This window comes from Mangifera indica, chromosome 1, assembly GCF_011075055.1.
Source record: "Mangifera indica cultivar Alphonso chromosome 1, CATAS_Mindica_2.1, whole genome shotgun sequence".
Taxonomy (NCBI): Eukaryota; Viridiplantae; Streptophyta; class Magnoliopsida; order Sapindales; family Anacardiaceae; genus Mangifera; species Mangifera indica.
In genome coordinates this window covers 9,999,530-10,071,618 of record NC_058137.1, presented here as the reverse complement: position 1 = coordinate 10,071,618, position 72,089 = coordinate 9,999,530, and the positions used below count along the sequence as shown (strand labels likewise).

General features: G+C 31.6%; 2 protein-coding genes, 1 non-coding gene and 1 pseudogene across 3 annotated transcripts; 1 reads left to right on the top strand and 3 right to left on the bottom strand.

Annotated features, from left to right (window-relative positions):
• Positions 1–32,642: 32,642 nt before the first annotated feature.
• On the bottom strand, positions 32,643–48,403 carry LOC123213827 (annotated as a pseudogene).
• A 2,376-nt stretch (positions 48,404–50,779) lies between these two features.
• On the bottom strand, positions 50,780–53,085 carry LOC123192411 (ribulose bisphosphate carboxylase/oxygenase activase, chloroplastic-like). Its single transcript, XM_044604954.1, has 7 exons — positions 52,837–53,085; positions 52,498–52,608; positions 52,298–52,396; positions 52,080–52,190; positions 51,698–52,004; positions 51,487–51,626; positions 50,780–51,338 (listed from the first exon to the last, which is right to left on the bottom strand). The coding sequence occupies exons 1-7, from the start codon at positions 52,975–52,977 to the stop codon at positions 50,805–50,807; spliced, it is 1,443 nt and encodes a 480-aa protein (XP_044460889.1). The 5' UTR covers positions 52,978–53,085; the 3' UTR covers positions 50,780–50,804.
• Positions 53,086–55,818: 2,733 nt separating this feature from the next.
• On the bottom strand, positions 55,819–58,350 carry LOC123213766. The gene is made up of 2 exons (XM_044633348.1): positions 57,487–58,350; positions 55,819–57,222 (listed from the first exon to the last, which is right to left on the bottom strand). The coding sequence occupies exons 1-2, from the start codon at positions 58,348–58,350 to the stop codon at positions 55,819–55,821; spliced, it is 2,268 nt and encodes a 755-aa protein (XP_044489283.1).
• LOC123196036 lies at positions 57,857–57,963 on the top strand. Its single transcript, XR_006497576.1, has one exon. It is a non-coding gene; the product is annotated as a small nucleolar RNA R71 (small nucleolar RNA).
• Positions 58,351–72,089: the final 13,739 nt, after the last annotated feature.

Here is a 72,089-nt window from a genome sequence, read left to right as displayed (position 1 = left end):
TGAAACCAAACGGCCCTGATAGTAAGATAATCCATGTCAACTCTTAAATTGCTTAAACCTATACAAAATTATCATGATCATTACTTTTAAATTGGAACAAAAATTCATGTCAATAACTTGTATTGACGTTAAAGTTTGGTGTTTATAATAAAAAATTAAAAAATCCGTTCTGAAGAAAAAATTGGTCTCTTTAATAATATAATAATAGTAAAACAAAAATTCATGTTAATAACTTTTATTGACATTAAAGATTAGATCCGTTTATATACAACAAAATATAAGTTTGGTGTTTGTAATAAAAAATTAAAAAATCCGGTTCATATGAAAAATTGGTCTCTTTGATGATAATAATAATAATATAAATAGTTGGCTTCCTATGCTGTTTTCTTAAGAGGTAAAATAGAAAAGGAAAAAGACAACTTCCTGGAGAAGAGATGAAAGAGATGCAATTATGCAAAGGTAAGTATAAAATTACCCAAAAAAAAATTTGGAAAGACCCACAGATCAAAAAGGCACGTCGATTTGTATGAAAGTCTCAATCCGTACACTTCATGTCTATAATATTAATCAATAAAATATTATCCTTATGATAAATTCAATTTTAAAAATGATAAATTGAACGGTTGGTGGTACAGATTTTTGTCAATCGCTTGGGCTGACTTGGTCCTAATGCCCTTCTTATTCAGACTTTTTTTTTTTTTTCAAAAGACTTCTTTTTATCCAAAGTTTAGTGTATTTTTAAATTTTTATTTGTAAAGTTTTAAAAACTTAAATACCCACTTATATATTATTAAAATTAACAAAATCTATTAGCTTTAAGGATAAAATTATTATTTAACTAATAACATTAAAAAAAATAAAACATTATCTCATTTTTCCTCTTAAAACCTTAAAAACAAATAATTTTTTTTAGATTTAAATTTTAAAAAGTTGCATTTCCCTTATGCTAGGTTTAAAGTTTCTCTGGTGATCTCTCCCTTTGGTAGCAGACTCGACGCTCTCTCTCTTCTCTGACAACAAACTCTTCGTTGTCAATAAAGATGTTTCGTCATCAACAACAAAGAAGACATATTTGTCTTTGATGAAGATGTTTGTTCTCGTAATAGGGAGAGAGTGTTGAGTCCGTCACTAGAGCGAGAGGTCGTAGAGGAAGGGAGAGAGCGCTAGAGAGACTCTAAACCCAGCAAGGGGAAAATATAAACTTAAGCTTGAGGGAAATTGATAGTTTTTAGGGTTTTGAGAGGAAAATTAGATAAAATTTTATTTTTTTAATATCATTAATTAAATAACAATTTTACCTTTAAAACTAATAAATTTTGTTAAGTTTAACAACTTATAGATAAGTATTTGAGTTTTTTAAACTTTGGAGTGGAAATTTGTAAATACACTAAACCTTGGGTGGGAATTTGTCTTTTGGCTTTTTTTTTTTTTAAGCACAAGGTTTGAAGATGACAATGCCACTTATTAAGTTGAGAAATTCTCAAGTGTAGAGATTTTTTAAATATATGAGTAAGTGTGTGTGTGTATATATATATATTATATAAAGTGTTACTTTATTTTTAATTTAAAATTACTTAATCATTTAATTATAAATTATTTGTGTATTCAATTGTGTATTAAAAATATGTACACAATTTTAACTTTTAAAAAACACTTGTCTATTAATTTTTTTTATAAAATAGTTAAAAACAAAAAATTGCTCATCTAATTTAAAAAATTGGATTTTTTTCGAATTTTTAAATTAAAATATCCCTAATTTAGAAAATGAAAGTTACACTTCTTTAAAATTGTACAAAATGCAACAAAGTAAAGGTAAATGTTATATTACAAACTATTAGGATTATAATTTTATTTTAAATATATAGGGAGAGAATTTGATAATTTTCAAAATAAGATGAAAAAATATTCATTTGCCTTCAGTAAGTTTTTAAAAATAGGTATATATTTAAAGTCTCGTAATATTATTTATCAAGGTTTTAAAAACCAAATCAAAATATGAACCATTTTGTGGTCCGATTCTAGTTGAACCATTTCAACCATTTTGACCAGATGGTCCAATCGAATTTTCAATTTTATATAAAAACCTAAAAAATTTTGATTTGATTATATGTTCAACTATGTATAAAATAAAAAGGAAGACAGGTACATCCTACCATGTTTCAGAATTTAGAGAGTTAACATGGTTAAAATTTTAACTCATAAAATCATTACACGGGTTCAATGTTCAATTATTTAGGCTGTTCCAGATTTCATGTGTAAATTAAACATAATATGGCAAGGAAATTATATATGCCGTTGAAATAAACAAACAATATTACACACAATAAAAATATTATGATTCATTTCTTACGAAATAGCCATTAGAATTAGCATCAAAACCTCAAAACCTATTGGTTTATTATTTTCTTACAGTGTCCTACATTTTTCTATCAATTAAGGCCAACAGACTATTTCCCATCCAAGTTTTACCTTAATCTAAAAAACATACCTATAACAGATGAAAAACTCAAATACCCACCTATGAGTTAGTTGTTATTACAATTTTCAGTTATAAGTTAGCGTAAAATCATTGTTTTATCACTAAACCCTAAATTTTTAAAAGTTAATACCATTTTTTCCCAGGTTTTAAAAACTAACATTTCACCCCCCATTCTGAAAGTTTGAAAAGTTTATATTTCACCTCTATGGTTTGTTTAGCTTCTCTTGTCACCACCATTCTAACCATCGATCGACGCTTTCCACCAATCTTCTAAATCTGACAATGAAGGATAGTCACCCAACCACCACGAAGGATGATGATTGTCGTCGTCGCATTTGGAAGATGCAACAAAAGATGACACTTTGTCATCCTTCGTTGTGTTGTCTAGATGTGACGACACTTCAAATTAACTAAACTTTAAGTGAGCTTAACTAAACTAAACTATGATAATGAAACAGTGTAAAGATTTGTGCAAGTTGGAGGCAAATGTAGACATAGAGAATGGAGATTTATGATTAAACACAAGCAAGAGAATTCAAGAGAAGAAACTCAGCAGAACCAATACAACAAAGACACCAACAACTAGAAAAGAGACTCCATAAAGACCAGGAAACATAAGGACAAAAGGTTGGAGAACAGTAGGAATAAATTCTCTCCAAAGAAAGGAAAGGCAGGGAAGGCACAGAAATGTCCAGACGAATTATGGAGGCAAAAAGATTTCATTTGAGTGAGTGATTCATAGTGAAGATTTCGGCAAAAGAAGTTGGCTACTAAGGGCAAAAGAAGAACATTTGCAATTTGTGATTTTTTTTTTTTAAATTTCAACTCATTTGAACCAAGCAGTAGGTGAATCACAAAAAACTGAAAACCAGTTATGAATTGTCGATTCACCCGCGGCCCAATATGAAAATTTACACAAATAGTTTTTTCTTTTAAAATAACCGTTTAAACCACCGGTTCATGGTCCTATCGATCCAGTTTGATTTTGCAAACAATGCTAGTTATATCTCAATTTGCATAGGTGTTATAATATTTTAGACATTGTAGACAAAATAATAGTTGATTATACTGCTATCATAATATATATTTGAATAAAATAACCTAAATACACTTTATTTGTCATAAATTAAATAAAAAATTAATAGCTAACTTTAAAAGATGAATGAAAAAAAAGTTTTTCATATTTAAAAAGTGAAAATATATCATTTTATCATACCTTAAATAGTAAATAATAACTAGGCCCTTTTAAAATGCAATTAAATTATTTTTTCGGGTAATCTTTGGGATGAGTCAAATTTCTACCCTATAAATTCAAAACCAGCCTAACTCCTTGACAAAAAAAAAAAAAGGCCAAAAGACTTATTCTCACTCAAGATTTAGTCCATTGACAAAATCTCACCTGCTAATTTTGAAAAATCTAAATTCTTGATCGTTAGTAGTTACAGTTACTTATAACAAAGGTATAACTGTTATTTAACCAATAATATTTAAAAAAAAAGTAAAATTTTATCTCCTTTCCCTACTTAATTTGAAAAACCAATAATTTTCTCTTTTGAAAACCTACTCTACCCTACTTAAGTTTTTTTTTTTTTACTTATTCAATTGTTCCCTTATCTTTCAAAAACTTCAGCTACAACTGTTGTGTAGCGGAAATACAAAACACAACTTTTATGCTATTGAATATAATAAATAATTAAAGCAGAAAATAAAATGTCAAAAAATAAAAGAAAGAGAACACAAGAATTTACGAGGTTTGGTAAATGTACCTACGTCCTCGGCGCCGCTGACTACTTTCACTATCTTCAAAGAATAGTTACAAAGGAAAAACAAATTATTAGAGATCCCTAAATAATAGGATTATCTCAATACAATTGTTTTTTACTACAACTGTCTTAGGGATGATTTTGAACTATAACTAAAGCCTCTATTTATAGCTTTAGTAAAATACAAAGAGATTAAATTAATAAATGTGGGACATAAAGAGCCACTTATTTCAACAATCCAAAAATTGTAGCTGCTAATCCAAAAACTGTACCACCATTATAATAATACAAGTTATTTCTTCTTGTACCTTTCATCACTACAAGAGCACTAGAAATAACTTTCAAGACTCCATCTTGTATTAACACCTTGAAGCCTTTGGATTCCAAAACTCCCAAAGAAATGAGATTTTTCTTCAACTGTGGTACATGTCGAATGTCTGTCAGAACTCTAGTTGATCCATCATGATTCTTTAAACGGATTAAACCTATCCCCTCAATTTTGCAAGGACTATCATTACCCATGAAAACAACTCCACCATTTAGTTTTTCATAATTGAAAAACTATTCCTTGTGTGGACACATATGATAAGTGCAACCTAAATCTAGAAGCCATTCATCATACTAAGATGTTGTTGGTAGACTTACTAGAGCAAAATCTGACTCATCTTCTTCAATTTCACCTACACATGAAGCAACTTTGGTCTTCCCTTTATCTTTCCTTTATAACTTCAGACAATCTTTCTTCCAATGTCCCTTCTCTCGACAGAAAGCATATTCATCTTTACTAGGTCTTTTCTGAGATCTACCCCTTCTTTCTTGCTTTCGACTTTGACTTCGTCCTCTTGCAGTAAGGGCTTCAATAGTTGTCTCTCTATTCTCTTGTTGATCTTTCTTTCAAATTTCATTATTATTTAAAGCAGCACATACCTCATCGTAAGTCACTTTCTCTTTTCCATGAAGTAATGTAATGCTCAAATGATCCAATTCTTCAGGAAGAGATCCTAGTAGAAGTATTACTTTATCTTCATCTTTGAAGGTTTCATCCAGGTTTAGTAAATCAGCTATCAACTGGTTAAAAGTATCAATATGATCACTTATACTTGTACCAAGTTTCAACTGAAGACGAAATAGTCTCTTCTTCAAATAAAGTCTATTCTTATTGCTCTTCTTCATATACTTGTTTTCTAACGTCTTCTACATTTTACTTGCAGACGTCTCTTTCATAAATGGATATTTCTGCTCCTTACAAAGACACGTACGAATTGTACCACAAGCTTGACGGTTGATCCTCACCCAGTCTTTGTCATCCATCTTCTCTGGTTTTTCCTCCTCCAGAGCTACATCAAGATTTTCTTGACACAAGGCGTCCATCACCTTACATTGCCACAAGCCAAAATTGTTGCGGCTATCAAATTTTTTCACATCAATTTTTGCGGTTGTCACAATTGTCTTTGTTGATGTCGATGCCATTTTCTGCTGACTATGATTTACTTGGTATATAGTTTTTCAAATAACCAAGTTTCACAAATTTATATTCAATAGCTAAAACATAATTACTATAACCTAGGATAGTAGTAAGTGCCCAAAAATGATAATATATGCACCAGGAAAGTACCAAGGAAAAATTGGTGGGGACAAAACCTCCTTAAAAACCAATCCCCTTAGACAACATTTTCCTAGACATGCACATAACCATATAAATAGCTACTCACTGTCCTAAACCTAGGCTCTGATACCACTTGTTGTGCAACGGCAATACAAAACACAACTTCTATGCTATTGAATATAATAAATAATTAAAGCAAAAAATAAAATACAGAAAAATAAAAGAAAGAGAACACAAGAATTTACGAGATTCGGTAAATGTACCTACGTCCTCGACGCCGCTGACTACTTTCACTATCTTCAAAGACTAGTTACAAAGGAAAAACAAACTATTAGAGATCCCTAAATAATAGGATTCTCTCAATACAATTGTGTTTGACTACAACTGTCAGTGCTTATGAGTTTTAACTCTATTTTTTTCCTTGTCTCTAGCCCTATTTTCTTACACTGTTATCAAATTTTCCCTCTTTTGCATAACTATGTGTTCAACCTCTCTTCCCCTTTTTTTTCTTTCCCATCTTACACTATTCTTTTTCTTTATTTGCTTTATTATAGGTTTACTTTCTTCCCACCACCTCTTAGTTTCTTTTTGATTGAACAAGTTGTATCATCAAACTGAAAATTTTAGGTTAAAAAAGGAAGATGCTAAGAACGTCATGCATGTAGGTAGAACAAAAATCAAAGCATGATTAAGGCATATAAAAGAAGTAGGAAATGTTTACCTACTCTTTTGCCTCCTATAGGGATATAGGATGATGGATTAAGCTCCTCACTTGAAGAACCGCCAAAGGAGTACACCTTCCAAGCCAAGTCTTAAAGAGAGGGGAGAGCTTTTAGTTTGTTTTGTAAAAGAAAGTAAACTACAAGAATGCTTATATTTTTTCAAAATGAACTAAAATGCACTTTATATAATGGTGACCCATTTTGCAATTTCAAAATTCTTATTTGGCCCAATAAATCTATAATTTGAAGCCTTACCATGCATTTATATGAAAAATATACCTTAGACACCATAATTTCATCTCACCAACATCTCAACTTTTAACATGTTATTTTTACACCCACATAACATTTTATATGATTTTCATTATCCTTTGGAAGGTGCTAGCCATCCTTGGATAATTAATCCTTTATTTAAAAAGCTTGGTTTATTGGTGAGACCCTCTAGGTTCACCATGGCACAACTGTAAGTCCTTTTTCAGACGATTTGAAAGTGCACCTGATGTGATCCATGGAAGACAAAAACATGTGATCCTATAATAAAGGACTATGACAAGAATGTGGTAGGCTAGATAGCATTGAAAACATTGAAGACACAAGCTAAAGGTAAGAAGCATGATGTGGCAATCAAGGATGACATGACAAATGATGTGGAAAGCATCCAACACATGGGAAATGATATGGCACAACCTTGGTATGTTTTTAATTGTTAAAATATGAAATGGAAACTTGATTAGGCAAAAATTTATGTAAAGAAAGCAAGAGAATTTAATTGAAGTTTAGTTTCCTAGTATTTTTAGTTTTCTAGTTGTTTAGAAGTTTTATTTACTTTGAGGGGCTATTTGGTTTCAGTTTTTAAAGATTACCTTGGTAATCTATTTTTTATTCCTTTGTTTGGTTTGTCAGTAATAAAATATTATAGTAATCTTCTATTACCAATACTAACGTGACAGGTAATATAAGTGGTAATCTGATTACCATATTCATCTTAGGTATTTAAAGATTACCAAGGTAATCTTGATTTTATTATAATTATATTATTATTTATTAATTTTTTGAGACAAAAATAAATTTATTTTTAATTAATATAACAAATAATATAAAAAATATTTAAAAATAATTATATTCGAGGGCATTTAAGTAAAATAATTTATTAGTAATATTTTATTACCTTTAACCAAACACAATAATTATTTATACCTACCAAATTTTATCAAACATAGTAATCATTTATACCCAGTAATCTTCTAAATAATCTATTTTCAAGGTAATCTTTTCATTTTGGTAAAAAAACATTACTCAAACCAAACGCCCCCTCAATGTAAACATTTATAACCTGCACAAATTGCAAAGTAACCATTGTCCCCAAATGTTTTTCCACAAAAGCTATAATACCCACCAAGAAAACAAACCTCATTAAAAATGAGCCAAACACAGCCAAAATTAGAACTCATCCACACTTAAACTCACCAAATCCACGTGACCAACACATGAATTAAAAAAATTCTTTTAAAATTTTAAGTATATTTTGTTCATTTAAATTCTTTCCTTTTTGAATAAAAAAATCCTCAAATGATAAAACTTGTTTCCCTTTTTTTGTGTTTTTGTCCATTTTAATTAAACTAATTTTTTATTGAAAACCAAAGAAATTTTTATTTACCATTGTTCGTGAGCTTCTTGTTAAGTTTAAATAAAAAACAAAATCCCAACTTTCTACATAAAAATTTCCCAACAATAACAAAGAAAATAACAAATTAATTTGGTTGAGTTTTACTTATTTTGGATGGGTTTTGTTGATCCTGAGTGTGTCTTTTTTTTTTTTAATTTTTGTAAAACTAAATTTGAGGAACTTAAATAATATAATTTAAAGTTTTTATGAGTTGAAATGTTCATGTCAACACATAAAGTTCAGGCCCTCACATAAAATGTGCATGTTAGACCTCCAAGGGATAGTTTAAGTACAAAATAAGAGATTTCATTATAAAAAAACGCAAGTTTATGTCTTCTTTAGTAACATTTTAAAAACTTTTGATTTATCTGATTCAGTGGTTTATGTCTGCCTTTAGAGCAATCCAATATGGGTGAGGTTTTTTGTTAAAAAAAAAACACACCAAAATGATCATATTAGCATTTTTAATAAAAGTTTTACCACATTATTTACATTGAGTAATTCTATGTGTGTACACTTTTTGTATAAAAGATATGTCATCATATAATTTAGTATTTTTTTTAATTCAAAATCATCTAATTACATGATAAAACATTATTTATGTACCTCAATTGTATGTGTATATATAGTTTTCTTGATTTCTATTTAATACTATTGAAAGTTAGGTGATAGTTCTATATCTTTAAAAAAAATGATAACAGCTTACTTTTTAATAAAAAATTGAAAATTAATTTCTTTCATTAATAAATTTTAGTCTAGAAAAATATTGATAATTAGGTTCCGTTATCTTTTATCTTTTTCGTCTGTTAATTTTAGGCCAAAAGACTATTTCCTACCCAAGTTTTGATGCAAAGACAAATATACACTTATAAGATTTAAAAAATTCAAATACTCACCCATAGACCAACTGCTATTAAAATTTTCTATTAAAACCATAGATAAAATCGTTATTTTACTAATAATATTAAAAAATATATAATTTTATCTCATTTCTCTCCTAAAGTTTTGAAAATTTGAATTTTACCTCCAGCCTTAACTTTAAAAGTAACTTTTTCCTAGTTAAATCCGTAGAGTTTATTGCAAATTCTGGCAACGGCAACAGTGGCAGCGAATCAATTGAGGCGTCGACTAGTCTTTTGTGCGTCTCCCTCTACTATTTTCAACGAAGCCCAAAGATGAAGAAGTTTCTTTGAATTGACTTTAAACGACAAGAATCCATCGCATTCATGGTCGGAGAACAGGTCTTCATCAATGATCATCCAGATCTAAAGCTGAATCGATGAAAAATGCAACAAATTCTTGTCGCTTGGAGTTGATTTCATAAAGCCTCTTCGTCTTTGGGCTTCATCGTTGTCATGACTTTATTAGCCTTCATCTGACATCGTTAGTGGCAATAGAGAGAGATGCACAGAAGACTGATTGACTCTGGAATTGATTGGCCACAACAGTTACCATTGCTAGAGTTTGGAGCAAACCCTAAGGATTTGAGGGGGAAAGTTACTTTTTAAAGTTGAGGTTGGGGTTGAAATGCAGGTTTTCAAAACTCTAGGGGGAAAATGAGATAAAATTATATATTTTTTAATATTATTAGTAAAATAACTATTTACCTTGGTCCTAACAGAAAATTTTAACAGCAATTGGTTCAAGGGTAGGTATTTGGGTTTTTCAAACCCCATAAATATGTTTTTCTTTGCATTAAAACTTGGGTGGGAAATAGTCCTTTGGCCTTAATTTTATGAAGTCTAAATTACATGGGTTAGGTAAGAATCGGCTTAAATATCCAAGAGTAAACACAGTAGACACTCTTTTTCCTCCTTGATAAAAAAACTAGCTCATTCTTCACAAAATTTGTTCTTTCTTTTGCTGTCTACTAAATAAAACCTTTTCCTATACAATCTCTATTATACAAATTGATTGATTTTATATTAAAATTAAAATAAATAATTTAGGGAGATTTATTTATGTCAAATATACGAGGTTGTAACATCATTTTGCAAGGAATAGTTTGTATAGATATGTTGTGACAATAATTCAGACTTAATAAAGACTTAGAATTAGAATGTAGTTGTTATAGTTTATTTGGATTCCTAATTTTAATTACTATCTTAATTTTTTTTTGAATTTCTAACTATTCTTAATTTTAGCTGTTATCCTCATTTATTTAGGGATCTTATTATTATTATATTATTTAGCTATTTCTATAAGTTCTTTTTATTATTAAAATCCTATTGTACTTGGGATTTCCTTACCATATATAAGTGTGATTTGTATTAGTCTTTCATTAATTGAAGGGAAATTATCAAAAATGGCCAAAATACCCTCCCACTAAGCAAAAATGCCCAAAGTCACTATTTTCAAGCAAAAATGCCCAAATTCACTATTCCTAAGCAAAAATGCCCGTGACTTTTTCTAAAATACCAAAATTACCCTTCCCTTCATTTATATAAACCTCCTCACTCACTAGAAGGGGTTAAATGAAATTTTATTAAAATTAGGGGGGTATTATGATATTAAACATTATAAGAGCATTATAAATTTCTCAATGAAATTTTAGGAATAGATAATTGAGAGGTCAAACGAAATGTTATTAAAATTTGGGGGGCATTTTGATATATCGACTCGTATTTTTCATATTTCTGAAAATTTTTTCGATTGTTGCCATTCTAGGGTTTTTTAACTTTTAGAATTCGAATTTCAGTTCCGTTTTTTTGAATTTCACCGTTTTACAAGATATTGACTCGTATTTTTCATATTTCTGAAGAATTTTTCTATTGTTGTCATTCTAGGGTATTTCAACTTTTAGAATTTGAATTTCAGTTTCGTTTTTTTGAATTTCACCGTTTTACGATAGATCGACTCGTATTTTTCAGATTTTCGAAGAATTTTTTGATTGTTGCCATTCTAGGGTATTTCAACTTTTAGAATTCAAAATTCAGTTTTGTTTTTTCAAATTTCACCGTTTTACGATATATCGACTCGTATTTTTCATATTTTTGAAGAATTTTTTGATTATTGCCATTCTAGGGTATTTCAACTTTTAGAATTTGAATTTTACCATTTTACGATACATCACTCAAATCACATATAGAATGAAATCAAATACATATCTATATATAATGACAGATAAAATACATCGTACGCATACGCACATACAATAAATATATACATACGAACATATGAAGAACGATAAACAAACAACGAGGTAACTAAATATACATCCGTGAGCTACTCGATACAGTGAAAATACAACTGCGACGCTAAACATCGACGCATAGAGGTAGACGACTCTCGGGGAAAATCGTAGCTCCGTGACAATGCCAAACACTCAAAAAAATGTAACATAAACACGCCATAGTCACCGGAGCCCAATCCTTGTTGAGGGACATCCGTCGCTCGATACAAAGCGAGAGAATCACGTCGTGAAGTCCTCCCATAAGCTATCCAAAAACTCGTCGCGTCTAATAATGCGGGAATGAATGTCATATATGATCACATGCGCTGCTCAAGAGACCTCATATTCCCCGAATATGTGCGAGAATTATCCTACACAAATTTTAAAAATTCGTTAGACATTCAAAAAAACAAATATGTAAACAAATGTATTCGTGGAAAAAACATAAAAAGAAGAAAATTACGAAATAATCAAAAAGGAAATGACAAAACTTAACAAATAAAATTGTTCGAATTCTAGACATTGAAATACCTTAAAATGTCAATAATCAAAAAATTGATCGAAATCTAGAAAATACGAGTCGATATAGCCAAAAACGGTGAAATACAAAAAAACTGCAATGAAATGTGATTTCTATAAGTTGAAATACCATAGAATGTTAACAATCAAAAAATCGATCGAAAATAAGAAAATATGAGTTGATATATCCTGAAATGATGAAAATCAAAAAAACGGAACTGAAATTCGAATTCTAAAAGTTGAAATACCCTAGAATGGCAACAATCGAAAAATTCTTCAAAAATCTGAAAAATACGAGTTGATATATTGTAAAAAGGTGAAATTCAAAAAGACGAAACTGAAATTCGAATTCTAAAAGTTGGAAAACCCTAGAATGACAACAATCGAAAAATTTTTTGAAAATCTGAAATATACGAGTCGATATATCATAAAACGATGAAATTCAAAAAAATGGAACTGAAATTCGAATTCTAAAAGTTGAAAAACCCTAGAATGACAACAATAAAAAAATTCTTCAAAAATCTAAAAAATACGAGTCGATCTATCGTAAAACGGTGAAATTTAAAAAAATGAAACTGAAATTTGAATTCTAAAAGTTGAAAAACCCTATAATGACAACAATCGAAAAATTCTTCAAAAATTTGAAAAATACGAGTCGATATATCGTAAAACGATGAAATTAGAAAAAACAGAACTGAAATTTGAATTCTAAAAGTTGAAAAACCCTAGAATGACAACAATCAAAAAATTCTTTAGAAATCTAAAAAATACGAGTCGATATATCGTAAAATTGTGAAATTCAAAAAAACGAAACTGAAATTTGAATTCTAAAAGTTGAAAAACCCTAGAATGGCAACAATCGAAAAATTCTTCGGAAATATGAAAAATACGAGTCGATATATTGTAAAACGATGAAATTAGAAAAAATGGAACTGAAATTTGAATTCTAAAAGTTGAAAAACCCTAGAATGACAACAATCGAAAAATTCTTCAGAAATATGAAAAATACGAGTCAATCTATCCTAAAACGGCGAAATTTGAAAAAACGGAACTGAAATTCGAATTCTAAAAGTTGAAAAACCCTCGAATGGCAACAATCAAAAAATTGTTCAGAAATCTGAAAAATACGAGTCGATATATCGTAAAACGATGAAATTAGAAAAAACGGCACTGAAATTCAAATTCTAAAAGTTGAAAAACCCTAGAATGACAACAATCGAAAAATTCTTCGGAAATCTAAAAAATATGAATCGATCTATCGTAAAACGGTGAAATTTGAAAAAACGGAATTGAAATTCAAAAACACGAATCAATATATCTTATAAACAAAAAAATCGAAATATTGAGGTGAAATTACGTCATTACAACGTAAATTATGCCAAAAAGCTCAAAAATTCAAAAAATCGAATCTCAAATTTGAAAATTACATATGAAAAAACCCTAAAACAAAAAAAACGGATATAAAATTCGAAAACTACACGATTAGAAACCCTAGATAACAAAATTCTCAATTTAGCCCCTCATGAAAATTCCTTTTTAAAATAGGTCAACTGTTATATGACAAATTTCAGACAAACCCGCTGTGTTCTAAGGAATCTTCCCTGGCTCCCCAATATTTTAACAAAGCTTTTTACCCCCCCCACCCACGGTCAATGTCTGCTGACCGTGGGAGAAATTGTTTGACCGTGGGAAATATTGTTCCCACGGTCGAACTGTAGATCCTTCGACAACTATTTTCGGCCAAAATTTGGTTGTTTTGGTCTCCGATTTTTTTATAAATCAAATCTATACATTGTATAACACAAAACCCCTCAATCAATTCAACAAAAACAACCAAGAATCAAAACATTTTAAGTATTGTTCAAATCGAAACCCTAAAATTTCAAACCTCAAAATCTCAATTAAATCTTAATAATATGAGCAATAACTTGATTCAAACAAGATTACAGAAGATATACTAACCTTCTTTGCCATTTGCGGTTGCCGGAAAGCAAGAAAATCGACGAAAATTTGGTCGACCATGGGAAAGTGGGAAATTTTGAATTTGCATAGTGAAATGACCATGGGAAGTAAGGAAATTTATTGTGTTTATATATGGGGGCAGTTTCATCATTTCACAAAACCTGGGCATTTTTGCATAAACCTGTATATTTTGGGCAATTTTTTCGGCCCCCTAAATTTTGGCTATTTTTTATAATTTCCCTTAATTGAATAACATATCAATTTTCCGTTAGAATAAGTTTTTGTATTCTCTTTTCTATGTGGTGGATTCCTAGGGATTTGACTGTACTTTTATCCTTGGTGTGGGTTATTGTAGCATAGGGATTAAAAGTGGTTCCTGTAATAGCTGAATGGGACCAAAAGAGTGGCTCATTGTAGCACAGGAACTAAAAGTGTTCTCAAGACAAGATAAATCTGTTGGAATAATATATTGATTAAATATTTATTTATTGTTTAATAAAACCGGATGAACATATACTTTAGAAAGATTTTATTTTATGGGTCCAGTATGATCATTCAAAACGGATTGGTACACTTGATGTTGTAATTATTAATTTCGGATTGTAACTCTGGGTTGATATAAAGGTTATTGGGCCTTTTTGTGGGAGAACCTAATTGACCATTTTACCCTTTGGTAATAAATTAAAATAAACAAGATCCCCTACCTTGTTTATAAAAAGCGCATAAGTTATTTGGCACTATAAGCGCATTCTACAAAATCTAGGGAGGAAGACTTTGCACTATAGATTGATAATCAATCTTCTCTAGACAACCAAATGACACAAACAAGTATGCTGTAATTTCTAAATCATATAAAATATGATTTTATGGCCTATTGTGATCAAATTAAGAAAATTAGGTAGAAGTTTAGTATTCTATGATTTTACTATTGGTGTTGAATTTTGTTTCTTTACTTACAAAGTCATGTAAGTTCCACTTTATCCAAGCTCAGAGTCTGAAGGTGCACTGTTGGGGAGAAAGTTAAGGTTGAATAAGTACAAAGTATAAGAGGGTTAAACATTTAAGTTGTAGGTTAAGTTCTCTTATTTACAGGGTGAAATATAACTTACTTTCATATTTTTATATTTTGTTCATAATAGGTGAGGATTACAATTGTAATGTAAGGTTAATGAGCATAGAACTGACATAAAGACATTATGGTTATTATTTTCTCTTTTGAGTGATAAGAGTATTTAGGAGACTATTTTTTAGATAGTATTTCGGTCTCTAAAAGATTTTTTAGATAGTATGCAGTAAATAAAAATGGTTAAATAATTCTCTCATACTATGTTGGCCATACTTGCAAACTAATTGCAACTAAGTTTAAATATTACTTGCTACGATATGATAATGAATCGACTATTGTGTGTTTTTTCATAATTAACATGAAGATCCAGGAGATCTTTTTTTCCTAGACTGTTATTTTTTATTTTATTTTGCTTTAATTTATAATATTGATTAGTTAACTATTCCTGTTTTTGATAATTTAATTTAGAGTAGGAAGGTTAGGTATTGCTGTCAATAGTTTATATATGTAATATTATTGACAGTGTTGTTCTTGAAAATTTAATTTAGTATAATGAGGTTAGGTATTGAAATCACATCGTCCTCGTGACTTTTTTAATCTTAGAAAGAAAAAAAAAATCGTACTTGAGATGTGCAACAGTGGAAGAAGAGCAAGAAGTCATTGACTAAGGCATCATATAATTGAGTCTTTCCATCTAAGTTCTATGCATTTTAGGCTTTGGCTTTATATTGTTTCCTACAGGTGCCGTGAAGCTGCTGCTTCTTTGATCACTGGAAGTCTCAATTATTTTATGACACAAAAGGCTTCGTAGAAGATGGCTAGTAAAATTGTCATGGGGTCCTCAACTCTGAAACTAATAAAAAAAACTTGCAGAGCAAAGCCAAGAAGTCATAATTGAGGTTTTTTAAAAATTAATCTTTAAGCATTTCAACTCTTCCAATTGTGAGAGTATTAATTTGTTAACACCCTGGGAAAATCCTTGGGATATCAAACTCTTTCAAGATCTTGTTTTCAATAAAATGAAGCAAAATTCCACAAATTTCAGCTCATTTTGGGCAAGATGAATTGTTAAAGATTTGTTTATAAAATCATAAACTCACCTGGCTGGTTTATATATATTTTTTTAAATGTTTGTTTATCAAATAAAAACTTATAAATATTAATGTTCGTCTTTCTCTCTCGAATCCCAATCTCCTGCCTTTTTATGCACTATGGTTTTTTATTAAATACCATTAATGCTATTATTATATACAAATTTTAAACCCTGATTTTAAATCTCAATTGGTGTTGTATTAATGTCAATATCATACTGATTATAGAAAAGTAAATTTAACATTTATCACATACATGATACTACGTAAAGTGACATTTATACACTAAAAACCACAAAAATTAAGATCCAAATTTTTATTTATGTAATATTACTTAGGCCAAAAGACTTATTCCCATCCAAGATTTAGTTCATTCTCAAACTCTAATTCGTTAAGCTTTAAAACTCAAATACCCATATGTCATCTATTAAAATTAACAAAATTTGTTAAATCTAAGGGTATAATTGTCATTTAACTATTAATATATAAAAAATAAAAATTTTATCTTATTTTCACCACTTAGTTTTAAAAAGAGACAATTTTCCCTCAAAGCTAAGTTTTAAAAAGTTGCATTTTCTCTCTGTTAAGGGTAACTCAAAAAGCAACCCATTTTTCAATGACAACAAAAGCTCCAATTGCCCTCTTTGAGACCGACAACCTTTCTTTAATGTTTTCTGTCACTCCCGACTATAGAAGCAACCACTAGATTGGTTGAATATTGTAAGACAAAGATGATTGTATTTGTCTTATTTTTAGTCGAGATGACCTTTTCTCTGGAGCTTGTGTTCGTCTTCAACTCAATCAAGACGAAGGGCGCTTGTGTTTGGCCAAGATGATGAAACTAATTCGATGCAACAAAGAACATGCGTCGATTCATTGCCTCTGTTGAACACCCTTTGTCATTTTCGTTGTTTCTATTGATTTGTCATCTCCAAGGATTGAGAGAGAGCAATGATAAAGAAAGAAGAGAGAGCGTCATTGATTCTCAGTCAAATTCTAGTCATCAAAGGAGCAAAAGATTGAAACCCTTGAGAGAAAAAATATAACTTTTCAAAACTTAAGTTTGGGGAAAAAATTGTTATTTTTTAAAAGTAAGGGTTGGAAACAAAATAAAATTTTATTTTATTTTTTTAATATTATTAGTTAAATAATAAGTATACTATTAAATTTAATAGATTTTGTTAACTTTAATAGTTGACGATTAGGTATTTGAGTTTTTAAAATTTAGCAGGTGAAAGTTTGAGAATAGACTAAAACTTTGGTGGGAATAAGCTTTCAGGCTATTACTTATTACATTTTAACTTTTGCGAACTTTTGAAAAACCAATTATACCCACTTAAATTTTTAACAAAAAATTATGACTATATTTTATGATCTTTGATTAAAAAAAATATAACGGTTGGTAAATAGAAAGTTACAAGTAGTTATTTTGCATATCAGTGTTAGTAGCTTTTCAACAATGGATTGTAATTTATACCATACAATTTTAAGATTTTTTTTTTTTGCTAGGCAAAAATCGATTAAAGACAAAAACACGGGCCCAGAAGAAGGAACCCAAAACAACCTAAGCTTGCCTTTCCAAACAAAGGACAACACCTAGCAACAAGGGCAAAGCCAATAAACTAACACAAAATAAATCTCACCTCTTGAGCTTTTATCTAAGGTTTCTAAAGATAGAGCTTAAAAGGGAGGAGAGAGTACAACCAATCCAAAAATGCTTGCCCTTGAATAAGATCTATACAACACATACATTTTCAAGACAAAAATAGGTGCAACATAGTGGGATCAACACGTAACACTTCGAGAAGACTTTCTATACAAAGAGGTTGAAATTTGGCTTAACCAACAAACAGTCAAAAACTGAGTTGGCAAGATCACGGGCTATAATATCTTTTTGGTGCTCTATGAGGAAGTAATTTGGGGGGCAAAATGAGCTCTAGGAAGCTTGAAACTTTGTTACAAATCTAGACCAGAATGTGCCTGATGTTGAGAGGCAGCAAACTTCACCTCCTGGTAATCATTTAGGGGTTGTTTCTGCATTCTAATATGCAGAAATAGCAGTAGCAACTTCAATTTGGGCAACAAGTGCATAAGCCTTCCTGCATAAACACTATTCCAACGGATAACGTCATTAATTGTTATTATTTTGATTTCTAATTCCTTTATGTTGTGTGGAAATTTAATTCAATCTAATGGAATTATTTATCTTTTGCACTTAGGAAGCTTTGGATATTTTTTGGAGTAAGTTGGGCCAAGAAGTCTAAAACTAAAGCAGATTTACGAATCAACAAAAATTGATGATGGTGACTAGGCGTGGGCATGTGAAATGATGAAAACAAAATTTAAAAATTAAATCTAGACGTCCAGATCAGCTGAAAAAGTCTATAAAATGTCAAGATTTGCTTCCTAGAAAAGGATAATTACTAGCTGGAAAAGAGAATTAATTGAGACAAATAAGGAAGAATATTTTTGGAGGAAAGATATACATTAAAATATATATCTTTTCCTTTCTTTTTGGGAAGATATGTATCACCTTTACTTGGTTGGATTAGGAGATTATGATTGACCTTTATTTCTAGATATGAGTAGGGAGAAAATATATATACTTTTATTTTTATTTTGCTAGGATCATTTATCATTATAATTTGGAGGATTAGAGAGCTAAATATGGTTTACAGTGGTTGAATATTTTCTTATGGTTGAAGGGATCTGAAACCATGGAACTACAATGATTGTGAGATTAAGTTTTGTTCTTTAATGCATCTTTTAATTATTCAAGTATTGATTATTTTTCTGAATTATTTTTCATGATTGTGTTGGTTGATTGTTAAGGCACACGATTAGTTTATCAATTAATATAATCTACTGCTAGTTTAGGTGCTGAATCTATAATTGTTCAATCCATCTAATCGAAGTGGCAACTACGATTTATCGTTCGCTGCATTAGGAATTGTAAATCCTAGGAAAATAATCAATTGGATTAAATGCAACGTCGTACGCTTGTGTTGTCTTGCTTCGTTGGTCTTTCTAATTTGTAATGCTATTGTTTAATTAAATTCAAGATTGTATCCGAATTATTAATCAATAAGGGTTTATTGGAATACATATTTTTGATTAACTAATCATAAGGAAGGGCAGGTAATTAATACCGTAATGAATATTTTAATAATTAATTTGATATTTTTGGTATCGATGATCAATTGTAATTCAATGGTTGATGTGACTGTAAACCAAGGTTTGTTAAATTGATTAATTCCTTTAAGATTACTTCACTGAATTTTTTTTACTGTTTTTTATTATAATTCTCGTTCAATTCGAAACCCCCCTTATTTCCTTGTTTTGATTGATTTGTGACAACGTAATAATTAAAACTCTTCAAGGGAACGATCCCTACTTTCCTTTACTATATTTTTGTTGCAAGAATTTAGGATTTTAATTTGAGTGCCAATGATAGCACTTACCAAATTTTGGTGTCATTGCCGGGGGAGTTTTTACCTTGTATATTCGTTAAGCAATCTTCGAAACAAACTGATTTACAATTTGATCTAAAGATTGAAAAGACTGCAAAAGGGCTGAGAAAAAAAGCAACAAGGAGACTGCAAGCACATAGATCCGCTCACAAATCAGAGGAAAACATGGCTAAAAATCAGACTTTAAGGGAGCTTGCTACTCCAAATTTGAATGAACAACAACACTATATTACTTTTCTTAATTTAGATGTTAATACTACATTTGAATTAAAATTTGAACTGATCCATTTTTTACATATTTTTCATGGCTTCGTAAGTGAAGATCCTCATAAACATTTAAAGGAATTTCATATGGTCTACACAGGTATGAAACCGAATAAAGTAACCAAAGAACAAATCAAAATGAGAGTTTTTCCATTTTCTTTGAAAGATGATGCACAACATTGGCTTTATTATCTCCTTGTTAGAAGTATCACTACTTGATATGAGATGAAAAGGCTATTTCTGGAGAATTTTTTTTCAGCATCAAGAGCTATCAGTATAACGAAAAAAATCTGTGGCATTAGGCAGCATAGTGGAAAGTCTTTATACGAATACTGGGAGCGTTTTAAAAAACTCTGTGCAAGCTATCCACATCACCAAATTAGTGACCAGTTTCTTATTCAATATTTCTACGAAAGACTTCTATCAAATGATAAAAATATGATTAATGCAGCGAGTGGTGGAGCATTGGCTGACAAAACACCTGAAGCAACGCGAAATTTAATTGCAAACATGACATCGAATTCATAACAATTTAGGAATAAATCTAACCATTCGTCTCGGCATGTCAATAAGGTAAATGTCTCTTCTCTTAAAAGACGACTTGATGATCTAACTACTTTTGTACATCAAATAGCTGTAGGAAAAATAGAGGTAGTAAAAGTTTATAGAATCTATTCAGTAGGGGGGGCATCCAATTGATATGTGCCCAACACTTCAGGATGACTGCTCTGAATAAGCTAGTACAGTAGATGGATTTCTAGGACAATAACAGTGAAATCAGAATTATAATCTTTATTCGAATACTTACAACTCAGGTTGGAGAGATCATCCTAATCTTCGTTATAGGAATGCACATGCAAATCAACCTTCAATTAATGTTCAACCATACCAGCAGTTTTACATTCCTAGACAATAACAACTAACTCAAAATTTTGGTTTAGGTACATCTCTTGAAGATATTGTTAAAACTATGGCTACTAACACTATGAAATTTTAGTAGGAAGCCAAAACCAACATTCAAAATCTAGAAAATCAAATGAGTAAAATAACTATTGCAATCAGTAAGCTAGAAGCACAAAATTCAAGCAAACCGCTGTCACAAACTGTGGTGAACCCAAAGAAGTGGAAAAGAGCTGGAGATATTGATTAAAGCGAGCTGGAGATGTTGATTAAAGCAAACTGCTAGTGTAATAGATTTGAGAAGTGGAAAAGAGTTGGAAATGCTGATTAAAACACCATCTACACCAACACAACAAACAAAAAATAGAGAGGAATTGGCAGTAGAAAATAATTTTTCTGAAAATGTAATGACAGGTAAATATCCTTCTTTTAGTGAATATAAACCTGTTCCTCTTTTTCTTAGGGCTTTAAAACTAAAGTATGAATGTAATGCATATTTATACGAGACCTTTTAAAATTGTGAAGTCAATATCCCACTTTTTGATGCAATCAAACAAATGCCTCACTATACTAAATTTCTGAAAGAGTTGTGTGCATTGAAAAGAAAGCAAAGGCTAAAAGATGCAAAAAAATAAAGGTAGGAGAAAATGTTTTAGCCATAATTCGAAAAAGTCTTCTTGAAAAATGTAAAAACCCATGTATGTTTTACATCCCTTGCACAATAGGTGACACTAAATTTGAAATGACCATGTTAGATTTAGGAGCATCTATTAAAGTAATCCCATATTCCATTTATTCTACTCTTAATCTTGGACCTTTAGAAAAAACTAGTGTAGTTATTCAGTTGATCGATAGATCGAATACATATCCTAAGGGGTTGATTAAAGATGTTCTTGTTTTGGTTAATGACAAGTTAATTTTTCCAGTTGATTTTTATGTTCTTAACATGGAAAATGATGATCAATCTGCACCTATTTTGCTAGGAAGACCCTTTTTGAAAATAACTAAAACAAAAATTGATATTCATAAAGGCACACTGACCATAGAGCTTGATGGTGAAACTGTCCAATTTAATATTTATGATGTTATGAAATATCCTGATATGGATTTTCCTATGTATTCAGTTGATTTAATTGATTCTCTAGCATAGGATATTTTTGAACTTAATGATGAAGATGAGTTTGAAGTGGCTAACCATAAAAATATTTTGAAAGAAAGTGATGAATTTAAATTAAATTCTGATGTACAGAATGCAGTGGCAAAGATGAATGAGATTGTGGAATTGAAAAAATACAGGTAATGTATCTTATATTGAGCTGTTAGTGCCTAATTAAATTTTTATGGATGATTGTATTGTTCATGAAGATTTATTTGATAATTGTTTGCACAATCTCGCACTTGTTTTACAAAGATGCATTGAAATTAACCTTGTTTTAAATTTTGAAAAATGTCATTTTATGGTTGAGCAAGGTATAGTTTTGGGGCATGTAGTTTCAGCTAGGGGTATAGAGATAGATAAGGCTAAAATTGATATTATTCAATCTTTACCTTACCCACTAATGTGCGGGAAGTTCGTTCTTTCCTTGGCCAGGCAGGTTTATACCAACGCTTTATTAAAGATTTTTTGTGTATTACATTGCTATTATACAAGTTACTACAAAAAGATATGACTTTCGAGTTTGATGAAGGGTGTAAAAATGCATTTGACAAGTTAAAGCAGTTGCTGACTTCTGCACCAATAATCTAGCCACCTAATTGGAGTCTCCCATTTGAAATAATGTGTGATGCAAGTGATTACACCGTAAGAGCTCTTTTGGGCTAGCGAGTTGGAAGGGTACCACATGTTATATACTATGCCTTGATTACCTTAAATGATACACAAAAAAATTATTCAACCATCGAAAAAGAACTCTTGGTTGTTGTTTTTGCATTAGAAAATTTTTGTTCTTATTTATTAGGTACTAAAGTTGTTATTTATTTTGATCATGCAACCCTTAGGTATTTGATAACAAAGAAAGAGGCAAAACCAAGGCTTATAAGGTGGACTCTCCTATTGAGTGAATTTGACCTAGAGATCAAGGATAAAACTGGACAAAAGAATCGTGTTGCTGACCATTTAAGTTGCTAAGCAATTTCCTGATGAGCAGTTATTTTCAACAAGCTACAGGCTACCCTAGTATACAAACATTGTGAATTATTTGATTACTAACATACTGTCAATTAATTTATCTAAGGGTCAAAGAGGCAAACTGAAAAACGATGAAAAGTATTACGTATAGAATGATCCATATTTGTGGAAACATTGCACTGATCAGGTTATAAGAAAGTGCATACCAAAAACTGAAATTTCTTTTTTTATTAGCTTTTGCCATTCATATTCTTGTAGAGGCCATTTTGGAGCCAAAAGGACAACAAGAAAAATTTTAGATTGTGGATTTTTCTAGCCAACTTTATTTTGAGACACATACACTTTTTGCAAATCTTGTGAATGTTGTCAGAAAATAGGTTTGTGAAATTTTTTATGTTTGTGGTATTGATTTCATGGGCCCTTTTTCATATTCATTTGGTTATGTTTATATTTTATTAACGGTTGATTATGTTTGGAAGTGGGTAGAAGTGAAAGTTATCCGAACTAATGACTCTGAAGTTGTTTTAGGTTTCCTTAAATCTATCATATTCAGTAGGTTCGACATTCTAAAGGCTCTAATTAGCGATCAAGGGAAACATTTTTATAACCAAACAGTGGAGACCCTGCTATAAGAATATGGTGTAACACACAAGATTGCTATGTCGTACCATCTACAAGCCAATGGACAAGCTGAGGTTTCCAACCGAGAAATTAAATCCATCATTAAGAAAACCATTGGTCCAACAAGAAAGGATTGGAGTTTGCGTTTGGAGGATGCGCTATGGGCATATAGAACAGCGTACAAAATGCTAATTAGTATGTCATCATACAGGTTAGTATTTGGTAAGGCCTACCATATTCCATTTGAATTAGAGCATAAAACATATTGGGCTGAAAAAACAATACAACATGAAGTTGGATGAGAATGGTAAACATAGGAAATTACAGTTGCAAGAATTAGAAGAAATTTGTAATGACGCTTACGAGAGTTCTAGAATTTATAAGGAGAAAACAAAAGCAATTCATGACAAAATGATTTCCAGAAAAGAATTTTCACTTGGCCAAAAAGTTCTCCTTTATCATTCAAGACTTCGATTGTTTCCAGGTAAATTACGTTCTCATTGGATTGGACCTTTTATTGTTACTAACGTTTTTCCATATGGTGCAATGGAGATTCAAAGCTTAGCAACCTCGAAAGTGTTTAAAGTTAATGACCACAAACTCAAACCTTTTTACGAAGGAATGCAAATTGCAAATGTCGAAAAAATGGAGCTGAAAGCTCTGGTCTACATTGATAAATAGATGAAGGCATTACATCGAGCCGATGACTATAAACAAAGACGCTACTTGGGAGGCAAACCAAGCTTTCAATCTTATTTTAATTAATACTTCAATTTTAATTTTTCTCGACAATTGTTTTTAATTTTGGTTTATATGTTTCAATTTTAGTTTCAAATTTCAGTTTTAGGATTTTTGGATGTTTAATTAGCAATTATTTTATGATTTTTGATTCAGTTCATTTTAATTTATTTTTATGTTACTGTTCAATCATCTTCTTCCTTCTACCAGGTTCCAATTAGCCTTCTGTAAATGTTCACGGGAGAGAAATCTGTATTTTAGTGTTCTGGAACTGGGTTATATTTTTCTGTCAGAGTCCAACTCTTGCTTTGTTATTTTCTTAAATGCAAGAGGCCTATAAGATTTAGTGTAATTATAAGGCTGGGGTTATATGTTTCTAGAAATCATATTTGCCAAACCCACACACCATACTTTCTCTCCCATTAAAAACCTAGCAGCCTCTGCATCACTATGGTTAGAACCTGCTCTCAGTATCAAAGACCAGCAAAATCCACCCATTGGAGACCCCCCATACCAGAGCCCTCATCAAAACCCGATGAATCACTCGTTAATAAAACTTAACAGTCTTCACCTTCTCCTGCACATTTAACACCTCAATCATCATCTTCCTCACCATCGCCTTAGCCACAACAAACCGTCACTGCTTTAGTCCATTCTGGTCCACATTCGCATACTCGAAACTCTTGATCAATAACTTCGTTGATGAACAAGACCAACAATAGTATGGGTCTATGTGTGAGCGCAAAATCTATTTGTTCACACTCAAACTCTTGATCAATTGGGTATTCGCAATGAAATTGATGAGCTAGTAAATAGGCTGGATTGGAAAAATTATGTATATGTGGACTGCCCTGCTTTTATTGAGCTAACCCGTGAATTTTATACAACACTTCAATTTAATACTGATGAGGAGTTTGATTTGTTTACCAAGGGAGTAGTTGAGTTTAGGATAATGAGGAGAGAATGTTCATTTTCAATTTTTGAATTTAACATTGCTTTGGGGTTTCTGAAAAAAGAGGATGTAAAGAATGAGCGATCTATGCATTCCCAATGTGATTACAGCCTTGATTTTAATCTTACTGATTTGTGGCATGAATAGTCGGTTGATTATACTTTGTACAACCTTAGTGCTTCCAAGAGCTCTTATTTAAAAAGTCTTGTGTTTAAATATTTACAGCGATTCTTGGCTTTTAATTTTTCTGGGAGGAGAGATATTGCAAGTACTATTTCTACGGTTGAGTTTTATTTTTTATGGTGTATGAAGCATAATATTCAAGTTGATTTAGGTTTTTGGTTACTCACTCAATTCCAATCAGTAGTTTAGAAGAAAAATAAACCTTTAATCCTTGGTTCTTATATCACTCAATTAGTTATTAATTTGGGTTTATTAGATATTTCTAATCATAACAAGCACATTACTTATGAGGTGGAACCATTGGATATGACTTGTTTAGACAAGATAGGAATTGTGACAAAACAAGCAGATGGAAATTTCAGTTTCGTGCAACCTTGACCAGCAGCAATACCTCATTCTAGGCCAAATAGGTAGTAGAGAACAATAGCAGAAGTAGATCCTAGCAGCGCCCAACCACGAGCAAACATTCTATCATCTTCCTATGCTCATTCATTCGACAATATAGGGGCATAACTATATAGATGTGAACAAAAATTAGACTGTATGCAATGCAATCTGATGGCATTCTTCAATTCTCAAGGATTCAAGCCATTTTATCCTCTATCTCCATAATTCAAACTGTTGCTCCCTTTCCACAAACCCAGAGAAGTTTCCTTTTCCTTTTCTTTTAAATTTTAGTTTTCATCATTGTTTGTTTTGTTTAAACATTGCAAACAATATTTGGTTTAAGTGTGGGGGAGGGTTTACTTGTGTTTTATTTTTTATTTTTCTTTACCTGTCTTCTATGTTTCTGATCTATTCTTATGATTTGTCTTTCTGTCCTATTTTTGTTATGTTCTATTCTTCTTTATTCTGTTTTTTTTATTCTCTCTGTTATGTTTTCTGTTTTTCTTCTTGTGGTTATGCCTTATTTTTTTGTCTTGTTCTATCTATGTTGCTATTCTTTGCTGGCGAAAGTTTGGTTTTTCTTTATGTTTTTCATTGATGTGGCAACTAGTGTATTCTCCCTTATTTTTTTTTAATCAACAAATAGTTCCATTAATTTCATTTTGAATGAATTAATTTGTATACATGCCTTGGGATTTAGGTGATTAAGTAAGAGAGCAATGTACACTGATTTGTTAGATTAACTAGGGGTATGCACTTAAACAAATTTTGATAATTAAATGATAGAGCTTTGTTTGAAGTTGAGTTGAATTGATTTAACCTGTGAGTTTTAAGCTAAAAAGATTGAAACATACATATCAATCTATGTCTTCTTTGATGAGTGATGTTCTCCCATGTGAACATATTTCTAGAACTTGTTTGAATGGTTTTGAGACCGCATTGATACATGCATGCATGAAAATGATAAAGGTGTTCTTGTTTAAAACCTTTAGCTTAAAAAGCCAACTTATTTTAATTTCCCTAGTTAGCCACTTGAGCCTTACAAAGCCCTTGATTCTTTGTGCTAAAACCATATTACAAACCTAAGCCTTCAAGTAAAAATCCTCACCCAACCATGAATGTTAGCAAGGCATTTAAACTAAATTTTGTTGCTTGGTGAATTTGCTATCTTGAAAAATTTAAGTGTGGGGGAAAATGAGACATAAATGCATTAGGATGAGATGATGAAAGGAAGTTGGCATGAAGATTGTTATTGTTACTGTCTTATGTTGTTATCCTTACTATCCAATTCTCTTAGTTATTCTGAAAAAAAAAAGAAAAAAAATCAAAAACAGAAAAAAGACAAAAAAGAAAAAAAAAAGGAAGTTGAAAAAAAAAAAGACAATAGAAAGAAATTACAAAAAAGAAATGTGGTGGTTTTAGCTTTACAATTTTGTTCCCTTTATGTGTTTAAATGCTTTGATAATGCTTATGGTTTTAACATTTTGTATCCATTAATCCTCACCTTTACCTAAAGCCCCATTATAACCTAAAACAAAATCATTTTGATTTATGCATGTATATAATCTAAGTGGTGGAGATTTGGTTCATAAGCAAGCTTATGGTAGAATGTTTGCATTAGAAGAATTTGAGGAAAACACTGAACCATTAAACACATGAGTGGTATGAGTGACAACCATGAGGAGATTCACCAAAACTTCATATATGCTTTATAATGCGATTATCTTGATTTGTCTTTGTGCATATTTCCTTATGAAGTTTGATGATGATGTGTGTTGATGCTTGAGTCTTGGTTGGTTTGAATCCTAAGATATGCACACTTTTTGATATCATAAGAAAAGAGATTGATGAAACCTTTTGTTTTTGCTTTGTTTTTGTTTTTGTTTTACTCGAGGACGAGCAAAAGATAAGTGTGGGGGAATTTGATAACATCGTTAATTATTATTATTTTGATTTCTAATTCTCTTATGTTGTGTGGAAATTTAATTCAATCTAATGGAATTATTTATCTTTTGCACTTAGGATGCTTTGAATATTTTTTGGAGTAAGTTGGGCCAAGAAGTCTAAAACTAAAGCAGATTTACGAATCAACAAAAATCCATAATGCTGACTAGGCATGGGCAAATGAAATGATGAAAACAGAATTCAAAAATTAAATCTGGACATCCAGATCAGTTGAAAAAGTCCACAAAATGTCAAGATTTGCTTTCTAGAAAAGGGATAATTACTAGTTGGAAAAAAAGATTAATTGAGATAGATAAGGAAGAATATTTTTGGAGAAAGGATATACATTAAAATATATATCTTTTCCTTTCTTTTTGGGAAGATATGTATCACCTTTGCTTGGTTGAATTAGGAGATTATGATTGACCTTTATTTCCAGATCTAAGTAAGTAGAAAATATATATACTTTTATTTTTATTTTGCTAGGATCATTCATCATTGTAATTTGGAGGATTAGAGAGCTAAATATGGTTTATAGTGGCTGAATATTTTCTATTGTTTAAAGAGATCTAAAATCATGGAACTACAATGATTGTGAGATTAATTTTGTTCTTTAATGCATCTTTTAATTATTCAAGTATTGATTATTTTTCAGAATTATTTTTCATAATTGTGTTAGTTGATTGCTAAGATGCACGATTAGTTTATCAATTAATACAATCTACTGTTAGTTTAGCTGTTGAATCTGTGATTGTTCAATCCATCTAATCGAAGTGGTAACTAGGATTTATTGTTTGCTGCGTCAAGAACTGTAAATCCTAGGAAAATAATCAATTGGATTAAACACAACGTCATCCATTTGTGTTGTCTTGCTTCATTGGTCTTTCTAATTCATAATGTTATTGTTTAATTAAATTCGAGATTGTATTCGAATTATTAATCAATAAGGGTTAATTAGAATACATGTTTTTGGTTAACTAATCATAAAGAAGGACAGGTAGTTAATACTGCAATGAATATTTGAATAATTAATTTGATATTTTTGGTATCGATGATCAATCGTAGTTCAATGGTAGATATGACTGTAAACCAAGATTTGTTAAATTGATTAATTCCTTTCAGATTACTTCATTGAATTTTCATTTACTATTTTTTATTATAATTCTTGTTCAATTCGAAACCCCATTTTATTTCCTTGTTTTGATTGACTTGTGACAACGTAATAATTCAAACTCTTCGAGGGAATGATCATTACTTTCCTTTGCTACATTTTTGTTGTAGGAATTTAGGATTTTAATTTGGGTGTCGACGACAGCACTTACTAGCAACCAACTAGTTTTGTTGGGATTCTCTGGAGTTGTTTTATTAAATATGGCTTGTTTAACATTTGCAGGCATCTTTTTGAAGGCTGGAATGGACATAACAACAACTAAAATAGAGTAGAATTACCATACTATTATTGAATGGAGCTAGCATAATAGGTAACATCTGGGTACTAAGGAGCAAGATCAGAAAATAGCAATTACACCTAGGACATTATGCAGACTGCAATAACTATTTGGCGTATAAAGCAGTCATCAACTAGGGCATAAAAAGAAAAACTTCAGCTCGACAGAATCTGCCTTTGAAGCATATGAACTTTCTTAAATGCCTTAACTTCAGTTGGCCTATTCTACATAAACCAATAAGCCATCAATCTAGGTTTTACAACATCAACGAAAAGAGCAACAACTAAGGGCAAAACTTGCAAAGCAAACACAAGTGTGCTTCATTGGTTCCTTGTTGAGACCCTATCATTTTCTTGAAAATGCAATTGGGAAGATACCATCTTCTCGCCAAAATCTAGACTTTTCTAGTTTGTTTGATGTTAGACATCTCTACTCCTTTGTCTCTCATAAGCCTATGAACATTGTCTTTGATTATTTCCTTTGGAATGCATCCTTTTGATAAGATTATATTAATCCTTTCCTTCCAAATGGCATAGATGGTGGCTCCTTGACCCGATTTCCCCATAATATGCTTAAGCTTATTCCTCTTCTAATTTTCAACTATGTCCTCAATGAGTCTCCTGCAATCTGGTCTTATATAAGTCATGTTGTTTATCTTTATAATACTTTTCCAAATATAGTAACTATACTCACACTTGAATAAGAGGTTATTTATGTCAACTTCACTATTGTTGCAAAGGACACATGTGGCATCTGAAATCAACCTTATCCTATAAAGCTTATCTTCCATCCTTAATCTCTTTTTCAAGGCAATCCAAAGAATAATGGCATGTCAAGGAATAAATTTTTTATGTCATAGCAAGTGGTCCCATGTTACCTCTCTTGTTTTCTCCCTAATTTCATTCCAAGTGGTTTTCATTGAAAAATTCCTCGTTGAATTAAGGGTCCATTTTTTAACATCCCTACCACCTCTTGTTTTTCATTCATCAAAGATTTAACCTCCCAAATATGGGGCGAGTTAGCCATAGGCCACTATTATTTCCCATCTTTGATGATATCTTTAACCTTCGAAATCTTGTCTATCCTCGAGTTATTGATAATTATCTCCTTGAATCTCTCTTTAAGCGATCCCACTGAATGCCAACTATCCATCCAAAGAAAGGTTTGCTCTCCATTCCCTATTATGTGCTTCACATTATTTCTCATGACCTCCCTAAGCTTTAATAGCTTCTTCATTGGTAGCCCTCACTTCCCAAATACTTCTACCTTTAAGCCTAATTTTTTTAATCCATCCTACCAAATTTGAAGTGATTTCCTAATAAATGATTTCCCATAGATGTTTAGCCATAGTTGCCTTGTTCCAATCTTTGCATTTCGTTAGGCCCAAGCCTCCCTCATCTCTTGGCATACATATGTCATCCCAAGCAACTTCAGCCTTGTGATGGTTGTGCTCCACACCACTTCAAAAGAAATCTCTTAGGCTATTATCAATGTACTTAAGGATCTTAGCGAGAAGAAAAAAATGTGAGAACCAATAACTTTAAATGCTAAAAAGAATGACCTTGATAGGTTCCATCATTCTCGCATAAGATAGGGCTTTGCTTTTTAAAGAATTAATCCTTGAAAGGATTCTATCAATTAGAGGCTTACAATTTTCCTTAGAAAGCTCGGAAGAGACCATGAGAATTCCCAAGCATCTAAAAGGAATAGAACCTTCCTTCATACCAAGGATCTCTTTCATCTAGGTCCTTTCTTGATGTGTCACCTTGGAGAAGTAGACATTGCTTTTGGAACAATTCGCTTTAAGCCTAGACCATCTCTCAAATAAAGAAAGAGAGCTTTTGATGAGGTGGATAAATTTCTTCTTGGCCTTACAAAAAATAAAAAAGGTCATTGGCAAAACACAAATGGATGATTTTGTTCTCTTTGCATTTCCAATGGAACTCAAATTCTTTCTTCAAAGTCATGTCTTCTAGAATTCTAGAGAGAATCTTCATCACAATCACAAAAACGTAGGGAGAAATTAGGTCTCCTTGCCTAAGATCTCAATTACTTTCGAAAAGTCCTTCAAGCTCACCACTAATACACACTGAAAAGGAAGGAGCAAAGATGTATTCCCTAACCCATCTAGTGAACAAAGAATGCCAATTTCATCAAGAATTGTTATAAAAAGCTCCAATTCACCATGTCATAGGCATTCATGGGATCAATTTTAATAGCACACTTCTTCAAGTTTCTCTTCTCCTTTATGAACTTGTCGTAAAGGAGGATGTTATCACCAATTTTCCTTCCCCCCACCAAAGCTCCTACGACTTTATTCATAAACAAAGAGAGGATCACTTTCAATCTATTGGCCATTATCTTTGTTATATACTTATAGATAATGTTACAACAAGAGATAAGCCTAAAGTCTTTGGCACTTGAGGGATTATCACATTTCGAAACAAGGGCAATAATTGTATTGTTAATCTCATAAAGGAGTAAGTTGGTAAAGAAGAAAATTTTAATTGCTTTGAAAACATCCTGACCTACAACACTCCAAGCTTTCTTAAAAAAGAGAGAACCAAAGCCATAGGGCTTCGGGGATTTGTTGCTATCCATAGAAAAATTGGTGCTCCTTATCTCTTCTCTAATAGCCTCTTTAACCATTTAAAGGGCCATATCCTTTGAAATTTTGAAGAAGCAAGCCCCCAATGTTCTCAACAAAATTCTCCTCTTGACGGCTTATAAGCAAGTTCTTAAAGAAAGAAACAAAGCCCTCTTTAATAAGCTCTTTATCACTTGTTAAAGACCCATCCAATGGGTGCTATCAAGTCTTTCTCTAGCAACTCTGACGCTCTCTAAGATGTTCCAAAAATCCTTCTTACTGAGGTCTTTTAGGAGGACCTTCACCTTCTTGAGTTTTTGAACTAGGCAATACATAGGATTGCCTACCACCTTCTCTTTCTAAGCCAACTCAACCAATGGGGCATATATATATATATATATATATATATTAAGTTATTGACTTATTTTTAATATATCATTTCTTATGATATTGTACTTATTTATGTGTTTGAATGCATTTTTCATTTAAAAAATATCACACCCTTGAACCATGTATATGTAGGACATCACTACAAATATGCAAAATACTGTAGAGAAATTGAAGCTCCAAGATTTAGCATGCCCTTGAGATAAAAAATTAAATGTTCTCCATCATGCCAATAATGATTCCTCTAAAGTAACTTCTAAAATTAAAACAAAAAGAAATTGAAAAAAGACTATGTAATAAATACCGGAATGAAAAGAAAAAGTGGAGATTTCATTATCCCAAGTACTTAAAATAGTTATTGAAAATGAAATGAAAATTCGACTAATACATAGCTAAAACAAAACAATAATATATTATTATATCCATCTATAACGAGTATAAATTTAAATAGTAATAATAATAGTGTGTTAATATATAATTAAATAATTTTTTTCATTAAGATTAAACTATAATTTAATTATATAATAAATATTAAAATTATTACAATTATAAATGCATAACCCTAAAAGGAAATAGCATACAAAAACCTAACAGAGGGATAAAAGTTTAGCGGCTGCTTCAAAATCGTCTAATTTGATAGTAAGTAATTCATCTCTCTCTGCACAATCATCATCAATCCTAAGATCCAGATTCCCCTTAGCATTATTCAGCATTATATCCACTAAGCCTCCATTCATTTTCATACGCTTTTTTTCTGATGTTACTCTTTTTAATAGCTCAGCAATGACATCTACATTACAAGAGGAATGCAATTTAAACCCATATAACGAGCTATCCTTGGCTTGATTATTCATCTTGATATGGAGAACATTAGCTAAATTTTCACAACTCAGACCTTCAAACTTAAAAATTTTTGTAACCCTTCAGCTGAAACCTTCATTAGAAGATATTACACGTTGCATTGCTTCGTTGTAGCCAGCAAATATGACTAAAACTTTTCCATCGTCCACACAAGACATTATCTCTTCTAAGGCTTCAATTCCAAAGTCACAAGGACTACCGTCCTCCTGCACTAGTCGGTATGCTTCATCAACAAAAAGAATACCTCCTTTGGCTTCTTCAATCTATGCATAAATTTAATTTTTTTTAAATAAACCATACATCATTGTAATATATGTTTCTAAGATTTGAAATATAATATATAAGAAAAATATTATGCATATCTGTTTTTAGTACACAAATAAATATACATTTATATGTGTTATCATATGATTATATATAATTTTATTCTTAATTTAAAATTACCTAATCATATGATGATGTGCATCAACTGTGTGCTAATGTGTGCCAATGACATCATTTGATTGAAAATGTAAAGCAAAGTGGTGTACCTTCTTCCTAGTTTTATATCCAGTAGAACCAACATATTCACCAACTAAATCTGTCCGTTGAACTTCTTTTACATTATCACTTTCCAAAAGTCCCACACTATGGAGTAGTCTTCCAAGGACTCGACCCACCATAGTCTTACCTATTTAATATAAAAAAAAAAAAAAATCCAAATATTCCAGCAGCTTTTTTAACTGATAAAGTAAAGATGAAGTAGGCAGCAAATTTACCCGTTCCAGGATTTCCTGGAAAAGCCATGTGAGGAAGTTTTCCAGCAGTGCCAATTGCTAGTCCAATGGCCTTGCGCCTCTCATTCAAAAGAATGCCTTTTGCCCATTTCCGAAGTTGCAGCTTGAGTTCATCCAGAGCCACAATATTTGTGAGCTCTTTTTCGAGGGCAGCCATCTTTTCTTTTTGATTCTTGCATGCTTCAAGAAACTTTTTCTTTCGTTGCTCTTGTTGACGACAGACTAAAAAATCACGCAACTTCCCACTTTCTTGGATTTTTGAAAGATGATCTACAGGATTCAGGCCCTCCTGCATCTAAAGTTACTCAAAGAACTGCTATTTATAGCTAGAAATAAATTTATTATTTTAGAATATAAAATACATACATCATCTGTAGCATCACAATCTGCATTATTCTCGAGCAATGTCTCCGCAACTGAAGTGTCTTCAGATCGAATTGAGTAGCACACAGAAAGATTTAGTGGTGTCACTCCATACTGAGTGTAAAAACAGAAAAAAAAATTGAATTAAAATTATTACTGTCACAGTTTTCATTAACAAAAAAAGAAAGCCAAAAGACTTGTTCCTACCTAAGGTATAATGAAATCTCAAAGTCTCATCTTTTAATTTTCAAAAATCCAAACACCACTAATAAGTTATTTTATATTAAAAATTTCAGCTAAAATTAGGCGTAAAACCATCATTTACTAAAAAAAATTAAAGTTTTATTAGTTTTTCTCTTCAAATTTGAAAATATCACAATTTCGCCCATCCAAAGTTTCTAAGTTTTGAAAAGTGGTCATTTCCCCACTAAAGCTATGGTTATTTTCTCTTCCTTTCTCCAGCCACCAGCAACTTACTCTTCTTTCTCTATTGCTTATGAAGGAAAACCTATAAACTGAGATGTTGATGACTATGAATGGTGACAAAAAACAAAGATGATGAATCTTTATCTTTGTTGAATGGGCGTTGGACGATGTCAATCAGCTTCATTTTCCATCTATTTGGTTTCAGGAGGAGACGAATTGAAAAATGAAAGCTTTATTTGAAGCCAATTCTTGTCATCTGGTAAGATTCGACGAAGAAGAAGATTTATCACCTTCATTCTTTGTCGTCGTTCGTCAGCCATTGATGTATCAGTTTGTAAGTCTTCCTTCATCAACGGTGGAGAAAGAAGAGAAAGTTGACAGTGGTCAGAGGAAGGAAGAGGAAAAACTCCTAGGTTTTTTTTTTTGGGTGGGGGGGGGGGGGGAATGACTAATTTTCAAAAGTTGGAAACTTTAGGTAGGGGAATGTGATATTTTTAAATCTGGAGAGGAATATGTAATAAAACTTTAATTTTTTAATAAATAATAATTTACTCTTATCTTAACTGATATTTTTAATAAAAAATAACTTATAGATGAGTATTTAGATTTTTGAAAGTTGAAGAATAGGATTTTGAGATTGCACTATACCTTGAAAATTGAAGGATGAGACTTTGGAATTGCACTATACCTTGGGTGGCCAAAAAAAATAAAGTGGGACAGCTAGAAAGCACCTTAGTTTTGGCTTCAATTAGAGCACCATGAGCAAGAAGTAATCGGGCAGCTTCATTACACCCATTCTTTGCTGCTAAATGCAACGGAGTTTCTCCATACTGCAGGACTCAACAGATCAACAACCCAAAATATATGAAAGATTTGTTTTTTTCCCAATTAAGCAATCACATTTCTCTCCGGAATATTGATAAAGAACACATACGATATTTTTCCCTTCCAAGTCAACTTTATCATCTCCTTTCCATTCAAGCAGAAATTTCACTATTTCAGTCTTCTTGATAAAAGCAGAGACATGAAGGGGTGTCTCGAAAATCTGCACTTAAACCAAAATAAATACATAAATTGGAAGATAAACACACTCAGCTTAATTGTACATAAATCGATTAATTTGAAGAAACTTAATTTTTGTTCCGTTCTTAATTTCGAAAACCTTTATTCTTTTTTGCCCAAAACCCATTTAACATTTACGACAATTTTTTATCAAAATTCTTCTAAAGAACCAACTGACAATTTTTTATTCATCTTTCTTTTTTCCCGGAAATTGCTTTGCCTATTTCTTTTTTTTTGTGTTTTATCTCTTTTTCCCAGATGATGCCCGGAAATTGCTTTCCCTAAAATTATAAAGGCTCTGAATCATAAGGTTTAGGTGAGGTCAACTTAAGGCCCGTTAGTTTAAAATTTTAACTTTTCCATTTCTTTGACTTTGTATTGATGTCGTGAAAGTTTATGTTCGTACTCCGATTCTGAATCTAAAAGTTGAACAGAAAAAGAGAAGAAACAATTGGCGATGAGTCCCTTTTTTAAATCAAGATTTTAACACAAAATTGCAGATAAATGTCAACAATTAACATTTCGAATTACCTCTTCAAGATGAACAAAAATTAAATAATTGTTTTAAGGGGTTGTTGCGTAGATAATTAATTTCGTATTTTTAATTCTTTTCTTTGTGTCTTTAGACAAACATTTCGAATGCATTTTCTTTTTTTTTTTTTTTCATTATTTTGGAAAAACAAAAAATTGATACACAAAATTCATAAAATAAGACACCAATAAAACTATTTACACTAATCCATACAATTCATCCAGTATGTGAGAGATTCATTCATTATTGATTCATTGAATAAGTGTATGCAGATGAATGAATCAATGGATAGTATAGTGAAATAACAATATTACCCTCTAAAATAGATTTTCATATTTCAAAAGAAAAGCCTAAAAACTAAAAAAAGTCATAAAATACCAATAAATGTTAAAATTATGTTGAATTCATAAAAATAAAATTATAAACTATTAAAATTTGGAAACAATAATCAAAATCTACCAAGCATTAAAAATTTCTTAAATTTTATATTAATTTTTGGGGTTTTAAATTATTTTCAAAATTTGCATATTTTTTATACTTTTATTGAATTTTTAGAAACTCATATCAAGGTTACTTTTTTCTTTATTGACTGGGGAACCCTGCCAACTTCGTCGAACAGGTAAGCCTCATGACACAATTACTAATCTCATAATCATTACACTGAATAATTTAGGATTTTGTTTTGTTGTAGTATTTCACTATTCGATCTCAAGTTAATCTGTCCAAGTTTTTCATATGAGAGAGAAATCATGCTAATCAAACTCTAACATTTAATGAAAAGGTCCTTTGGTTTATTTTCAAGATTACTTTGGTCCTTGCATAAATCAAAGTTGGTCAATTATTAAATTTAACAACAAAACCAAACAAAGGGGAGGTGGTTGAATGATTTACATAAACAAGAGATTAACTTGTCAATTTTGAAAGCCACATAAGAGGTACTTGGTTTAAACCCTAAAATATAATCATTGAATGTGATTGTGAAGGCCAAATCAAAAAATAAAGAATTGAGAAAAAAGGTTTTGACATGAAAAATGAAGAGAAAGAGAGAATCTATTACTTAGATTTTGTGTACTTTTCATCAGTTAAAACTTAACCACTTTGTTAAGTTTACATATACATGTATCAAGCAAATACAATCCATGTGTACACTAATGGGAATTTACATCTTTTGCCTTGACATTTTATATCTTATACCAACATCCCACTTCAAGCTAAGCTTTCTATAACCTCTATTAGTGATGACTCTTCTAGTGAATTCTTTTATTGAAAGCCTGAGCAAGGCTTCACTATCTACAGCTTCATAATTCAAAATTCAAGTACTATAACACAAGCAATTCTAACATAGACAACTCTTAAATGTTTACACAATGCATACTTCAAAACGCAAAACTGCATAACTTTATATCACACCACCATATCAAAACTGTATTACATAACTCCAAATCATACCTACATATGTCAAGAAGACATTTGCACAATGCAACTCCAAAATGCTACTTCAAAGCATTATACATCGTAACTCTATACCATAACTCACTTCATAACTCCATATGCTACTTCAAAGCATTATATTATGATATTTGCACAATGCAACACAGTGCAAATAAACAACTTCTAGGCATCTCATAATCTCCATATAACAACTCGATACCATGACTATATTCCACAACTCCAAATCATATATGCACATGCCAAACTCCTCCTTTAGAGGATATATTTCTCTTGCATTTAAGACTATACCTCGTCACCAGATAGCTTCTCATATTGAGTAACACCGGTAACTTGCTTTAGTTTTCCAGATAAAAATTGCTTCAAGCTAAATAAAGTTGGCACATCCCTTAGTGTGAGCTTTGTCAGAACATTAGCCTTTTGATACTCAGTTGGTATATACTAAATGACCAGTTGTTTCCTAGTAACTTGCTCTCTAATGTAATAGGATCAATCTCTATGTGTTTGCTTTTTGAATGATACACTGCATTGCTACCAATGAACTTGCACTTTAATTATCATACCATATTAAAGAGAACTAGAGAACTACAACTCTAATTCTATAAATAGACTCTTCACCCATGTTATTTCATTGGTCGTTTGAGATAATTAGAGTTGCTGATTTTTCAAGGATAAGGCAAGCCCTATATTTTGCTTTAGTTGAGGATAAGACAACTACTTTCTATTTATGGAGCTCCACTGAATAAGATTTGGCCTATGAAAAAGACAATACCTAATAATTGATTTTTTATCATAAAGACAGTTGGCCCAGTCAACACTAGAGAAATAGTTCGGCTGTAACAAACTTCTAGAACTAAAGCATAAACCTATCTGAGTACCTTTTTACATGTTCGCGAGGGAGTGATTGAGGGTTTTTACATAAATTGGCTAAGTTTGTTGACAAAGAATACAATAATTGGTCTAGAGAGAGTTAGGTATTGAAATACCCTTACTACACTCCTATACTATGAGGGATAATCAAATATAGGACTTTTATCAAGTAGTATTCTAACACTAGGAGCAAAGGGAGTGGTGCGGGGTTTTACATCAACCATTTTTGCTTTTACTAGCAAGTCTTGAGCATACTTGCTTTGATTTATGTGTAGTCCATTCCTAATTCTTTTAACTTCAAAACCTAAGAAATAGTGTAAAGAACCTAACACTTTGACAGCTAGTGCATCAATTAGTGTTTCGTCATCACTAATGAAACCCATGCAATTGGAATAGTCTTTACTTATCAAACTAGGCTCTAGGAGCATGTTTTAACCCATAGATAGCCTTGTTTAGTTTACACACTAACTTATGTTTTTTGTTTTCAATCAAGAAACCCTCAGGTTGGTGCATATATACTTGATCTTCCAAATCTCTATTCAAAAAGACATTATTAGGGTCAATTTGTTGAACATCCCAACCATATTAAACTACAAAACTGAGAACAATCCTAATGGTAACAACCTTGACAAGTAGACTGAAAGTCTTAAAATAATCAACACCAACAGTTTATTGGAAGCCTTAAGCCATTAATCTTGCTTTGTACTCTACACAAGCCTATATGAATTGTACTTAATTTTGAACACCAATTTGCAACCCATTAAGTGCATATCAAATGTGTGTGCACCAAGGACCATGTGTTATTAGACATTAACGCATCATGCTTAGCTTTTAGGACAACTTTCCATTTAGAGTTTGATAAATCTTCAGTGACAGTGGAAGGTTCTAAAAGAAACAATTGACTCATTGTTGAATGTCTTAACTAAGGAGAAGATTAAAGGTTTGGAGGACTTAAGGCTAACATAATTAGAAGGTTTATGGGTTCCTATTTTGGCTCTGGTTAACATAGGATGGTTATTTAACTTGTTATCAAAAGAGACAATAGGTGAAGTGACAGGTTTAATGGTGGCAGGTTCAGTATATGGTTGTGAGATTGTTGGAGAAGAGTCAATGATGGGTTACAAGTCATAAGTTTGGTTAGAAAAATTAAGAAAAGTATTGGTTGGTGAGATATCAAAATTTAGATGAGAAGAAGCATTTATATTACTGGTTTGCGATAAAGGTGAGGTGTTATATGCACAATTAAATGCAGTTGACATATCAAGCTAACTTTAAGTGACATCAGGATTGGACATTAGAGGCACTGTAGTTGGACAAGATAAGGATGAATCATTACACTCAAAAACAGAAATAGCAGAAGATGGTTAAGAAGGGTATATATGAATATACCATTTTCTTACATCAAGATTAGGGATATTTGTTTGTTGTTCACATGTTTTGAGAGAGAGGGATTGCAAAAATTGAGGATCACTAATGAAAAGAAATTTAGATTCAAGAAATTTCAATGCAAGAAAAATGTGAAGTCTACCATTAGAATCAAGACATTTATAGCCCTTATAAGACAAATATAACATATAAATACTGATGGGTTTGCCAAGGCCCTCAAAATTTATTACTGATTCTCTATTGGACTACAATTAAACTTATAGTAATAGTGAGACCAGGTCGAATCCTAAGAGAACTGGTAAACTATTTCTTAGTTTTAAAACAATGAAAAACAAAATAAGAGGAATTTTCGATTATTCAAACTAATGAACTAAAATTTAACAATTAATCAAAATAAATAACTTAGTAGCAAAATAGAGAAGAAAATCAATGTTACCGACTTCCGATTCAAGGGTTCGATTATATTTAATTGCATCACTGATCATCAGTTTTAAAAATTCATCTCACAATTCAAGCATTTAGCCAAGATTTACTAGGATAGCTATAATAAACCATCTAATTTTCCTAAAGTAATTGATCCAAACTAGCATTCAAATCAATACTTATCATTGATTAATTGGGTATGATAGCATTCCATATCAATTCAATGATGGCAATAAATTACGTGAAAACAACTAAACCAAGAATAAGTAATTGAGATAGCTTTAATTATCCAATCCTGTTCCATTGTTTCCCCTAGGCTAAACATGCATACTTTGATTCATAAACATAAATAACCTAATTGCTACTTGTACCAATCATTCATGACAATTATGTATCACTAAACTTATGGATAGCAATAGAAAGAAAAAAATGAATTAATTTGTCAAATTAATTAATATCAATCTTTCATAAAGAAAATAAGATCAAGAAACAATGGATACTTGAATTAAAAGCAAGAAATTTAGGTTTAGCACAAAACCTCACAATGATTACAATTGAAACTAAAATCCCCTTGAATCAAAAAATTAACTTAGCCACTCATGATTAAGAAATCGCGTCTTCTTCTTTCTTTTTTTTCCACTTGTATTGAAAGAGTTCCCCCAAAATAAAATAGCTCTTAATCCTTGACATTAGGATTTGGAAAATAAGTCTACCAATCCTACAAAGACTTCCTAAAATTAAAAAACTACCTAATTAGGACAGGGAATAAATATTACAAGTTAATAACTCTCATCCCAAATAGGAATAAGAAGTTTAAACAAAATAAAATTTAATATCCTCTTCCCAAATTATCCATGCATCATACAAATCTTTCTTCCAACTAAAAATTGTTTTTCCTTATACTAGTAAGACGTGCTCATGCCTTATCTTCTGAAGTCTTTTATTCAACATCCCAAGCTTGTTTTGGTCCCAAACTTCAATTTTTCATCTCCTAAAACAAAACATAATTAAATTTCATCAATTTAAGCACAATCACAATCCAAAACAAAGGGAATATTCACAATAAATATAGTTTTTATACATCCTATCAAATACACACTTAGTGAAATGATAAGAGAATTTATGAGTGTAATAAGGTCGAAGATAAGGATAAATAGTGCAACCAAACACCCTTACTGTAATACCCTCAAGTATGTTTCAGGGGCAATTATGTCTTTTGACCCTGTTTGGAGATATTTCCAATTGTATGTGTGTGTTTTTAGATATATATATAAGAAAAAAAAAACAAAAACAAATATAATAATAATATATTGAAAAGCATGGAGGAGAAAAGTCAATAAAGGAAAAAGATTTTGCTTTCCTTTTATTTTCCAGAAGTCTTTTGTCTCTTCCAACTTTTTCCATCCTTCTCTCATCTCTTCCAAAAGAAGGCAGTGTTCTTCATTTCTTTGCTGTATTTTAAGAACAGTGAGTGATTTTGAGGGGATTTTGGAAGATAAATAAGAAAAGAAAAGAAAAAGAAGCACTTGGAAGCTTTGGTAACCAAAGATCTCCTTCTTTTCCCTTTTATCTATGTTTATATGCATGTTATGTGAATATGTTAGTGTGTTTTGGTATTGATTTAAAGTTGTCTTGGTGATAAAGGAAGCAAAACCAAGAGAAGGAAGCCAATTTGCAAGGATTTGGCTTGAAATAAGGTAAGGGGAATCATTATTGATATGTTGCATGTTTTAAGCTTTTGATTCCTTGGATCTATGTTATAAATGTTGATTTTGAAGTTGAGGAATGTTGTTTTGCCATCTAGGATGTCTATGTGTGTGATTTTGTTTAAGGCAGAAAGTTGCATGATATTTACAGTTTTTGCCACTGCGTTCGTCCCATGTTTTGGCTGCCTTATCTGATGAATTATGAGTGCTATTATATCTCGTTTGAAAGCTCTTTGAATCCTCTTTCCAATTATATATAGCTTGTATGAATTAGAAACCGTTTGGGATGTTAAATTGTATGAAAAGAAGGCTGCCCTGCTAAATGTCTGTTCTGTGAACAGTATTTCGTAATTTTATCACTGAGTTTAGCTCACGTTTTGACTGCCTTATCTATTGAATTATGAGTGCTATTATAGCTCGTTGGAAAGATATTTGAATCCTCTTTTCAACAATATATAGCTTGTATGAATTAGAAACCGTTTGGGATGTTAAATTGTATGAAAACGAAGGCTGCCCTGCTAAATGACTGTTTTGTGAACAGTATTTTGTAGTTTTGGGCAGGAAAGAAAGAAAGAAAGGAAGAAGAAAGAAAAGAAAAGAAAAGAAAGGAAAGGAAAGGAAAGGAAAGAAAGGAGAAAGAAAGAAAGAAAAAAAAAAAAAAAAAAGAAGAAGAAAAAGAAAAGAAAGAAAAGCAAGAAAAGGTTGGGACTCAAGATTCAAGGGTCGTCCCCAGAGTAATGTCTAGTGAATTATGAATAAATTTAGATGGAAGAAAAATTAGTAAGATATAAGACTCGCATGCATGCTATAAATTATGAGGGGGCACTTTACACTACACCGCCCACAGTAGGGCACGTCCGTAGTAGGACATAGACCCCCAGTAGGGTCTGCTCGCAGTAGAGCTCAATTCAGATTCAGAAATAGTGTAGTGAAAGAAAAAGAGCTTGAGCTTAGAAAAGTGTCAAATCCCTATAGTTAGCTTCCAGAAAGTATTAAATAGATACCAGATGGGACAAAGTATGACCCAAATAGTAAAGAGTGAACTAAATTACCTCCTCAATCTCTTATAGAGGTTAGGATGTGAGGTTGAGTCCCAAAAGTGAGTTAGAACAGGAAAAAAGGATAGTTTACTTAATTTTTCCCCTTACTGAGTGTTCTTATCACTCACTCCCTTTTCTTTCCTGATTGCAGGTACAGGCGATCGAGGTAGCTGCGAGGCAGGGTCAGGTCAACGTAGGTAGATCCGGCTGGAGCAGGTTATCTCTGGTTTATATTACATGCATACAGTAGCATGTTCTTATCGATTTTTGACTTTTTAAGATTATGGTACAGTTGTATATGATTACTGCCTGTTTTCAGATACTTTCAGATGAGTCTTCATATGAGTATATACATCTTTTGTTCGTTTTCAGATTTTCAGTTTTCTTGGAATACTTCCTAAACACTTTTAATGAGGCGTTTATTTTAAAGTATTTAAAAAAAAAGAAAAAAGTAGACGCTCCGAATATTAATTCGTAACATTTCTCCTTCGATGGGTAGTACTTCTAAGGAGGGATGTTACACTTACTTTGGAATAATCAAGCTTTTCGTTGAACAATTTATGAAAAGGAGTATCAAAGGCAAGAACTAAAGATAACAACCTATTTATAAGATAAACTAAAGTTTGAAAAGCATGCCAACAAAATTGAAGAGGAAAACCTACTTGTGCCAATAAAGTAAGCCTTGTCTCAACAATGTACTTGTAATTTCTTTTAGATTTTCCATTTTGTTGATATGTATAAGGATATAAGTGTCTAAACATAATTCCTAAATTGTCAACCAAAGTGGTCTGGCTCTTATACTCCCTTAGTTTGATTGAAGACATTTGACTTTTATATCGTCTTTCAACCAACTTACAAAATGTTTCAAACACTGTTTTTGTTTTAGATTTGTTTTTTAAAGGAAAAAACTAGTGTAAACTTACTATAATCATGTATAAAATGGACATAGTATTTATAGCCTTCCGGTGAGCTAATAGAAGATGGCCCTAGAGGCCAAAATGAACTAATTCAAGGGGTTTACAAGTTTTAGAGGTAGACTGAGGAAAGGTGGTTTGAATCAGTTTGACTATAAAAAACCCCAAAAGGTTAATAATCCTAGAGGAGGTGAACACAAGTTTGCATCGATTTGACTCAATTTTGCAATAAGCATCAAACGCTTTTAAACACTCAAACTTATATCACATATCACATATTCATACATCTTTGAAACATTTCAATCATTGAATATGCAAACATGAAAAATATGTCCTTATCATCACATACTAATCAAGATATACATGAATTCATTAAATCAATTCAAATGCATCATTCAAATCTTTTCCATATCATATTAATGAACACTTAACCAAAAGTATATTAAAGAATATATAATCAAACAACCAACGAACCAACAATCAAACTCAGATGGTTATTGAATTAAGAGAAAGAGTTTATGTACTAACTTGACATTCTAAGCTCTCATTTTGATGAAATTATAATTTTCAAATTACCTTGGTACTCTTATCTCCATTACCTAAATATGTGCCTTGCATGGCTATTTATTTTGCAATATTTAATTCCAATGCTATAAGACACACCAATAAAGAAATTCAAGTTTCTTTGATACCCAAATGGTTTTTGCTCCAGAAAAGGGTAGTCTTTAATATCCTTTTAGGAACTTAAACCTTCTTTACTGTAAATGGTTTGTCATTCCTAATTGGATACTTTCCAATAATATGACTAATAAAAACACAAAATTTACATTTTAAATGTAATGAATGATTATTCTTTAATAGCCTATATGATTTAATAAAATGATTACTTTCATTATAGCCTAGGCCTTTTTTGTTAATTTACATCTTTAAGATGCAAGCATCTCATCTAATTTTTTTGTGCTGTCTTGGTTTATTTAAAATCTCATTTGATTTAGTCACTTTTTCAAGCAATGCATCATTTTCACCTTTGAGCTTTTCTAACTCATTTGATGTTAAAATCTTTTCATTTTTTATAAGCTCAACTTTTTTCTTGAGCTTAGCATGCTCACTAATGAGATTTTGATAATCATTCTTAATGCATGTCAATTGTTTTCTCAATGATTTATTTTTACCACACATGCATTTGTATTAATCCATGAGACAATCAAATGCATCTCGAAATTCATTCAAAGAGTAAGAGTTAGAGTTGTTACCCTCTCCCTTCGATTCACTCATAGCCATGAAGCATAAATTGATTCTTTCATTTCTTGAATTGTTACTTATAATCTACAGATTGAATGTAAAAGTAAGAGTAAGAGTAAGAGTTAGGCACAAAGTCACAATTTTCAATGATTTTTCATAACTTATAATCTACAAATTGGATGTAAAGTTTCATCCTAATTTTCCATTGAGTGTAATTTAACCTACAAAACAATGATGTTCTAGTAATATTATGTCCTTCACCACCCATGGGAGTAGATGCACTAGCCATTTTAAAAAGATCTTAAACTCTAAAATTTGTTGGAATTTATAAACTTAGAGTCCAAGCTCTAATACTAATTGAAAAACCCCAAATGACTAATAATCCTAGAAGGGGTGAATAAGATTATTTAAATTTTTTTAACCAAATAAAATTCCTTAAGCAAATTTTCAATCAATCGCAATTTTACAAATAATTTCAACAAAGATATTCAAATTATATTAATATACAACAAGTTTACTCAGACAATCAAACATAGATAATATTTAACAATTTATCAAAAAAAAAAAACATAATATAACGCATAAAGTAAAAAGAGTAGGGAAAGAAAATACTCAAGAGTTATAGTGGTTTGAAGCCTTTTCTTCTAAGTCTCTTATATCCACTTCTTTAAGCAATCCACTTGAAGTTTCAGTAGTAAAGAATCCCCTCTTTATAATAGTTATTTGGGATTTCACCCACATTCACTAGTTGATCTGGGATTGCGTCTAACTCAATAGTTATCCAAGATTTCATCTATCACAATAGTTATTTGAAGTTTTACCCAAGTGTTTGAATATAGAAAATAATGTTTGTGAATGTCTCTATAAGGCTAATACAAGAAAATGAGTACAAATATATCTCTTAATAATTTTGAGTTATAAGCTTGTTTGAGAGGAATTGGAGAACAAAAGAGTATAAGCTTTTTACATTATAGTCTCTAACCTATTACCCATCAAAGAGTCTTTAATTTATAGTCTTGGATAACTAAAATAGCTCAAATGATTGTTGGTTGGGATAATGTATCCATTGAGTTTTGAAAATGATGTTTGGCCTTGAAAATATGATGGGATAGGTAGTCTATTCTAAGTGACGAGCATCCTCTTACATATTCTAACTTTGACAACTTTGAATCAGACGTCCAACAGTTAAACTTTTTAAATGTGCCACTTGAGGGATAGGCATCCTTCTTTAAACCTTTAAAATTCAATTCCAGAATGCTTCAAATATGAAGGGATGGGTAAGGGATCAATAGAGAAATGGACATCCTAGGTAAAGAAATAGGCATCTAATCATGGAGATGGACATCTTTGTTGAAGGAATGGGCATCCCTGTTCATTTGTGAAAGATTTTGATAGCTCCAGACTCATAAGGACATGCATGAAACTAGCAAAGGAATCGGCATCCCATAGTGGATAAGCATCCCATGTTTGGGAATGAGAGTCCTTTGTCTGAAAAGTTGAAAACATAAATTTTGCCCATCTTTTGATCATAAGAAGTTTATACTATGGATTTAATTAGCTTAATATATATAAATTAACAACTTTAAACTTAGTTTTGACATAATCAAAACACCTAAGAGTTTAATAGCCTAATTGGCATGCATGGCAAAAGGAAATATGACAATTAGAATTAAAAGCAATATCAATAGATTTAAGGATTTGTGACAAAATTTTGCATTTGGGTGACCCAATTTATTATACCACACATCAATATCACTTTTGGATATAACAAAAGATTTGATTTTATTATTTTTGTTGGAAAAAGGTAACGATTCAAAATCTTGCACAATGTTCATAATTGAAGAGTCAAAAGCAACTTAGTATTAGCATAAGCAAAATTAGAATTATTAGAATCACCAAAGACAGAGCTTGAAATAATGACTGGTGCATAATATGTTAAGCAATAGATGTTTTTGGGCATAAATGGGTTGAGATATCTTTGAGGTAGGACTAAGACTTTGTATAGGTGGGAATGTTGAGCTAATATAGACCATCCTTATGGTGTCCTCGTAGTAGAATTGTCTGAGTAAGTTTGTCCTTAACAACACACTAATTAGCATAAAACTCAACAATAATTTGATTATCTTTTGTAATTTTTGAAATACTAAGCAAGTTTTTGATTATATGAGAAACACAAAATACATTTTTGAGGTAAATAGCTTTACAATGAAACTGACTAAGGATAAGGACTTGACCAACTTGAGTAATATTTAAAGAATTCCTATTACCAACCTAAAATTGATCATTCCCTTTGTAGTTGGCTATTGTAGTTAGCTAAGATATGTCATGAGTTACATGACCAGTTGCACCTAAATCCATGTACCAAGAGTAGTCTTGAACAATGGGAAGATTGGTTAATTGAGTTGTGAAAAGTGACTGTACGGTATTCTGTGTATAATAAACCTAATGATTATTGCTAGAAAGGTAAGAATGATTTTGAGAAGCAATAGAAATGTAGTTGGAATTGGATTGATGTGGATGAGGTGTTGTAGGGGTTGTATTTTTGAAAAGGACATCTAGGAGAGTATGTAAGGTTTGGATCAATGTGTGATTGATAGGAATTGGCTTGGTATAGGTTGAGTGATTGCCTGGAACTTGGAGTTGGCTAAAAAAAGTTAAATGTAGTGGGTGAACTAATGAGGGATTGTAGTATGATGGCAGGATTATTGTAGTTGATGTTAAATCTATAATAACGTGCACAACTGTATGACCAATCTTATTGCACACTTGGTAGGCTATTCTACCTCTCCTAGAAAATTTGCCCCTATCGTTTCCTCTATTGATGATAGGTGAATGACTATAATGATAACTAGGCTGATGCATGGGATGGTTTGCTAAGTTTTGTGGTTTAGGCTAAAAAGTGGACCCAAATTGATTTTGTGGTGGTATTAGAGTAGTAGATTCATTGTCCATAAGTTGAACTTACAGTAGGTTGACTTAGATGCTCACCAGAATAACTACTAAGAGACTGATGATATGGATTAATCAGACTAGTTGTGTTAACCACTGCATTGTGAAACTCAAAAGCTATATTAGAGCTTAGACTAGTGTTGACTTTCCCTAATCCCAATTCATGCTTTTGCAAAGTGTACATGCCATCTTGAAGACTAAGAGTTTCAAAACTAGATTTTATCCTAGTGATCAAACTAGCCACCACTGCATCATATTCAGTTCTTAAGCCATAAAAAATATGGTTGATAAGCTCTAAGTCACTAACATGATAACCTATTGACTCTAGAGTCTCTGCATACCCTTTCATCTTTGGGACATCTTGGTTGCTTGCAATAGGTTTCCAATGTGTAAAATTTGAGTTTTTGAGGCATTAACAAATTCTTTCTAAAAAATTCGAAATCTCAATTGCAAAGTGACACTTAGACACAACAAGAAAGATTTCCTCTCAAATTGATGCAATAAGCCAACAAGGCAACATCTTATCAATGTTTTTTCAAAGAACATACTTAGGATTAACATTTTTTTACCATTATTGTTGAAAAGGCAAGATCTTCAAACCTCACATGAATGAATGGAGCAGGTTGTGGTAATACTCCAATGAGATGCTCCTTAAGATCATGGTTTGCGACATTGGACAACACTTGATATTTCTAAAACCAGTAATTTGATTTAGACAACTTTGGTGAGATGGTTCATAGACCTGATGAGGAGATTGACAGAGAAGCAGAGCTTTTTTGTGAGTTAGGGTTGTAAAGATAATCATAGAATCCACACCTTTCTCGAGACCAAAGGAAGAATAAAACATAGGTACTTAAATATTTTCCATCATAGACACTTGTCGAATGACTCTAATACCATAAACATGATTGCGAAGGCCATATAAAAAAAAATAAAGAACTGAGAAAAATGTTTTGAGATGAAAATCGATGAGCAAGAGAAGAACCTATTACGTAGATTTTTTGTATTTTTTATCAATTTAAAGTTAGCCACTTTAAGTTAAGTTTACATGTACACGTATCAAGCAAATACAAGCCACGTGTACACCAATGGGAATTTACATCTTTGGCCTTGACATTTTACATCTTGTACCGACAATCATATATGAAAATTTGTTGAAACAACTTACTATATGCCATTTCTTTTATAACTATATATAATAATAATTGGAGAATCTTTTGTTGGGTGGTTCATCTAATAACTATGCAAGTATATTTTAATTTATGTGATGTACATAAATACGTACATGTCATCAAAGAGTTTATAACACTAGTTTACTAATAAAAATAAATAAATATTATAAATTAAGTTAAATATTAAAGTTTAATTCATTTAAAAAAAAAGAAAAAAGTGATTCTTGAGGAATATTCGCTAATCAGATTAAAAACTGTGTGATATATAGTGAAATAAATCTAAATGTGACTTTTATTCACCACTATTTTTAGTCAATGTTCTTTGAAAATATCCAAGTGAATTGCTTTCCTGAAAATTTAAGTGATAGAAAAGTTGAGCCAAAAGCAACCCTCCTTTTCATTTGCCCTAAAAGTCTTTCTTTCTAAATTATTCATTCCTATTTTTGGTCAACTTTCCTGACAATATTCAGGGCAGAATCCGCGGCCTTTGTACATATATTCGCTATTGACTGCTACTTAATTCTTTTTCCCGACAAGTTGTCTTGCCTTCCTCTATTTTATTGTTTTCACATTTGTCCGCATTTACGAAAGATAACCGCCCAAAAAATTTGTAAACTCTCATTACCAATTCATTAGGCTTAGGTAAGAGTAATTTGGACTATTTTACTTAAAGTATTTACAGAAATCCATAAACTGATCCAAAACCATCCATTAATCTTTCTTTCTTTCTTTAAAAATTTAATTTGCCACTCTCCTCCACCCACCCTCCATCCATTTTCCACCGCTACCAGTTCATTACAATTCATATATAAAAAATTATTTTGCTATTTTTTATTTTATTTTATAATATGATTACCTGGCTAATTTTGTTCTTATTAATTAACTTATCAGTCATGTTCTTATGAATCTTTCACAGATTCCAATATTATTATCATTCTTCATTGATCACAAAAAAGTGCTAGTGGTTCCAAACTTCATTACATTCTGAAAATCATAAATGACCTACTTAAATTTTTTTACATCAAAGTGGCATTACTATCTTTCCGTAGAAGACAAACTTAAAGGACACCAAAATAAGTCTACTACCAACTCTTGTTGTCTTGGCGTTGGCGGCCAAAGCAAGTGGTATTTTAGACATATACTATCCTGAGAACCTGTGCCAGGTTTCATGACGGTTCTTAGGTCGGCGGTGGTGACGTATACTCCACCTCATTTTCTTGCATGGCTGGTGACACAATTCACTTGTCCATGTTTTGGGAAAATACTAGGAGTGAGTGTCCTCAATTATTAACATGAACCATCATTTTTGATAAACACAGAGACGCACATGACAGGTTGTATTTTATCATTAAAAAAATTTCATTTAAGGGTATTCAGAACTAGTTGTAAAGAGTAGCTCATCGTGAGGGTATTCAGAACTAGTTAATCAAAGTGAAATACTAGTAAGTAGTAAAGAGAGGAATGACAAGGAAAGTGTAAAAATTAATTTCATTATTTAAAATTCTTATAATACTTACTGCAAATACAAATTAAAATTTCCCAACGCTCAAATATTCAAAAAGGCATAAAGCCAAACATTTATTCGGGTATAAACTCCATGGCCGCTTCAAAATCCTCTAATTTGATAGTAAGCAATTCATCCCTCTCTGCACAATCATCACTAAGCCTAAGATCCAAATTCCCCTTGGCATTATTTAACATTATATCCACCAAACCTCCATTCATCTTCATACGCTGTGTTTTTATTGTCTCTGTCTTTATTAACTCTGCAATGGCGTCCACAGTACAATCTGAATGCAATTTAAATCCATACAACAAGCTATCCTTCGGCTGATTTTTCATCTTGGTATGGAGAACATTAGCTAATTCTTCACAGCTCAGATCTTTGAAATTAAAAAGGTTAGTAACTCTTCTGCTGAAACCTTCATTAGAAGATATTACACGATTCATTGCTTCATTATAGCCAGCAAATATGACTAAAACTTTTCCATCGTCCATGCAAGACATTATCTCTTCTAAGGCTTCTAACCCATAATCACGGCCACTTCTCTCCTCAGGTATTAGTCGATATGCTTCATCTACAAAAAGAATGCCTCCTTCGGCTTCTTTGATCTGAGAATAAAATTAACTAATTTTTTGTCAAAATAAAACATAAAATCTAAGGTAAACAAAGAATACAAGTCCATCAAATTATATAGAGTTTTTAATGAATGAATTTCTTCCAATGTTAACATATGATATGCAAAGCAAATTGTTCTACCTTACTCCTAGTCTTTGGTCCAGTATGACCAATATATTGACCAATTAAATCTGTCCTTTGAACTTCTTTTACTTTATCGGTTTCCAAAACTCCCACACTATGGAGTAGTCTACCAAGGATTCGAGCCACCATAGTCTTACCTGTCAATTATGAAAAAAATTATTTAATTAAACAAACATATTTGGTTTAGGGTTTATGGTTCCAATTTTACCCGTTCCTGGATTTCCTAGAAATGCCATGTGAGGAAGTCTTCCAGCAGTGCCGATTTTCAATCCAATGGCCCTGCGCCTGTCATTCAAAAGGATGCCCTTTGCCCATTTTCGAAGTTGCGTCTTGAGTTCATCCATACCCACAATATTTGACAGCTCTTTTTGGAGGGCATCCATCTTTTCTTTTTGCTTGCTACATGCTTCTTGTAACTTCTTCTGTCGTTCCTCTTGTTGACGAGGGAGTATTAAATCAAGCAACTTCCCATTACCTTGGATTTTTGAAACATAATCTATAGGATTCATGTCCTCCTGCATTCAAAGTTACTTCAATTTCTGCTACCTAGCAAGAAAAAAAATAATTATTTTAGAATATAAAATGCATACATCATCTGTAGCATCACAATCGGCTTTGTGCTCGAGCAATGTCTCGACAATTGAACAGTCTTCAGCTCGAATTGAATGTAAAACAGAAAGCATTAATGGCGTCACTCCATACTGCATTTAAAAATGGTGGAAAAAATGAAGAAAAATATATCACTCTCACATTTTTCAAGAGAAGCATTTCTGAACGAGAATATAATGTTCAAATATGTATAAAGCACCTTAGTTTTGGCTTCAACAGGAGCACCATGAGAAAGAAGTAATTTTGCAGCTTCGTTGCACCCATTCTTGGCTGCTACATGCAATGGAGTTTCTCCATACTGCAAAACTCAACAGATCAAAAACGCAAACTATACAACAGATTTTTTTTTTTTACTAGCATTTTTTCGCTTCCATATCAACTTTATTGTAGAACACATACCATATTTTTCGCTTCCAAGTCAACTTTATCATCTCCTTTCCACTCAAGCAGAAATTTCACTATATCTGTCTTGTTGGTACCAGCAGAAAGATGAAGGGGTGTCTCCAACATCTGCACTTAACCCAAAATTAATTCATAAATTGGATGGTGAACACACTCATCTTATTGTACTTGGATTAATTAATCTGCAGAGAAACTTAATTTTTCTTCCCTTCTTAAATTATCCAAAACCCTTTTTCTACTTCCACTTTGAAAACTTCTTAAGAACCAACTGAAAAATCTAATGCTTTCAAGTGGATATATATATTAATTAAAAAATAATAAAAAAACTAGTCTTACAATTGCATTTTTTTCATTGAGAAGAGACGGGTTATCTTGAAGGAGCTTCTGAAACGCATCAATATCCCCTGACTCAGCACAATCATGAATGGTTGTATGTTTGTCAGATGCCGATGATTCTGTACTCTGATGATTCTCCATCTGTATTTGTCTTCTCTCTTAAAGAACAAAATATAACAAAGCTAGAACAACGAGAGATTTGAAATGTTCACTTAATGAAATGAAATCAAAGGCATTGATTAATTGGAACATAACATCTTTTTTTCTTCTTATATAGCAATTTCTCTGGAATTTTTATGAAGCTTCACAACTTCCGATTAATTTACCTGCCGCGCTTTCAATGAAATTAAACTTTATTTCTATTTCATCTGTTTTTCCCAGAAGTTGCCTAGCGTTGTTCTATTTTATTGTGTTCATCTCTGTTTTTCCCGGAAGATGTCCTGCATCCCTAAAATTATGAAAACTCTGAATCATAAGAGATAGGTGAGGTTAACTTGGGCCCGTCAGTTTATAAATTTAACCTTTTCATTTCTTTGTTTTTGTATTTGGATCTTGAAGTTACGTTCGTATACATTAAAAACTAGTTTTTTTACTTTACCGTACGTAGACTAATCAAGTGAGAACTTCTCTTGATGAAATGAAGTTTCGTTCCCTTGTTTATAAGCATCTATATCTTCATTGATTTTTCTTAATTTTGTTGCGTAGCAGCATGGAATACTATGTAATCTTCAACGAAGTTCCATTAGCCTTTGGGTACATGGAATACCGTGTTTGTCATGTGTTGACTAGAGGCATATTAACAGCTGCCACTTTCTGTGGAAGTTCGTTCCCTTTTTTATAAGCATCTATAGTTTCGTTGATTTTACTTAATTTTGTTGCGTAGCAGCATGGAATACTATTTAATCTTCAACGAAGTTCCATTAGCCTTCGGCTACTTTGGCTTGAATGACTTAGACTGACTACCGTGTTTGTCATGTGTTGACTAAAGGTATATTAACAGCTTTCTGCGGAAGTTCCGACTTGAAAATTATCTTTTATTGTTGCGACTTCTTATAATTGGCAATTTTAACCTACGTGTACAAATAATATAACATTTTTATATATAAATAATGATATATCCAAGGTTTTAAAAACCGAACCGGACCGGCCGGTCGAACCGGTTGGTCCGTGAACCGGTACTGTAGTCGGGTCCTGTTGAAGGCAAAACCGTTTTGAAATAGAAATCGGATTGGACCGCGGTTGAACCACCGGTTCTCTCCCGAACCGCGGTCTAACCCGGTCCATGCAGGAACCGGTTCAAGGCTGCATATAAAGCTTTCTGCGTAAGACACTGTTTTTCTTTTTTCCTCTTCCTTGCAGTGCACGCAGACGTAGTCCTCAGTTGCTGCAACCGACGACTTCCTCCGACAAATTTCCTATTCCTTGCCGATGACGGTTTAAATACGGCTGTCGACGATGACGCTGCCACCGAGGGGTGTCAGTTTGCAGGCTTACAAGGCAGCAGTTTCACTTCACGGCTATATTTGCAAGTTTCACGGCGACTTCCCAGGCTTAGACGTTGGCTGACGACGGCGATTTCTGTTGCTGCTGTGACTAGCGACTTCTCATTTATTCTGTCAATTACTGAGTTAACAACAGAAGTTTGAAGTGTAATCCAGGCCACAGAAACCAGTTATTCCTCATCCTGTAAAAGAAACTAAAACAAAGTCTTAAAACGGTTCAGTCGACAATGTGAAAGCTACTTAACTGCCTTTCCCTCTTTTTGGTAAGTCGTTCAACAGAGCCGTAATCGTTCAACCGACTTCTCATTTATGACTAAATTGTAATTCGACCGGTTCATTCGATCGGTTAAAACGGTTCAACCGATCCGATCGAAACCAATACTTAAAACGGTTTTTATCCCGGTCCGGTTTTGAAAACCTTGGATATATCATAATGTGATTAATAGTTATTTTTTCTTCAATTTAAAATTAGTCAATTATATAAAGACATGTCATCATTTATATATAAAATTATGTACATTATTTGTACATATAGTTTTATTAATTTTAACCCTTGTGCAAATAGGCTTAAGCTAAAGTAATAGCGCTTAGAATATGAAAAAAATCTAATGTATATATTACAATATATTATGATAAAAGTGGAATTATGAAGAAAGGGAGATAAAATAAGAGGTATTTTACGTGGCTCATCGATGATTAAAATGTCTACATTCATAATATAGGTATTAATTGATATTTATTGAAAAAAATATAGAATTACTTTCTAAGGTAGCTCAGTCTATGTTTTTACCTCTTTTCTTCTCTTTTAAATAGATTTTTCATATTTATAAGATCATAGATGCAATGTTACATTCAAATTAGGAGAGTTAGCATTTTTACTCTTAATTAACATGATTAATATCCTTTGTCTCCATGATCAGAGCAACCTCAATTCAAAACTATTTTGTTATTACTGCATACCCATTCGTCCATACTATCTAATACATTGACATCATGCAAATCTATCAAGTCATCATTATCAATTTCTTGGATTGAAGCCAACATTTTAAACCCCTAATAAATCATCATCATAATGTTCCACTTAACCATGTGGCTCCACTTCATGTAAACCACCATCGTGTTATATATCATGATGTGACTATCGAACATCATAGTTGGTTTCTATAAATGCATCTATAGATTTACAAATAGTTTTTTTTTTTTTTTAAATTTCATTCTCTCATCTAAAGAGAAAACCACTAAGATAATCAATATTTTGATAATTTACGATGTTGACAAGTGTGTTACTCATGATACTTCTTAGTTACATCCTTAAAAGATGTTGTTCTACTCTAAATTGATACAAAAATATTACTAAACAATTAGATTAATCCCTTAAATGTCATTTTCTTTTATGTTCAATGGTAGGTTTGAAATCATCAAGCATATGGATGCGATGCATACAAATGGTAGGGCTTATTCCCTTGATATCATGAATGTTTTAACCAATGATTTTTCTATATGCTCTAAGTTCCCTAAACAACTTATCTTCTTGTTCATCATTTAATTCAACATTTATAATCACAAGATAAGTAGAATTAGGGCCAAGAAAAGCATACCTCAAATTAGCAGGAAGTGGTTTAGAATCTACCTTAGGTGCATCTTCCGTTTTAAGAGAAAGAAGAGAATGGTTACCTGTCTCAAGTTCTTCATACTTGAAATTCAAAATGGGAGCAACCTTAGGATTTACTTCCATAAGTTGAGCATAGACTGTAATTTCCATATTTTCATCTTTGACTGAAGCTCCATGAATAATACACGACTCGAGTGGATCCTCAGGGTATTTCTTGATAAAGACTTCTTTCACGCAATCATCAATAATGTCAACCCTACAACAAGAATTCACAATATTAGGTTGCTTTGACATTTGAAAAACATTGAACTCTACTTTCTCATCTCCAATCTCAAAAGTGAGTTTTCCATTTTTAATGTCAATGATTGCTCCTGCTATGGCTAAAAATGGTCTTCCCAGAATAAGAGGAACTTGAATATTCTTTTCCATTTCCAAAACCACAAAGTCTACGGGGATATAAAATTTTCCAACTTTAATTGGCACATTTTCCATTATCTCAATAGGATACTTTATGGATCTATCTGCCAATTGCAGGGTCACTGTTGTAGGTTTTAATTCTCCAAGCTCCAATCTCCTGCAAATAGATAAAGGCATTAGACTTATACTTGCACCAAGATCACATAAAGCTTTTTCGAAAGATTCTTTACCAACTACACAAAGGATAGAAAACCTCCCTGGATCCTTAAACTTTTGTGGCAGCTTATTTTGTAAAATGGCACTGCATTCTTTTAAGAGAGCCACCATTTCAAATTCTTCAAGTTTCATTTTATTTGAGAGGATATCTTTGAGAAACTTGGCATACGTCGACATTTGAGTTATAGCCTCCATAAAAGGAACATTGAGATGTATCTGCTTGAAAACATCTAAAAACTTTCCAAACTGTTGATCAAGCTTTGCCTTTTGGAACCTATGAGGAAAAGGCAAAGGTGTTGAATATGTTTTGGATGGAACTTGCTTTTCAAGGGCTTCTTGGATATTTCCCTCAACCTTTTTCTCCAATGTATCTTCTTCACTAGACTTTTCAATGTCCTTTTGCTCATCAAGCTCATTTTCAACCTTGCTTATAGGTTCACCTAATTGTTTACCACTCCTGGTGACAATTGCCTTACAATGCTCCCTTAGATTTTGAGGTTGGCTAGATAGCTTTCCTATTTCCCTAGAATTGGAAGTACTTGCTTGTTGGCCCAATTGTACTTCAAGCATCTTATTATGTGTGGCCAATTGATCCACCTTAGTAGTAAGTTGTCTAATTGCTTCATCTTGTGCATCGCCCTTTTATTTTTGGGCAAGAATGAAATTCTCCATCATCAATTCTAGATTTGATTTTTGCTCTTGAAGAGGCTGAGGATGATGTAAACGTTGGGGGTTAGTATTTCTAGCTTGAAATCTTGGAGGTGGCTGCTTAAAATTCTGGTTTGGGTTAGCAGTATTGGTTTGGGTTGACTATGCAAAGTTTGGGTGGTTCCTCCAACCTAGGTTATATGTATTTGAGTAAGGATTACCCTGCCCCCTTTGGTTGTAATTGAGAAAATTCACTTGCTCATTTGTAGGCTCATGTGCATAGTGGGTACCCATTTGGCATACAAAGCTCGTATGATCTCCTCCACAATTCTCACAACTAGAAGTTCTTACAACCTTTATATCTAATCTCTCCAATTTCTTTGTCAATGCATCCAACTTAGCATTCACCATAGTAATTCCATCCACTTCATGTACTCCCAAATGTCTTTTTTGACTAGCTCTATCATTAGGCCATCGACAACTGTTAGAAGCCATTTCTTCAATCAAGTGCAAAGCCATATCGAATGTTTTACCCATTAATGACCCATTAGCAGCTGCATCCAAAATACTTTTTAACAAGTGAGAAAGACCATTAGAGAAAGTTTGAACAACTAGCCAGTCAGTCAAACCATGATGGGGACATTGTCTCTGTAGATCTTTGAACCTTTCCCAAGCTTCATATAAAGACTCATCATCCCTTTGGAAAAAAGTGGCAATCTTATTTCTTAATTTGGCCGTTTTACCAGATGGAAAATATTTTGCAAGGAAAGCTTTAAAAAGTGCTTGCCAAGTAGTGAATGCACCAGGTGCCCTAGAATCCAACCAAGATGTTGCCCTATCCTTCAAAGAAAATGGAAATAGCCTCAATTTGATTGCATCTTCAGAAACCCCATTCATTTTGAAAGTGTCACATATCTGAGAGAAACGTGATAGATGGACATGTGGATCTTCATTTTCTAACCCTCTAAATTGGTTTTGTTGCCCCATCTGAACAATAGAAGGTTTAATCTCAAAATTGTTAACAACCACAGCAGGTCTCACTACACTAGAATAACCATCATGTGTAGTAGTTATAGCAAAATCACGAAGAACTCGTTGATTGTTGATGTTATCTTCCATGGTAACTTTTTGTCTTACTCGTCTTTCTCTTCTACGTCTTCTAAAGGTTCTCTCGATTTCTAGGTCAAAATCCAATAATTCTGGATTTTGAGATCTGGTCATAAACCAATAAAGTACCTAAAAAGAAAGAACAAAGACAACTAGAAATCAAATAGAACAAGAATAAAATAAAATAAAACTCTAGTCTAGCCAAACTACAAATTATACTAATATCAACAAAGCACCAATCCCCGGCAACAGCGCCAAAAACTTGTTGCCAATGGCTCGCAAGTATACGAGTCAATCAAGTAATATAGAAAGATGTCGATCCTACAGAGATTGGTTGTTGAATACTAGCTTGTTTTGTAGTTTAAATTAGCTAGAGAAATAGAAAATGCTATGGATTGGGACTGAATTAAAAATAATAAAATAAAGCAACTAACTAAATTGAAATTAACAAAGGAAAATAATTACCTAGCAAATTAAAAGCTAAATACCAATTATAGAGAAGCCTGGGGTTTATGATTTCACTATCAATTACTCAAAAATCAGTAACGAATCCAATTAAAATCAATGATAAGATGAATTGTTGATGGTTGATTATCCTATTTTACCCAATTCCTTTCTCAAGGTTAATAAGGAGTGTTAAGATTAAGAGCTTACCTACTTTCGTGGTATGTTGTTAATCAAAACCCATTAATTTCTATGACAATCAATTTGCCTACAAAAGATTTATATTTATCTCTAAATAAACCCTAGGTTTAGCAAAGGTATGAACTAATTAGGTATGTATTTTTCAATATCACACTCCAATCTACAAACAAGCATGGCATTGGGCCCTAACACCAAGCAAGAAGTTAAAATCACAATTGCTAAATCAAACATTCATCATCATTAATTAAAAATCAAAACCCATTATGTAATCTTTGAGAATTTATAGATCCATCATAAACCCTAGTAAAGGAAATTAGCTATTCATGGTTATAAAGTTCAAACTACAAGATATAGTTGGAGAGAGAGACATTTTAAATCAATAAAAGAAGATAATAAGAGAGATAAGAAAAACTCTAGGGTCTTCAAATCTTGATTCTCCTGGGTCTTCTATCTTTAATCTTGGATCTTCCCTCTTCTACTTGTTTCTTAAAGCTTTCTCTCTTTAAAAATCCTTTGAGCTGCTGTATATTTGGTTCCACACTATGAAGAAGACGTAACTTTCTTTTTATACCTGTCACTTAACCCTATTTTTTGTTTCTTTTTTTTTTTTAATTTACGCCCAGTAATTATGGGCACCAATTATGACCATAAGACTGCCCATAATTACTCTCTGCCTCCTAATGTAAACCCTTCTGATTTGCTTCTTTAAACTTCTATTTTCACTCTAGAAGGGGCTTCAATGACTTCATATCATCTAAAAATATAATTCAAAGAACAAAATAAGATCAAGCCATCAAGATTAAATAAAACTTAAAAAATTTGACAAAATAGACCAAAATTCACTTTAAAACTATACTATTATAACCCTATTTGTGTATATTTCATACACACATCACATTTTCTTTTCCTTTAAAGATGGGAATGTTATCTCATCAAAGTGACAATCTGCAAATTATGCAGTAAATAAATCACTTATTAATGGTTCTAGATACTTGATAATAGATGGTAAATTATATCTAACATGTGTTCCTAAATAATGGTGAGGTCCCATTTTTGTGCATTAAAGAAATCCAATAGGGATATATACAATACAACCAAATATTCTTAAATAAGATATATCAAGTTGGTGACCAAGAACTAATGATAGAGGAGAATATTGATGATAAAAAAAAGGTCGCAAGCAAATTAGGGCTGCAACATACAATATAGCATATCCCCACATAGAAGTTGGTAATTGACTTTTTAGTAATCAAGTACATGTAATTGCCTAAAGTAGTTTGATAAGAGACTCAGCTAATCTATTATGTCTGTGGTGGACATGTGGGTCTAGATGTTCAACATCAATCCCTATAGACATGTAATAATCATCAAATGTTTTGGATGTATATTCATCAGCATTATCTAATCGTATTGACTTGATCGAATAATCTACGAAATGTGTCTTTAATTTAATAATTTGTGTTAATAATTTAGCATATGCAACATTTGAGTTGGCAATAAACAAACATGAGACCATCGTGTAGATACATTAATTAAAGCCATAAAATATCGAAATGACCCACTTGGTAGATGAATAAGTCCACGTATGTCCCCTTGAATCCTTTGTAGAAATGATAGGGATTCAACTTCAATTTTGGAGGGAGATGGTCTCATTACAAGTTTGCCTTCAAAACAGGCAGTGCAAATTTTTCACTGGAAATAAAATTTTATGAGTCTTTAATGTACGTTCCTAGGTGCCCTAAATGATCATGCCAAAAAATAAATGCTTTTGGATTAAAGAACTTCCGGTTTGATATTACATAAGTTTCAGTTGCCTTTATGATTGTATAATACAGTTTAGATGATAAAGTAGACAATCTTTTTAGTATAAGTCTTCTTTTGGAGGCATTACCAATTATACAGATAAATTTTGCATCATTTCACTCATGGTTTCAATGTGATAATAATTTTTTCTTATATCTTTAAAACTGATAGCTCTTTTGGAGTTTTCAACTAGATTTATTGATCTTGATATAGTGTTTACTTTAGTTTCAATCAATGCTAAAGTTAAGAAAAATTTCTTTTACTTGAGAATTGTGTGCGTTGTTGCACTATCCACTAAACACATGTTTCCCTTATCAGCTTTTAAAGTCAACACTTCAATTTTGAAGTCCATTTCCTTTTATTTAAAAATTATATTAGTCATAACATACACAAAATATTGAAAAGAAGAAAAACATGATATTAAAGAATAATATTCATGACTCCAAAATAATTATATATGATGGATTTTAAATATAAAAATCTTGGGTATTCATATCACTATTCAAGTGATCTATAATTTTATTCTTAAAGAAAGTTTTGAAACATCAAGATTAGTTAGATCGACAAAATCTAAAGCATCAAAAAATTAATATAGATTCGCCCAATTTTGTGTAAACTACAGGTACATAACCAATGACATTTGTGGCCATATCTATTTTTTTTTACTTTGTGTTATTTTTGGCTTCATTCTTAGTCTACTTTTGGTGGTATGATTAAGAATTTCTATTATAATCATCTTCAAATTGAAAATTATTTATCCATGATCTCACTCCCATGATAACCACTTATGGTAGTTACGTTTACTTCAAGGAACGATGTAATACTTGTGGGGATGATATTACTCACACCCATGATAACTATTCTGGTAGTTACGTTCATTTCAGGGAATGATGTAATACTTGTGAGGCGAGTTTGATGGTTTTAATGAGAAAATATTAATTTAGAATTTCCTTTCCCACTATTACTACTACAAGAGCATAAAATAAAAGGTGGAGAATATTTTATCTTCCACATTATCTCAATTAGGAAAAAGCGTTGAATATTGCAGAGTTGTACTAAATTACAAAGCCATTGGAAGGATTATTGAATCTGGTGTTCAAATTTATCTTTCAAAATTTTCCACAAATTTAATGGATCTATCATTATATCCATATATTCGATTTGCAATCCTTCAAGGATGTGATGCTAGGAAAATAATAGCATTGTATTTGTCTTTCTGAGACATTTTATTTAATCAATTTTTCACGGCTCATTTATTCAAGGTGGAGAGCTGCAAAAAGCTCATTTAATTTTATCCATCCAATTTTAGGAACTTCAAGTTCAAATATTGGGATATATACAAAACTTCTGGTTTTGTAGATAATATATATAAATTAACCTTTGAAACTTCAAATTCAAATATTATCTCATATTTACAAAATAATTAATTTTGTAGGAGAAATATTGGAACTAATATTTAGAAGCTTTAGGTTCAGATATTATCTCATATTTATAAAACTTTTAGTTTTGTAATTAGTATTCAAAATATTATAATATGTATTTTGATTACATTTTGGACTTCAAGTCCATATTTTTCACAATTTATGCAAACTTCAGGTTGCAAAAGTGATATAATTATTATAAAATAAAAACTTTGATGAAACTTGGGACTTCGGGCCTATATATATATATTCTCATGATTTTACAAACTTTAGGTTGCAAATCGGATACAATTATTAAAATAAAAATAAATATTATATAATTATTATAATAACAATGAATATAAATATTTAAATAATATTCAAGACTGCTAACGCAAATTTATGTTTTTGAAAACTTTAGGTTACAAATGAAATTCATGACTTCAGGTCTGAATTCATGATTTTGTAAACTTCAGGTTACAAAAAGTTTCAGATTCAGATTCATGATATTTAAGACTTTAGGTCCAAATTCATAATGTCATAAACTTCAGGTTAAAAATAATATTCAGGATTTTGTGTCCAGATTTATGATATTTTAGACTTTAGGTCTAGATTCAAGAGCTTCAAGACTTCAGGTCCAGATTTATAATTTTGCAAACTTCAAGTTGCAAATAAGATACAATTATAAATGAAAAATTAAATAAAAGAACAACATAAATTAAAAGATAAATGAGATATCCATAATTACAATATATAAACAATATAACGATGTAATTAAAAGATTATGATATATCTGAGTGTATTGTGCGGATATTGTATTGTAAATATAAGTTAAACAAAATATAGGAGACTTGAAGTAAAGAAGATAAAAGAGAATTGAAATAAGGAAGAATTGAGAGAAATAAGTGAAAGAGAGGAAGAGTAATTTTATGTATAAATCCGTATACTTCAATTACGAAAAGGGAGGAAGGGAGGAAGGGGAGGGGGGGTGGGGCGGGCAGGCGGGTGAGGGGAAGCGGAGCGGCGCGCTATCTATAGGCAATCTTGCCGGCCCCCAAGTCAAGAAAAAATGGCTATATTTTCTAAAGGTAATTTGCAAGGCATTTAATATGTTTACTTTAGCTTTTTAGCCATGTGGTGGAGAAATTCACCATATATAACAGAGACCAAATTTTCATTCGAACCAAATTTTTTAATTTTTTATTGTAAATGCCAAACTTATATTTTGTTGTATATAAACGAATCTAATCTTTGATATCAATAAAAGTTTTTAACACGAATTTTTGTTTTACTATTATTATTAAAGAGACCAATTTTTTATTCGGATGGATTTTTTAATTTTTTATTATAAACACCAAACTTATAAATTGTTCATTTAAAGAGACCATCCAGACTTAAGTCACCAAATTCACGTGACCAACACATGAATTAAAAAAATTCTATTAAAATTTTAAGTATATTTTGTTCATTTAAATTATTTCCTTTTTGAATAAAAAATACCTAAAATGATAAAACTTGTTTCCCTCTTTATGTGTATTTGTCCATTTTAATTAAACTAATGTTCTATAGAAATCCAAAGAAATTCTTAATTACCATTGTTCATGAGCTTCTTGTTAAGTTTAAATAAAAAACAAACCCCGAACTTTGAATATAAAAATTTCCCAACAATAAAAAACAAAATAACAAATCAATTTGGTTGAGTTTTACTTATTTTGGATGGGTTTTGTTGATCCTGAGTGTGTGTGTGTTTTTTTTTTTTAAATTGTTGTAAAACTAAATTTGGGGAACTTAAATAATAAAATTTAAAGGTATTTATGTGTTGAAATGTTCATGTCAACACATAAAAGCACATATCCTTGCATAAAATGTGCATGTTAGACCTCCAAGTGATAGTTTAAGTAGCAAAAAAAGAGATTTCATGTATAGGAAAACATTGATTTATGTCTCCACTAGTAACATTTTAAAAACTTTTGATTTATTTGATTTAGTGGTTATGGTGTCAATCATTGAATTTTGAGTTTGACCTGTTTAGTGTGGTTGGTTCTGCTTTTGAAGCAATCCAACACGGGTGACCTGTTTCTTACGAAAAAAAACACACCAAAATGATCATGTTAGTCATTTTAATAAAAGATTTACCATGTTATTTACATTGAGCAATGCTATGTATGCATATTTTTTGTACAAAGATGATATATTATCATATGATTGAGCATTATTTTATCTTTAATTTAAAATCATCTAATTGCATGAAAACACATCATTTATGTACCTAAATTGTATGTGCATATATACTTGTGTTGATTTCTATTTAATACTATTGAAAGTTAGGTGATAGTTTGACATCTTTAATTAAAAAATGATAAAAGTTTACTTTTAAAAAAATTGAAAATTAATTTCTTTCAATAATAAATTTTTGTCTAGAAAAATATTGATAATTAGGTTCTGTTATCTTTTATCTCTTTCGTTTGTTAATTTTAGGCCAAAGGACTATTTGTTAGAGTATGCCCTAAAAGTCAATCACTTTGTTGATTTCAGGGCTATATATCTTGCATGTACATTTGTTAATAACGAAAGAGGTCTATCATACTTTGCATGTTTACTACCTCACTTTTATATATATGTTATAGTTTGTCTATTACAACCATATTAGCTACATACATATGACATATGAGGGGTCCCAATGAGTTTTAATAAACATCATCAAATCGTTTCCTATGTAAGTAATCTATCTGGGCAATAGTATTGTATAGAGGCATGTGTTATATCACCATAGTATATCATAGGAGTTATGGGACATTGCTAGATGACATCACATGATTAGTGGGAGCTTCATTTTGTAGCAAAAAATGAAGTATATCAATTAACAATAGTTTTGGGTTATACAGTAATATAACGAAATGTATCCTCTGATATAGGGTCCACGACTACGTCATTATGAACTTTGAAGGTCAACCCATATGTCAAGGAAGAAAATGGTATTGTGAAGATGAAAATATTTATCCAAGGTTGGCTAGCACTTTTCGAGGGTTAAAATGGCACTTTTTGAATAAGATTCCGAAAAGGGGCTAAGTTGTCATTTTACAAATTTTAAAATGTTTAGAAAGTTGAATGAATAATTTTGGGCACAAATTATTCAACATGTGTCAAAAGTATTATTTACTTTTTATTGCAAACTAATATAAAAATGACACATGTTTTTACTTGATAAATATCAAGTTTATGCTTAAAAATGGGAAAAAAGAATTAAAAAAAAAGTTTTTCCCTTTTCTTCTTCCTTAAGCTGAGAACACCATGGCTTTTCTTTGAAGGGTGCAAGTCAAAATATCACTTATTTTAGTAATTCAAACTTCCTAACTTCAAATTAAATTACAAGGTGCAAGGTATATGTCATACTTCTATATTTATTTCTTGAAATAATATGTAAATTTCATATCACCATTGTTGTATATAATGTGAACATGCTCTAAATTATTTTATTTTGTTACCAAAATCCATCACTATTTCCCACCTAAGTTTTTATGCAAAGACAAATGCATACTCGCCAGGTTTAAAAAATCCAAATACTCACCCATGGACTAACTATTATTAAAATTTTCAATTAAGACCATGGATAAAATCGTTATTTTACTAATAATATTAAAAAATATGTAATTTTATCTCATTTCTCCCCCAGAGTTTTTAAAACTCACATTTCACCTCAGCCTTAACTTTGAAAGATAACTTTTTCGCCCCAAATCCCTAAGGTTTGCTGTAAACTCTGGCAACGACGATGGTGACAGCCAATTGGTTGAGGTGTCAATTAGTCTTTTGTCGACGAAGCCAAATAAACGCCGACGAAGCTCTAAGACAAAGAGGTTTCATCAAAATGACTTCAAATGACAATAACCCATCGTGTTTGTGGTCCAAGAATAGGCCTTCATCAACAATCTTCTAGATTTGAAGTTGAATCGATGAAAAATGTGATAGATTCTCATTGTTCAAAGTCAATTTCATAAAGTCTCTTCGTCTTCAGGCTTTATCACCTTCACGATTTTATCAGCGTTTATCTAGCATCATCCGTTGTAGTAGAGAGAGAAGCACAGAAGACCTGTCAACTCTAGAATCGATTGACTATAGTTGTTGCTATCACCAGAGTTTGAAACAAACCCTAGGGATTTGGGAGAGGGAGAGAGTTACTTTTCAAAGTTGAGGTTGGGGGTTGAAATGCATGTTTTCAAAACTCTAGGGGGAAAACGAGATAAAATTATATTTTTTTAAGATTATTAGTAAAATAACAATTTTACCCTTGGTCATAACAGAAAATTTTAACAACAATTGATTCATGGGCAGGTGTTTGGGTTTTTCAAACCCCATGAATATGTATTTATCTTTGTATTAAAAATTGGGTAGGAAAATAGTCCTTTGGCCTTAATTTTATAAAGTCTAAATTATACGGGTTAGGTAAGAATCGGCTTAAATATTCAATGAACAAATGATTAAAAATACTGGGTTAGTAGCCCGTTTCTTTAAGAGAGAAGTGAAAAAGGCAGATCAAGTGTGTTTTTTCAAGTAATGAAATTGTGTTTTTTGTGCTTGCTGACCCGCGAGTTCAGACGGATTGCTGGCATGGCATTCCAATAGTAAACACACTAGACATTCCTTTCTATGTGGTGGATCCCTAGGGATCTGGCTGTGCTTATATCCTTGGAGTGGCTTATTATAGCATAGGGACTAAAAGTGGTTCCTGTGATAGTAGAATGGGGCTAAAAGTGTTCCCAAGACAAGATATGTCTGTTGTAATAATATATTGATTAAATATTTATTTATTATGAAATAAAACCGGATGAATGTATACTCTAGAGATATTTTATTTTATGGTTTGATATGATCATTCATAAGCAAATTGATACACTTGATGTTGTAACTATTAATTTCGGGTTGTGAGTGTGGGTTGATATAAGGGTTATTGGGTTTTTTGTGGGAAAACCTAATTGACCATTTTATCCTTTGGTAATAAATTAATACAAACAAGGTCCCCTACCCTGTTTATAAAAAGTGCATAAGTTATTTGGCACTACAAGCTCATTCTACAAAACCTAGGGAGGAAGACTTTGCACATGGATTGATAATCAATCTTCTTTGGACAACCAAATGACACAAACAAGTATGCTTTGATTCCTAAATCATATATAATATGATTTTATAGCCTGTTGTGATCAAATTAAGAAAATTAAGTAGAAGTTTAGTATTTTATGATTTTACTATTGGTGTTGAATTTTGTTTTTTTGCTTACAAAGTCATGTAAGTTCCACTTAATCCAAACTCAGAGTTTGAAGGCGCACTCCTGAGTAGAAAGTTAAGGTTGAATAAGTACAAAGTATAAGAGGGTTAAACATTTAAGTTGTAGGTTAAGTTCTCTTATTTACGGGTTGAAATATAACTCACTTTTATATTTTTATATTTTGCACGTAATAGGTGAGGATCACAATTGTAATGTACGGTCAACGAGCATAAAACTGATAGGAGGGCATTATGGTCATTATATTTTTTTATAAGTGATAAGAGTATTTAGGAGACTATTTTTATATATGTTATGTAAGTTTTACTACACATTTTATGATAGATTATACTTCTTTGTTTTTGGACATAGTTGTTCGTTTCCACTAAAATATTTATAAAGAAGGATATTTCAATAATTTTATAATTTTATCTTAAATTTATGTAAGTTAAAATTATCATTATGTTAGATAGACTGAGTATAATAACGTTCCTCTTTCAAAAATAGTATTTCTAGAGAAAGTATTATAAATTAGTATTAAAACATGATTTTGGTCCCTCAAAGATTTTTTAGATAGTGTGTAGTAAATAAAAAAGGTTAAATAATTCTCTCATACTATGTTGGCCATACTTGCAAACTAATTGTAAATAAATTTAAATTTTACTTGCTAAGATATGATAATGAATTCTTTTTTCTAGAATGTTATTTTTTATTTTATTTTACTTTAATTTATAATATTGATTAGTTAATTATTCCTGTTTTTGATAATTTAATTTTAAGTAGCAAGGTTAGGTACTGCTGTCAATAATTTGTATATATAATATTACCTTGAGTGTTGTTCTTGACAATTTAATTTAGTATAATGGGGTTAGGTATTGAATCACATCGTCTTCGTGACTTTTTTAATCTTAAAACGAAAAAAAAAAATCATACTTGAGATGTGCAACAGTGGAAGAAGAGCAAGAAGTCATTAAGGCATCATATAATTGAGTCTTTCCATCTAAGTTCTATGCAGTTTAGGCTTTGGTTTTATATTGTTTCCTAGAGGTGCCGTGAAGCTGCTGCTTCTTTGATCACTGGAAGTCTCAATTATTTTATGGCACAAGAGGCTTCATAAAAGATGGCTAGTAAAATTGCATGGGGTCCTCAACTTCGAAACTAATAAGAAAAACACGCAGAGCTAAGCCAAGAAGTCATAATTGAGGTTTTTTTTAAATCAATCTTTAAGCATTTCAACTTTATCTCTTTTCCTAGAAGATGCCTCGCCTTTCACATTTTCAACAGGACTTATAATTGCATCCCCCACAAACAACTAATAAAAAATTTACATTTGATGTGATTGTCTGACATGGATTCATTAATATCCACAAACAAGCAGGAGGGATTCAAATAATTGTTACATGGACCTCCCTTAGTCTTTCTCAGGAAAATTTAACTGTTAACTTTTCTGTTACCAAACTAAGATGGAGCTTGCCATTTTCAAACTGAAACATAAATCCTTTGGATAATTTGGACCGCCAAAGGACATATTCCCACTCAAAGCATATTTTAATCACTAGTTTCTATTCTTTAACTATAAAAATCCTAAACACTCACTTATGGGGGGTTAAGTTTATTAGTTTTAAAGGTAAAATTGTTATTTTATCTGTAATATTAAACATAAATAAAAATTTAATTTTTTCCCCAAAATCCCTAAAAACTAACCATTTCCTCCATGGGCAAAGTTAAAAAAAAAAAAAGACATTTCCCCCCTAGGGTTTAGTTTTCAAACTCCAGCACTATCTCTGACACCATTGTTGGTGGCCTCTTCCTCCTAAAGCTTCCTCTCCCTCTGGCGATCTCTCTCCTCTTAACTAGATCTCTGATCAACATCGAATCAAGCTAGGGAGACAAAGACAAAGACAAAGATCTTATCTTTATCTTTGTCTAGGAAGATGATCATCTTCCTAGAAGAAGACGTTTGGGAAAACGATTGTTTTTCCAAATGAAGACGAGATCTTTGTCTTAGTCTTCCCCAACTTGATTCAATATCGATTAGGCGTCTAGCTAGAAGGAAAGAGATCACTGAAGGGAGAGGCCACCAGTAATGACATCAAAGTTTAAAAACTAAACCCTAAGGGGGGAAATGTCTTTTTTTAAAACTTGGCTTATGGGCAAAATGGTTAGTTTTTAGGGTTTAGAGGAGGAAAAAAAAAATTTAAGGGGTTAGGGTTCCATTAATTTTAAATGTTTGTTTATCAAATGAAAACTTATATATATTAATGTACGACTTTCTCCCTCGAATCCCAATCTCCTACCTTTGTATGCACTACGGTTGTTTATTAAATATCATTAATGCTATTATTATATACCAATTTTAAACCCCAATTTTAAATCTCAACCGATGTTGTATTAATGTCAATATTATACTGATTATAGAAAAGTAAATTTACCATTTATCACATACATGATACTACGTAAAGTTACATTGCTACATTAAAAACCACAAAAATTAAGGTCCAAATTTTTAGTTATGTAATATTACCTAGGCCAAAAGACTTATTCCCATCCAAGGTTTAGTTCATTCTCAAACTCCAATTTATTAAGTTTTAAAAACTTAAATACCTATATGTCAGCTATTAAAATTAACAAAATTCGTTAAATCTAGAAGTACAATTGTTATTTAACTAATAACTTATATCTAATAATATTACAAAATAAATTTTTACCTTACTTTCACTGTTTAGTTTTAAAAATTAATAATTTCTCCTCAAAATTAAGTGTTAAGAAGTTGCATTTTCCTCTGTTAGGATTAACTCAAAAAGCAACCCATTTTTCGATGACAACAAAAGCTCTAACCGCCTTCTCTAAGACTGGCAACCTTTCTTTGGTGCTTTCTGTCACTCCCGACTATAGAAGCAGCCACCGAATTGATCGAATCTTGTAAGACAAAGATGATTGTGTTTGCCTTCTTTTCAGTCGAGATGACCTTTTCTACAGAGCTTGTGTTTGTCTTCAATTCAATCAAAACAAAGGGTGCTTGTGTTTGGCCAAGATGATGGAACCAATTCGACACGACAAAGAACATGTGTAGATTAATTTTCTCCATTGAACAATCTGTCTTCTTCATTGTTTCTATCGAATTGTTGTCTCCAAGGACTAAGAGAGTGCACCAATAGAGAAAGAAGAAAGAGCATCATTGACTCTTAGTGAGATTATAGTTGTCAAGGGAGGAAAAGATTGAAACCCTAGAGGGGAAAAATATAACTTTTCAAAACTTAAATTTAGGGGAAAAATTGTTAGTTTTTAAAATTAAGGGTCGGAAACAAGATAAAATTTTATTTTATATTTTAATATTACTGTTTAAATAAAAATTATGCTATTAAATTTAATAGATTTTGTTAACTTTAACAGTTGACAGATAGGTATTTGAATTTTTAAAATTTAACGGGTGCAAGTTTGAAAATAGACTAAAACTTTGGTGGGAATAAGCCTTTACATTTTAACTTTTGCGAACTTTTGAAAGAAACTATTATACCCACTTAAATTTTTTATGAAAATGATGACTATATTTTACGATCTTTGATTAAAAACAATATAATGGTTGGTAAATAGAAAGTTACAAGTAGTTATTTTCCATACCCGTGTTAAGAGTTTTTCAACAATGGATTGTAATTTATACCATAAATCAGTAGTTCAATCTAAGTAAAAAAAAATTTAAGATTTTTTCTTTTTTCACTAAGCAAAAATATATTAAAGAGAAAAACATAGGCCCAAAAAAAAGAGTCCAAAACAACCTAAGTTTGCCTTTCCAAACAGAGGACAACGACTACAAACAAGGGCAAAGCCAACAAACTAACCCAAAAGAAATTTCACTTTTTGAGCTTTTATCTAAGGTTTTCCAAAGATAGAGCTCAAGAGGGAGGAGATAGTACAACCAATCCAAAAAGCTATAAACATAATACTTGGCCTTTGAGTAAGATCTATACAACACATACGTTTTCAAGACAAAAATAGTGGCAGCATAGTGGGCTTGATACGAAGCACTTTGAGAAGACTTTCCATGCAAAGAGGCTGAAATTCGGCTCAACCAACAAGCAGTCGAAAACTGAGTAGGCAAGAACATGGTCTGTAATTACTTTTTGGTGCTCTATAAGGAGGTAATCCAGGGGGCAAAATGAGCTCTGGGAAGCTTGAAACTTTGCTATAAATCTGGACCAAAATGTGCCTGATGTTGAGAAGCAGCGAGCTTCACCTTCTAGTAATCATTCAAAGGTTGTTTCTGCATTCTAATATGCAGAAATAGCAGTAGCAACTTCAATCTGGGTAGCAAGTGTAGAAACCTTCCTGCATAAACATTGTTGTAACCTACTAGTTTTGTTGGGATTTCTTACTGGAGCTGGTTTTATTAAATATGGCTTGTTTAACATCTGTAGGCATCTTTTTGAAGGGGAGTTAGGCTGGAATGGATATAACAGTAATTAGAGCAGAGTAGAAATACCATATTGTTGTTGAATGGAGTTGGCATAATAGGCAGCATCTGGGTACCAGGGAGCAAGATCAGAAAATAGGAATTGAGCCTGGGACATTATACAGACTGTAATAATTATCTAGGGTAGAAAGCAATCACCAACTGGCGCATAAAAAGCAAAACTTCGGCTGGGCAG

Coding starts and splice junctions, on each gene's coding strand:
- LOC123192411 (XM_044604954.1), bottom strand. CDS start 52,977: ATGGAGAATCATCAGAGTACAGAATCATCGGCATCTGACAAACATACA. Junction 52,191..52,297: donor CTGTTGAAGCCAAAACTAAG/GTGCTTTATACA, acceptor TTTTAAATGCAG/TATGGAGTGACGCCATTAAT. Junction 51,339..51,486: donor GACCAAAGACTAGGAGTAAG/GTAGAACAATTT, acceptor TTTTATTCTCAG/ATCAAAGAAGCCGAAGGAGG.
- LOC123213766 (XM_044633348.1), bottom strand. CDS start 58,350: ATGGAAGATAACATCAACAATCAACGAGTTCTTCGTGATTTTGCTATA. Junction 57,223..57,486: donor ATGAGCCTACAAATGAGCAA/GTGAATTTTCTC, acceptor CAAAAATAAAAG/GGCGATGCACAAGATGAAGC.